The 72,089-nt window shown below is 39.8% G+C and overlaps 2 protein-coding genes and 2 long non-coding RNA genes across 4 annotated transcripts; 1 reads left to right on the forward strand and 3 right to left on the reverse strand.

Annotated features, from left to right (window-relative positions):
• Positions 1-2,309: 2,309 nt before the first annotated feature.
• Positions 2,310-2,741, reverse strand: LOC148788399 (uncharacterized). Its single transcript, XM_088880051.1, has one exon. It carries the CDS (start codon positions 2,739-2,741, stop codon positions 2,310-2,312), a length of 432 nt encoding a protein of 143 aa, XP_088736177.1.
• Positions 2,742-28,002: 25,261 nt separating this feature from the next.
• LOC105159822 (uncharacterized) lies at positions 28,003-32,680 on the reverse strand. Its single transcript, XR_016065117.1, has 3 exons — positions 31,515-32,680; positions 28,348-29,064; positions 28,003-28,252 (listed from the first exon to the last, which is right to left on the reverse strand). It is a non-coding gene; the product is annotated as an uncharacterized LOC105159822 (long non-coding RNA).
• Positions 32,681-59,081: 26,401 nt separating this feature from the next.
• Positions 59,082-62,891, forward strand: LOC148788400 (uncharacterized). The gene is made up of 5 exons (XR_016065293.1): positions 59,082-59,584; positions 59,686-59,759; positions 59,890-59,988; positions 60,999-61,224; positions 62,574-62,891. It is a non-coding gene; the product is annotated as an uncharacterized LOC148788400 (long non-coding RNA).
• A 3,749-nt stretch (positions 62,892-66,640) lies between these two features.
• On the reverse strand, positions 66,641-70,545 carry LOC148788401 (STOREKEEPER protein-like). Its single transcript, XM_088879471.1, has 2 exons — positions 69,385-70,545; positions 66,641-66,932 (listed from the first exon to the last, which is right to left on the reverse strand). Exon 1 carries the CDS (start codon positions 70,379-70,381, stop codon positions 69,467-69,469), a length of 915 nt encoding a protein of 304 aa, XP_088735597.1. The 5' UTR covers positions 70,382-70,545; the 3' UTR covers positions 66,641-66,932; positions 69,385-69,466.
• Positions 70,546-72,089: the final 1,544 nt, after the last annotated feature.

Below are 72,089 nucleotides of genomic sequence, written 5' to 3' on the forward strand. Positions count from 1 at the left end.
GATGGTATGTATAAGCTGTATACTTACACTCTAAAATTGTGAAGAATAACAAACTAGAAAGTTTGAAGCTGTGATTGGCCTTTTAACAGATCCAAGTGAAAAAAAAAGCTTGCCCATAATGCAAATCCATCTAATAGCAGGGATCTAGACAAGTTGAGGAAGGATGGTGATGAGCGTAATTACCAAACGACCAAAATGACCTTATTTTTTAAAGAGATTTACTGTTAATGGCAGGATCCGCACGTGAAGACGCGGGTTGGGTCGGGTGGCCCAGATCCATGGAGTCAATTCGCTTGTCTAGCTGTTGGATTACATAACGTCAGATCATCCAGATGACGACACGTGGCGCTCAACCATGCTGTACCGCGCTACTATAAATACTAGCATTTATGAATATTTCAGCAGGTGCATTTAATACTTTTTCTTGATCTCATTCGTCCTCATTTGATCGCTTTTGACCCCACATTTCTAACTTAGGCATCGGAGGGCCTTAGCTGGGGGCTTCCCAACAAACCTTACGTTTGTTCTGTTATCAGGATCTACTTGTAGGAAGCTTGAAAAGGGGATTCAGCGACCCAATCCGGGGTACTAGGTCCAGCCACCCGACCCGAATATTGTTCGACCTGCATCATTTTGGCGCCGTCCGTGGGAAATTGAGAATAGGTAAACTAGAAATGGAAGGGTCATCAAGGAGAGATCAGCATGTTGAGGAAACTTTAGGAAGGGAAGAGGAGCAAATGGTACAGTTGTCGAGAGCGGACTTACAATGAATGATAGAGGAAACAAGTAGAAAGGCCATAGTTGAGTATGAAAGGAGAACAGTGACGCCAGCTTGAGAGGGAGCAAGGAGACAGTTGTTCAAAGATGTCGAGGGAGAGCGAGGGCGTGAGGCCTCAAGGGTACCTGCAAAAGGTCCCGAGAGAACCATGTCAAATGAGATAACGAGTAAGAGAACAGTTACACGGCAACCGGGTATTTCTAGGGCAGATGTGGATAATGTCAGTCGCCAGATAGAGAAATTAGGAAAGCAGCTCGAGGAACTGAAGAAGAGAGGGGAGATCGTTTCGCAGAATAGGAGTTCCCAATTCACTAATAGGATTCTTCTAGAGGTAATGGATAGCAGCTTCCGATTCCCCGATCTTCCCAAGTATGATGGGACCAAGGATCCAAGGGAGCATGTGGCTGCTTTTGACTTGGCAATGAATTTATATGGCCAAACAGATCCGATTATGGCCAAGTTGTTGGTAACCACATTGTAAGGTAAAACATAGGAATGGTTTACCAACTTAGGAAGTGGAACCATTGATTCGTATGAGCAGTTGGTCCATAAATTTTCTTTTCATTTTGCGAGCAAGAGAAAAGCAAAGAGGTCGGCTACATACCTGTTTACTATTCGGCAGAGGAATGATGAAACGCTGAAAAGCTTTATGGGAAGATTTAATAACGAGATATTGGAGGTCCAAGATTTGAGAATCGACATGATGGTGAGCATATTAATTCATGGGTTGAAGAAAGGACCGTTCGCATCAGCCTTGGCTCGCGATCCGCCAATGGGGATAGAACTGTTGATGGAGATGGCTTAGAAGTACATAGACGAAGAGGAAATGAATGTCAAGAAGGATAATGAGTGGACTCGAGATCCAGGTCGCACGAAGGGAGAAAGCTCCAAGAAGGAAACACTCGATCTGAAAAAGATCGGGAGAGAAGGGGGCCTTATCAACCTCGATATCACAGGTATACTCCTCTGAACATGACCAGGTCTCACGAAGCGCCTTCCGTAATGTGGGGAAAGGGGCACCGTGTGGCTAGCAGTCCGCCGACTACTTCCGCCAATAGCAACACACCACCGAAAACCCGACGGGCACTAGCACAGCACACCGACAGGAATAGCAACAGCAGCAAGCAACAGTAAGCAAGGTGCAGTACGAAAGCAGTAGATTCAGCACGCGGTTCAGAAAGTAGATTTCATTGCATTGAAGATTGCATATACATTATACAATGATGCTAGCGAAGGGGATCGCCTTGAGGGGGACACTAGCACGCACACTACACCAAGCTTTGAGAACTCATTCCCCCCTATAATAGGCTTAAAAAAGTGTTTCCTATTTACAGCAGTGGACATTGAAAAAGCTGAACATCGCACCTCAGGAGGCCTAACGTCCCCCTGAGCAAACAAAAGTATTTACAACGGTACATCAAGTACAAGACAAAAGACTAACGCCTAAAAACTCTAAGACTGCGGAAACCTAGCGTCTGTCGGCGAAGGTTGTTGGTCGGCCGAGTAGAGCGGTTGAGTGGCTGAATGTGCGTCAAGGGTGCCGAGTGCGCGGGCGGCCCTTGACATTCTCCCCCACCTGAGATGGCGACGTCCTCGGCGCATGGGAAGCATGATACGCTTCGACAAGAGGTAGAAACGCCTTAAGGTTCGTCACCCGCTCCCAAGTGTTCTCCTCGCTGCTGCATCCCCTCCATTTCACCAAGTACTCCGTGTGGTCTCGCTTTGCAGTACTCATAACTCGGTGACTTAAGATAGCTTCAGCCACCTTCTCCTTAGTCTTCGTCAATTCAAGTTGTGGGCGGCTAGGCTGATTGCGGGAATCGTCCTCCTTGTCTGCTGAATACTTCTTTAACTGGCTCACGTGGAAGACGTTGTGGATTTTCCACCAAGAAGGCAACTCTATCTTGTAGGCCACCGTTCCAATACACTTTATGATAGATAGAGGGCCAACATATTTTTGCATCAACCGAGGATCTCTCCCCCTTGATGACTTTCACAATCTCGGGTCTGGGACCTTCACCATCACAAGGTCTCCCGCATTGAACTCGATGAAGCGGCGGTTTTGATCAGCATACTTCTTCATCCGCTTCTGAGCTTTCTCCAGGCAACTTCTGGCGATGTCAACGTTCTGCTTCCATTCCTGGGAGAAGCTTCGGGCGAGAGGGGATCTCACACTTTGTAGGGAGTCGAGAGTGTGAGGGAGGAACGGTTGCTGCCCAGTGACAATTTCAAAAGTGCTCTTGTTGGTCGAAGAGCTCTTTTGAGCATTGAAGCACAACTGAGCGACATCCAAGAGCTTCACCCAATCCTTCTGCATACCTCGCACAAAGTGCCGAAGGTATTCCTCCAACAACGAATTAAAGCGTTCCATCTGGCCGTCAGATTGTGGGTGATAGCTCGAGCTCATAGAAAGTTTGGACCCGAGGATTTTAAATAGCTCGGTCCAGAAGACGCCAGTGAAACGGGTGTCCCGATCACTAACGATGTCCTTTGGCAGTCCCCAGTATTTGAGAATATGCTTGAAAAAGAGATGAGCCGTCCCTTCTGCCGTAACGTGTTTTGGGGCTGAAATGAAAGTAGCATACTTGGATAATCAGTCCACCACGACGATAATAGAGCCTAAGTCTCCCACCTTAGGCAATCTAGAAATATAGTCCATGGATACACTTTCCTAGGGTCTCTTTGGGATGGGCAATGGTTGCAGCAGACCAGCCTTCTTCTGATGGTCTGCCTTATACTGCTGGCATATCAAGCAGGTGCGAACGTAAGTCTCCACGTCGTCCCGCATCTGAGGCCAATAGTAGGCCCTCTGCACCAAGGCATAAGTGCGCTCCTCTCCCTGGTGTCCCGCCCAAATAGTGTCGTGGCATTCCGAGATAAGTGATTTCCGTAGGTCCCCACCTTTCGGCACATATAGGCAGTTTCCCTTGGTCATCAGCAATCCATCCTCCAACCAAAATTGCGAGCTTTGCCCTGCTCGACAAGCTGGATCAGGCCCTGCGCTGCTGGATCTTTCGATAGTAACTCCAGCGCCCGATCCCTGATAGAGGTGGCAACTGCGCTAGAGGAGAGCGCTGCTACCGACCCCGAACCCGCCATGTCCGCCCTACGGCTCAGGGCGTCTGCCGCATGATTGCTGGAGCCGGGCCCGATACTCCAGCACGAAGTGAAATTCCGACAGCAACTCCTGCCAGCGTGCCTGTCTACTGGTCAGCTTCGGCTGCGACATGAAGTGACTTACCGCAGTATTGTCCGTCCTGACCACGAAGTGAGAGCCTAACAAATAATGCCGGCATAGTCTTAGGCAATGAACAACGGCTAGTAGTTCCTTCTCATGCACCGAGTAGCGCCGCTCAACATCTTTAAGCTTCCTGCTCTCAAAGGCAACTGGATGGCCATCTTGCATTAGGACCCCTCCTAACGCAAAGTCTGAAGCGTCTGTATCCACCACGAACGGCTTCGACATGTCCGGTAAGGCCAGCACAGGATCTGTCACAATTGCTTCCTTCAAGTTGTCGAAGGCGACTTGGCATTGGGGTGTCCAATTCCAAGTCTCCATCTTCTTCAATAAATCCGTCAGTGGCCGAGCTATCTCGGAGTAGCCCTTCACAAAACGCCGATAATAATTTGTCAACCCAAGGATGAGCGCAAGTCATGAACGTCTCTCGGCGGTTGCCACTCCTCAATAGCCTAAACTTTCTTAGGGTCCATACGAATCCGCCCTCTCTCCACAATGTGGCCCAAGAAACTAATTATCTCCTGAGCAAACGAGCATTTCGACACCTTCGCATATAGCTCGTGCTCACGGAGTCTCGTCAGAACCTACCGTAGATGTTCTACGTGCTCGGCCAAGGTTCTGCTGTAAATCACGATGTCGTCCAGGTACACCACCACAAATTCATCCAGAAACCCATGAAGTACCTGGTTCATCAATGTGCTGAAGGTTGCGGGAGCGTCGTCAGGCCGAAAGGCATGACAAGGAATTCAAAAGCTCCATACCGTGTGACCACTTTCGTCTTTGCCTCGTCGCCCTCCTTGATTCGGACCTACCAGTAGCCCGACCTCAAGTCTATCTTTGTGAAATACTTCGCGCCGCTTAGGCGGTCAAAGCAATCCGCCACCAACGGTATCGGGTACTTTTTCTTCACCGTAATCTTGTTCAACGCCCGATAGTCACAACACATTCGAAGGGAGCCGTCGGTCTTCTTCTGAAATAGGACCGGCGCCCCATACAGCGACTTAGCGGGTTTGATTATTCCGCTCTCCAACATGTCCTTCAGCTGTTTCCTATGCTCCACCAGCTCAGGCTGCGACATCCTGTAAGGTGTCCTGGCGGGTGGTTTCGTGCCAGGCACCAGCTTGATTTCGTGATCCACTATCCTCTTCGGCGAAAGCTTCCGAGGCAACTCGTCCGGCATCACGTCCTCGAACTCTTTCAGCAGTTTCTGTATTTCGCCAGGGATGGGCCCTGACGTCTCCTCAATTTCGTCAAAATGAAGGGTGCACAAGTAGGATGGTTCGTTCCGCTTGCATTCCTTCTCAAACTGCATGGCCGATAGATTTTTCTCTCCAGTACGCCCGGCCAATGTGGGGATGATACAAGGTTTGGGCCCCAGCATCATCAATGAATCGACATGCGGCAAAACCGCTGTACGTGTGTCCCGTAAAAATTCAAGCCCCAGGATGAGCTTGAAGTCGTCCATCACCACGACGGAAAGGTTTGTCTTGCCCTCAAAAGGACCAACCTTAATCAGCATCGATTTGGCCACACCTGCAATGGGTTGTGCGGCCGAGTTTATCGCCTTTACTCGCCCAACTCCCTTCTCCAGCACGAGCCCAAGTCTCTCTACTTCGGCACTTGCAAGGTAGTTGTGCATAGCTCCAGTATCGATCATGGCACGGATGGGCTTGCTATGAATCTTCACATCCACAAACATCAGCCCTTTCTTCCTAAGATTCCGGGGCTGTGCTTCCTCTTCAGGCTGGCTCGCAATAAGAGCCGGGGCAGTCTTCCTCGCATGCGGTGGCACTAACTTCTTTGCCGCCACCTGGGACAGCGTATTGCACCATTGGGAGATGGTGCCCTAGTTGTCCTCATCTTCCTCCGAATCTTGCCCACCACTCGCAGATGCTTGTGGCTCCACAATCTTCGCGGGCGACGCCTTGTCGGTAATGGTCGCCAGCGCATTCAATAGTTGTTTCTTCGGGCAATCCCGGAACATGTGCGGGCCATCGCAGAAGAAACACCCGCCCCTCTTCTGCTGTGCCCCCTGTCTGTTCTCTTGGGGCTTCCTGCCTGAACTGCCCATCGAACTACTTTGAGCGTGGGGCTTCCGGTCTCCTCCACCTCTATTGGAGTTACTCCTGAATGATCTCGCCCCGCCCGACTTATTCTGTATAGGGCCAGGCGTCGTTTGCCTGTCCCTCCGGCCCTCTGGGTTGAAATCTGTCAAGCGTTCGGCCGCTGCCATAGTCGAACCCAAATTAGTCACTCGTTGGCGCTGCAGCTCAAGACGCGCCCACTGTTTCAAGCCCTCCATGAATGTTAATAGCTTGTCCTTCTCCGACATATCCCGGATATCCAGCATCAGCGCCGAGAAAGATTTCACATAATCTCGCACGGAGCCTGTGTGCTCCAACTTCCGCAATGCCCGCCTGGCATTGTACTCAACGTTCTCCGAGAAGAACTGCTCTCGAATCGCTTTTCGAAGAAGAGCCCAGGTATCAGGCCGCACTTGATTGGCCTGGATCTCCGCATATTTGGTGCGCCACCACAGCTTGGCATCACCCGTCAGGTACATGGTCGCCGTCGACACCTTCCTTGCCTCATCTTCCACATTTGCCGCAAGGAAGTATTGTTCCATGTCAAAAAGGAAGTTCTCGACCTCCTTCCCATCCCGAGCGCCACCATGATTGTGAGCAACAACAGGGGCGTTACTCACTGCACGTTGGAGCAGACCAATCTGAATCGACATCTGCTCCATGTCACGCCGCATATCGGCGATGCCACCACCTCCAAGAGCACTGCCCATCTCTTGGACCACCTGCCGACATTCGTCAAGTTCGGCATTCAGCACTGAGACTTCAGTTTTGAGGGAAGAGACCTTCTCTTCCAAATTCATCACTATTTCAGTCAACTGGGAGTTTTCATCCTCCAGGTTCGTAGCTCGCTCGCTAGGCGACGCTGCTCGTCGCAGGCTCTCCGCATCTTGCCCCGACATTCTCGCAGCAGAATTAGCTTGGGTCACAGCAACCCGCCTCGACCCCATGAAGGCACCGAGGCTCTAATACCACTTCTCACGAGGTGCTTTCCGCAATTTGGGGAAAGGGGCACCGTGTGGGTAGCAATCCGCCGACTACTTCCGCCAATAGCAACACACCACCGAAAACCCGACGGGCACTAGCACACCACACCGACAGGAATAGCAATAGCAGCAAGCAACAGTAAGCAAGGTGCAGTACAAAAGCAGTAAATTGAGCACGCGGTTCAGAAAGTAGATTTCATTGCATTGAAGATTGCATATACGTTGTACAACGATGCTAGTGCAAGGGGATCGCCTTGAGGGGGACACTAGCACGCACACTACACCAAGCTTCGAGAACTCATTCCCCCCTATAATTGGCTTAAAAAAGTTTTTCCTATTTACAGCAGTAGACATTGAAAAAGCTGAACATCGCACCTCAGGAGGCCTAACGCCCCCCTGATCAAACAAAAGTATTTACAACAATACAAGACAAAAGACCAACGCCTAAAAACTCTAAGACTGCGGAAGCCTAGCGTTTGTCGGCGAAGGTTGTTGGTCCGCCGAGTAGAGCGGTTGAGTGGCCGAATGTGCGTCAAGGGTGCCGAGTGCGCGGGCGGCCCTTGACACCAGGGAAAGAGTCATGATGATGGTGGAAAAGGAAGGACTTTTGCAGTGGCCAGGTAAGATGCGTAATACTCCTGCCAAGAAAAATTCTAACAAGTATTGCAGGTTTTATAAAGATAAGGGCCACGATACAGAGGAATGCTATCAACTTAAAGATGAGATCGAGAGGTTGATAAGACAGGATTACTTCAAGCATTTGATCGAAAAGAGAAATGAAACGTGCAACCGAAGTAGGTCGCGAAGTCGAGAACGAAGTCGTAAGGATGATGTTGGGAAGAGTGGAGTTCGTGACAACGCACCGACCAAAGGGGTCATCCACACCATTTCAGGAGGCCCCATTGGTGGGGATTTTTCAAGGGAAAGAAAGAGATATGCAAGGGAGAGTAGATACCGTTATGGTGAATGGGTTCTACAAGTACTGGCCTAAGGAGGATATTATTTTTGGGGACAAGGATTTGAGTTCGAACGCGATGGACCAGAACGACCCAATGGTCATTCGGATGGAGGTAGCCAATTACCAGGTGCATAAGGTATTAATTGATAATGGTAGTTCTATGGATATCATTTTTACCAACGTGCTTAGGAAGATGGAGCTTGGTGAGTTAAAATTGAAGCCCGTGCAAACGCCTCTGGTTGGATTTTGAGGGAGCGAGGTTGTGCCTAAGGGAGTGATTGATTTGCCGGTACAATCGGAGAAGAACCTCGAAGGAAAACTTATATGGTGCAGTTTTTAGTGGTAGATGGCCTATTTGCATATAATGTGGTCTTAAGGTGACCCGGGCTCAATAAGTTTAGAGCAATGGTATCTACTTACCATTTGGAGATGAAGTTCCCCACCAAATATGGGGTCGGGGAGGTGAGATGTGACCAACGTACTGCACGACAATGCTATAATTTGGCCATAAAACAAGTTGAGGTAGGAAAGAAAGAGAAGAGAAAGGAGGAACATGATCAAAATGAGGAAGTTAAAAGAGGCAAGATGGAGAGACTGGAACCTGCAGAGGAGTATAAGGAAGTAGAACTAATTTCAGGAGATCTCCACAAAACTACGTGTATCGAATCTCAAATGACGAAGGAGATGCAGATGTTGACCATAGATTTTTTGAGGAAAAACAATGACATGTTCGCGTGGAGTCCATCCGACTTCAAGGGGATTGATCCAGAAGTTATAGTGCATCGAGTCAACATAGATCCACAAATTAAACCGGTAAAACAGAAGAAAATAATGTTTGGAGTTGAACGAAATAGGATCATTGAAGAGGCGGTGAACAAGTTGTTACAAGCAGGGTTTGTAAGGGAGATCTAATACACGACCTGGCTCTCAAACATGGTGATCATCCCTAAGGCAGCAGAAAAATGGCGAATGTGCACAGATTTTACCGATCTTTATAAGGCATGTCCCTGAGATCCTTATCCCCTGCCTAGGATATATTTATTGGTTGATTCTAGTGCAGGTTGTGCCTTATTAAGTATGATGGATGCCTATCAAGGCTACCATCAAATATTCATGGCAAAGGAGGATAGCGAGAAAACTGCTTTCGTGACAGAAAAGGGAGTGTATTGCTATAACGCAATGCCCTTGGGTTTTAAGAATGTTGGAGTGACCTATCAAAGGTTAGTTAATAAAATATTTAAGGACCAGATAGGGAGCACAATGAAACTTTATGTTGATGACATGTTAGTGAAGAGTGAGAAGGGACGACCAATTGGCACACCTAGGGGCAACTTTTGAAATAATGCGATCCTACGGAATGATGTTAAATCCAACTAAGTGCACTTTTGGAGTTAGGGGTGACAAGTTTCTTGGTTATATGGTTAGTGAGAGGGGGATCGAGGCAAACCTTGAAAAAATACAAGCAATCATGTAGCTAGGGTCACCAAGGTCAGTAAAAGACGTCCAGAAGCTGACAGGCAAGGTCGCGTCATTGAACCGGTTCATAGCTAGTTCAGCAGATTGTAATCTACCTTTGTTTAAGGTTTTGAGTAAATTTAAAGATTTTGAATGGACTGAAGAATGTTGAAAAGCTCTTCAGGAGCTTAAAACATACTTAGCGACCCCTCCCCTTCTTGTTAACCCCTTGGTTGGGAAAAGATTGTATGTTTATTTAGCAGTATCAAATGAAGTTGTAAGCTAAGTCCTGGTTCGAGAGGAAGAAGGAAAGCAAAGCCCCGTATACTATATGAGCAAAATGCTGCAGGGGGCTGAGAAGAAATACATCCAGATCGAGAAGTTGGCTTTAGCTTTAGTGACAGCGGCTAGAAAATTGCGACTTTATTTCTAATCTCATCCGATTGTGGTATTAACTAACCACCCATTAAAGCAGGTCATGTCAAAGCCAGATACCTCAGGCAGGATGGTTAAATGGGCAGTAGAGCTAGGGGTGTTTGATATAGAATTCCAAACCAGAAGTGCTATAAAAGCTCAAGTATTTGCTGACTTCCTGGTAGAGCTCGCAGGGGAACAACAGGCGGAGGATGAGAGATGGTTGTTGCACGTTGATGGTTCGTCAGATTCAAAGAATGGAAGAGCCAAAATATATTTACAAGGACAGGGGGAATTAAAATTGAGATCGCCGTAAGGTTGACCTTTCCTGCGAACAACAATGAAGCGGAGTATGAGGCACTTATTCCATGTCTCTCAATGCAGTCTTGATATTTTTGTTTTTTAACTTGAGAAAGATTGCAGAATGGTTTTCTAACCTGAAAAAGTTTACAGATAGTGCGATCTGAAAAAGATTGCAGATTGGTATTCTAACATGGAAAAGGTTCTCGCGCGATCTGAAAAAGATTGCAAATGGTTTTCTAACCTAAAAAAGGTTCAAGCACATGCGATTTGAAAAAGATCGCAGATTGATTTTCTAACCGAAAAAAGGTTCCAGATAGTGCGATCTGAAAAACATTGCAGAATGGTTTTCTAACCTGAAAAAGGTTCCAGATAATGCAATCTGAAAAAGATTGTAAATTAGTCTTCTAACCTGGAAAAGGTTCTCGCGCAATTTGAAAAAGATTGCAAATGATTTTCTAACCTGAAAAAGGTTCAAGCACATACTATTTGAAAAAGATCACAGATTGATTTTCTACCGGAAAAAGGTTCCAGGTAGTGCGATCTGAAAAAGATTGCAAAATGATTTTCTAACCTTAAAAAGGTTCCAAATAATGCGATCTGAAAAAGATTGCAGATTAGTCCTCTAACCTGGAAAAGGTTCTCGCACGATCTGAAAAAGATTGCAAATGGTTTTCTAACCTAAAAAAGGTTCAAGCACATGCGATCTGAAAAAGATTGTTGATTGATTTTATAACCTTAAAAAGGTTCCAGATAGTGCGATCTGAAAAAAGATTGAAGAATGGTTTTCTAACCTGAAAAAGGTTCCAGATAATGCAATCTGAAAAAGATTGCAGATTGGTCTTCTAAACCTGGAAAAAGGTTCTCGCGCGATCTGAAAAAGATTGCAAATGATTTTCTAACCTGAAAAAGATTCAAGCACATATGATCTGAAAAAGATCGCAGATTTTTTTTCTAATCTGAAAAAGACTCAAGCTCAAGTGATTTGAAAAAGATTGCAAGTTGTTTATCACATGGAGAAATTCAAGATAAGGTGATATGGAGAATATTGTGAAAGGTTATTTAACCAACGTCAATATTCTAGTCTGATAACACAGCGATCTGTATAGAGCTGGTTAACCTTCCAGTATAGTCAGATATGACTTGGAGATAAATGTGGAAGCGAATTAAGGAGCATTTACACAAAGGATTTTTCCATTACTCGATCGAATAAGTTGATGCATATACAAAAAGGAATCAACTGTTCCGATTAGCTTCCAACTTACATTCCTCAAAAGCTTAGAATGACATGTTCAAAATGTCACAAAAAATATTACAAAAAATAATCACTAGCTAAAAGTCAAGGATCAGAGGTAGGGCCAAGTTCTTCCATCAGGTTTGCGAACTCCGGGTCATCATTGTAAACTGGTGGCCCGGGAGGATAAGGCTCCAGATTCTTGTCAAGAGACGCATCCAGTAAGTTCAGGTCGAAACCTTCGACGAACGCTCCAAGATTTTGAATCTGGCCTTGACATTTGTCAAAGCCCTCGATCATATAATCTGCAGCTTGGTTTTCAATGGCCTCGCGGAAGGTTCGGGTCTTCATGAAGTCGCGAGCCCCATACAAGTGAGCCTGGGAAATGGCGTCTTGATATTCAGCGCTTTGAAGGAAAAAAAACGATCCTCTTCTAGCCGTTGTTCCTTGCCTGATTCGAAGGCCGTTGTGGGCGAAGGCCGTTGCCTACCAAAAAAGTGGAAGTTAGTATTAATAGAACATAATGTTACAAGGAATGAATAATACAACAGATAGGATCGCAGCTTACTTAAGTTATGTTATGCGCAAAGTGCTCCTGAAGTATTGTGTGGGAAGTCTGAGCCAGTATGATTTGGTCGCGCTTAAGACAGCAAGTCTTATAAATCTCTAAAGAATCTTGGCCAGCTCGTGTTCGCAAAACGCTGCTGTTCTTGGAGATGGCCCAATCAGGGATCAGTTTTTCGCCAGACATCTTAGCAACCTACTCTGAGGGGATCGCTCCCCCCTTGTCCGTTGCCACACCTCCTTTTGGGCTTCCAACTTCTTACGGTTCTCTGGTTCATTAGCCTTATCAGCTGCAAGTCTAGCTTCGAGCTTCTTTTGACGATCAAACTTGGAGGATTGGGGGCTATCATTTCTGCTCTTGCTCCTGCTCCTGCTCTTCCTTGGTTCAGGTGCCTTTTCCTTACCCTTTCCCCTCTTTCTCTTAGTATTGGTCCCAGCAGGAACTTCGACGATCTCCACTGGGGTCTCTGGTGATTCATCGTCAATCTGAATGTGGGAAGAGGGTGGAGGACAAGCAGGAGCAGCCTGGCTCTCAAAAGTCGAAACAGCTAACCCGGAATCATCTTTGGACTTTTCTTGTGCAGCAGCAACGCGAGCTAACTCACGATTCACAGAAGGTGGCAGGGTACCCTTTTGGGCCCTAACCTATTTGGCGATCCTTGCTAGCATAATTTCAGAAGCTGCAAATGTTAAGAAAAAATATAAGATCGCATAAAAGAACAATTAATTAAAAAAAAGAAAAAATAGGGAATCACCTACGGTTCCTCTAACAGGTAGAGGAGCATGGGAGAGACTAGCGAGCTTCAACAACTTTTCTTGCAACAAAGGATTTTGGAATATACCAAAATAGAGTGATGTAATTTGTAAGATCACTCTCAAACCGCTCCCCATAAGTCTCCGATTCGGGCTTTGAATTACGCCAATGGAGGCGGAAGTCCCAGGATTGGCCAGGAGGAGGTCGAATGAAGAAATACCTCTTGCGCCAAGGACCGACATTGGACTTCAGGTCGTCCAAATAACGACAGTCTTTGCGAGTGGCTAAATAGAACCAACCATTCTCGTCTGACCTCTTGGAGGTCGTGAAAGAGTAAAGGGACTAGAAGTTATCGAAGGTGGGGGGAAGATTAAGATGTTTCATAACTATGATCAACAAAAGAATATGGCTTATGGAATTGGGAGAAAGTTGCATTGGACAGAGATCTAACCTAGTGAGAATGTTATTTACTTCGCGAGGCAAAGGAAAACGTAAACCTACCTCTAGGTGCACTACAGAAAGCGAACAAAAACCTTCTGGATGTTGATGCATCCTATCGAAAGAACGAGGAAGAATGATTTCATAATTATCAGGGATATAATATTTTCGCGTTAATTGCACTATGGGAGTCTTAATAGTGCTTATGATTCCTAGCCAAGGTTTTTGTGGCATCATATCTAAGTATTATTGCTGAATGGGTACATCACTGGAATCAGCCGAAGCATCAGGGACGCAATGATCAGATGAGGAAGAAGGTGTGGGAGAAATGAGGTTGTTGGATGTACCTACTTACCTTGGTGTAACAAGCGTGCTAGTCTTCAATACAGCGGAATGTATTTCTCATATATTTTTCACCTGTGCGGCCCTAAAGGTGCTACCCCACCTTCGTCCGGCCTTCGCACACATCAGAATATCGCGACAGTCCGTGTGCTCGCTGAGGCTCTCGGCATCCGTGCCTTTGCGTCTCGCACACAATCTCGGAACCTGCCGACACATTGTCTAATGGCAAGGAGCATCCTCACTCTGCTTCGGCATTACAGCGCTACGCTTGCGCCCGCAACGTCCATCTCATGTCCAAACTCACTCGGTACATCCTAGGCGCTCGCCCTCGTCATGGCCGCCTTCCATGTCTCGCCCGAGTAGGACAGCATCATAAGTCCGAGGCCCAATCGATATGCCGACACTTTACTGTTCTTCCGCACGGCTATACCCGACATGCTTTCTTGCCTTCCGGCTTTGGCTTCACAATATGTCCACAGTACGGTGTCGTACTACGACCGCCTATCCTTAGCCAACGGACCCCCATAGACGGCTAGAACTCGATAGCACATTACATGAGTTGCATCACGAGGTCTTGTAATGCTTGCCTCAATCACCCCATTCGGACCAGAGACGTTGTCCAAGATATCCCGCAGCCCGCGGAGCAACCTAGCACGTCACACGGAGCCTCTCGGCACAATCGGCGCCCAACGTAGGCCATCCTGGCCCTACGCTGCCCGTCAGGTTTCCAAGCCCTTCGGGGACTCTAGCGCTCCTCTCCTGAGCTGCCTAGAGCCGGCTCTTGAAGGCCCCATCATGCCCCCAAGAGATGCTCACTTAGTGCAAACGTCGTCTCATGCTACTGCAGTCGTGCACGGGGGCTCACCGTATCATGTCCTCCTTATAATAGGCTTAAGAAAATAATCTCTTGTCCCAAGAGTAGAACACTTAAAGGGCCGAGGAGTGCACTTTTTCAGCATCTCCAAGGATAAAGCACTCTGCTCCCAAATCAAAGCACTTTGTTCCGCACATTAGTTTCTACTCGCGCCCAAGGTTGCGCTCCATCGTCGCTCCGTGCTGGCCTACATCAACCCAGTTGCCCGCACGTCGTCCACAGGTAACAGTCAACCTGTGAGATCCTCACCCACTCGATCTGTTGACGTCCTCGTCAACACATACATGAAGGATTTAAGTGTATGCGGTGCCCAATACTCCCCTAGTATCTCGCAACACCAGACTGACCTCCTGTTCTTTCGAGCGCTCCAGTCGTGAAGTGCCTCTCCTGCACAACACGAGTCATCATCTACTGCGTGTTGGCCCACATTCCCTAGTCGCCTGCACGTCGTCCACAAGAAACTCACCTACTCGATCTGTTGACATCCTCGTCAACACATACACAAAGGATGAGGTGTATGCAGTGCCCAATACTCTCCAAGTATCTCGTGACACCAGACCGACCTCCTGCTCTTTCGAGCGCTCCAATCGTGAAGTGTCTCTCCAGCACAATACGAGATCTCCTCAAGGCGACGCTAAGCTACTCCTCCACAAAACATAGTGTCACTGATGCACTCAATCAACACTAAAAGAGCAACGAATGTGTCTATCCTCAATTATAAAAGAGCAACAAATGTAAAAATCATTCGTTGACGCTGAGGCTAACCAATGACAATTATCAACCTAATATTCTTTGGAGATCATTAAATTTTTGTAAAATGAACCTCACTACCAGGGCAACCTCGAAATCTTCGACCTGGATTAAGACTAATCCATGAAGTTTGTAGAACGACATCCTTACCACAGCTGCAAAACCACACTACAACGTCGGATAATCCAGAGGAACGCTACCTACTAGTCGATCTACCCCCAGAATTGGTACTACTGAAATTGCGTGTGAATTGATTGTTCTCCACGTAGTATTCCCTATAGATTAAGTGCAAGGATGCAATATTACGAGCATCAAATGTCCGATATTAGATGGCCCTCGGTTATTTCTACTATATATTACTGTCAACCATATGAATGTAAAGGGAATCAGGGGAAAAAGAAAATGTATTCAGAGTAGGAATCTGCCATTGGACAGTGTACAATCCGCCACTGGAGAGTGTTAAATACCCATTATACCTAGTTTACGGTGTAGTACAACACAATCGAAAGCAAGAAAGCTTGTGAAACAGATACAGTTACAAATAACATGGGTGCCAAGTTATTGTATATGCTGACAGTGCATAACGATGTATTACGATGTCAAAGCAGAATGTAAGGTAGAACATCGCGCATAATATAGAATACGATAAAATAATTTGCGGCACAAATGAGAATGTACATGTCAACCAATTGTAGCAATTACGAGTGAGAAACAGTGATAAGCTGACTTATACTGGTTCGAAAATTGTTGGAATGCCACATAATTGGCTAGCTGCGGAAGAACTACGGTCGATTAACCCTAGAACTTGGAAAAGGGGTTTTGAAAAAAATTAGAACCGGTAAACCATGTTAATAAATGGTTGCAGAGAACGAGAAGGTGTTGCGGAAACTTACCCAGAAGATTGTTGTTGACGTCGTGCCGTTCATCCAAACCTGCAAATGCTCTGGCTTCGCCTCTCTGTGTCGAACAACAAAAAACAGAAATTGGGGACACTAGGGGAATGACGAACTAGGGCGGATGTTAGGCAAGGTGGAATTTCAAATTCAAGGGTATAAGAAAGTAATTTCACAGTTAAATGATCGCACTTAATCTAGGATTGTTAACATATTTTGGCGGATAAAATATGAATTCTGTATGCCCTAGTAAACTTATGTGTAGCCTGTCCCACTTGGGACAATCCATTTGGTTGTTCCAACTCAATTCAAGTAGGGATATCCTGTCCCATCCAGTAAACACGGTCTTAGTGTATAGGGAGACCAATAGAGTTGATCTCACGCTAGGTAGGACTGCAAATAGAGGTCCGGCGGGCTTCGAGCCTCCTCAAAGGATTGGGTGTCAAGGGTAATTATTCATATTAAGATGATGAACAATATATAGATTGGGTGTAACAGATGATTTTTTATGCAACCGGGCCGAGTTATTTTTCTTCTTCTAATGGTACTGTGCCTGGTGATGGTATAAGGTCTTGCCCTGTTGATGTTGGTCCCTCTTCATATTTTTTTATTTGAATTTTTAAAAGTATGTTGTGTCCAAGTTCAAAATATATGATTAATATATGAAAGTGTAGGTACATTCTGAGTTGAACTACACGGACAACGAGCTCCTCAAGTGTCATTGTTGGCCGAGGACACTTAAAGGGCCGAGGAGTGCACTTTTTCAGCATCTCCAAGGATAAAGCACTCTGCTCCCGAATCAAAGCACTTTGTTCCGCACATTAGTTTCTACTCGCGCCCAAGGTTGCGCTCCATCGTCGCTCCGTGCTGGCCTACATCAACCCAGTTGCCCGCACGTCGTCCACAGGTAACAGTCGACCTGTGAGATCCTCACCCACTCGATCTGTTGACGTCCTCGTCAACACATATACGAAGGATTTAAGTGTATGCGGTGCCCAATACTCCCCTAGTATCTAGCAATACCAGACCGACCTCCTGTTTTTTCGAGCGCTCCAGTCGCGAAGTGCCTCTCCTGCACAACACGAGTCATCATCTACTGCGTGCTGGCCGACATCCCCTAGTCGCCCGCATGTCGTCCACAAGAAACTCACCTACTCGATCTGTTGACATCCTCGTCAACACATACACAAACGATTGAGGTGTATGCAGTGCCCAATACACTCCAAGTATCTCGCGACACCAGACCGACCTCCTGCTCTTTCGAGCGCTCCAATCGTGAAGTGTCTCTCCAGCACAATACGAGATCTTCTCAAGGCGACGATAAGCTGCTCCTCCACAAAACATAGTGTCACTGATGCACTCAATCAACACTAAAAGAGCAACGAATGTATCTATCCTCAATTATAAAAGAGCAACAAATGTAAAAATCATTCGTTGACGCTGAGGCTAACCAATGACAATTATCAACCTAATATTCTTTGGAGATCATTAAAACTTTGTAAAATGAACCTCACTACCAGGGCAACCTCGAAATCTTCGACCTGGATTAAGACTAATCCATGAAGTTTGTAGAACGACATCCTTACCACAGCTGCAAAACCACACTACAACGTCGGATAATCCAGAGGAACGCTACCTACTAGTCGATCTACCCCCAGAATTGGTACTACTGAAATTGCGTGTGAATTGATTGTTCTCCACATAGTATTCCCTATAGATTAAGTGCAAGGATGCAATATTACGAGCATCAAATGTCCGATATTAGATGGCCCTCGGTTATTTCTACTATATATTACTGTCAACCATATGAATGTAAAGGGAATCAGGGGAAAAAGAAAATGTATTCAGAGTAGGAATCTGCCATTAGACAGTGTACAATCTGCCATTGGATAGTGTAAAATACCCATTATACCTAGTTTACGGTGTAGTACAACACAATCGAAAGCAAGAAAGCTTGTGAAACAGATACAGTTACAAATAACATGGGTGCCAAGTTATTGTATATTCTGACAGTGCACAACAATGTATTACGATGTCAAAGAAGAATGTAAGGTAGAACATCGCGCATAAAATAGAGTACGATAAAATAATTTGCGGCACAAATGAGAATGTACATGTCAACCAATTGCAGCAATTACGAGTGAGAAACAGTGATAAGCTGACTTATACTGGTTCGAAAATTGTTGGAATGCCACATAATTGGTTAGCTGCGGAAGGACTCCGGTCGATTAACCCTAGAACTTGGAAAAGGGGTTTTGAAAAAAATTAGAACCAGTAAACCATGTTAATAAATGGTTGCAGAGAACGAGAAGGTGTTACGGAAACTTACCCAGAAGATTGTTGTTGACGTCGTGCCGTTCATCCAAACCTGCAAATGCTCTAGCTTCGCCTCTCTGTATCAAACCACAAAAAACAGAAATTGGGGACACCAGGGGAAAGACGAACTAGGGCGGATGTTAGGCAAGGTGGAATTTCAAATTCAAGGGTATAAGAAAGTAATTTCACAGTTAAATGATCGCACTTAATCTAGGATTGTTAACATATTTTGGCGGATAAAATATGAATTCTGTATGCCCTAGTAAACTTATGTGTAGCGTGTCCCACTTGGGACAATCCATTTGGTTGTTCCAACTCAATCCAAGTAGGGATATCCTGTCCCATCCAGTAAACACGATCTTAGTGTATAGGGAGACCAATAGAGTTGATCTCACGTTAGATAGGACTGCAAAAAGAGGTCCGGTGGGCTTCGAGCCTCCTCAAAGGATTGGGTGTCAAGGGTAATTATTCATATTAAGATGATGAACAATATATAGATTGGGTGTAACAGATGATTTTTTATGCAACCGGGCCGAGTTATTTTTCTTCTTCTAATGGTACTGTGCCTGGTGATGGTATAAGGTCTTGCCCTGTTGATGTTGGTCCCTCTTCATATTTTTTTATTTGAATTTTTAAAAGTATGTTGTGTCCAAGTTCAAAATATATGATTAATATATGAAAGTGTAGGTACATTCCGAGTTGAACTACACGGACAACGAGCTCCTCAAGTGTCATTGTTGGGGTCTACATGCAAAAGTGATGTCGATGTCTTGCTACTTTGTGAACAGGTACAACTTCCAGATAGAACGTCACAACACCGGCAAGTCAACAATGAATTATGGGGTATCTGTCAAAGTTCATCATATACAAACGAGGGCAATGACTTTTATGGAATTATCGAAGAGATCATTCAATTGATATATCAACTATTTATGAGCTTGCACATCATTCTGTTCAAGTGTTATTTTGTCGATCCAGTAAGAGGCGTGAAGGTACACCCACGCTATCACCTCATTGATGTAAACTTCAAAAAAGTGCACCAAAAGGATGAGCCACTCATACTTGCACAAAAAGCTATACAATGTACTACACTGAGTATCCAAGTATGACGAAGGAGAAAGTAGATTTGATCAAAGAGTTCTTGATGAGTCCCAATGGATTGAGATCGCATAGCAGTCGGAGGAAGTCGTACCAGTCCCTGAAGTTGCTACGGACAATCACTCATACAATCTACGTGATCCCAATGATTTATAAATTATGGTTAATCTTACAACTGCACACCAGCAGGGTGCAGTACTTCATGGACTCAAATTGGTCAAACTGATAATAAAGATGAAGAGGATGATGAATACGGCTTCGAGGACAATGATACTGATGATGATGAATACGAGGCTACATAATGTATACGAGTCATTAACAAACATCTTCAAAGTCAAAGGAACAAGATCAAGAACAACACTATTAGGTACGTCGAACTCAGGCTGGAAATCCAAACCAGTCAGACCATAAAAACCCCTGGTTTAATGAAATATTCTTATTTTGAAATGTTGTAAAATTAAAAAAAAAAGATCATATTTTTTTTTAAAAAATTTATTATTTAGAATAGCCAAATTAGGTAAAACCCGTTACAAAAGTTGTTACAAAGTAAGTCGGTCAACTTTAGGCACCAGACAAAAATGAAATTTTGTAACGGTCAAATTCAAAAAGCCGTTACAAATAAAAATAATTTAAATCTAAATAAAAAACAAGTGAAAATTTTTAATTTCAATTGGCCGTTATAAAGACTGTTCAAATTGTAAATTATACTTGTTACAAAAAATAATTCATCTCATAAATTCAGGTTGGAAATTACGATATCTTCACATCCATACACGCAATTGATACCAAATTTAAATATATACAATTATGTGTCCATTAAATCATTTCAGACGGTATAGTTTTAAATCAGATGGCCTGATTTAGAAATACACCATCTTGAATGATTACTATTATGCTCGATAATGATATATCAGAATCGCGTATACCCAATAAGGCTACAAATTCGTCGAATTAATTCTTTTTTAAGTGTGATCATATCTGACAGTTTGATCATAATTTTTATGGCTTGATTTACCCATGCAGTTCAGCACTGTAAGATGATAGTCATCAATGTAATACTAACGTTTATGAATATACAAATTTATTGCATTCTGCATACATGTATCATGTCAAATAAATTTTTTGTTTTTTTAATGTATTTCAATTATATTGTTCCACTACAACAATACATTTCCACAGTATTAAATCATCGAAAACGACATCTTATTTTTAAACATTTTCAATTAAATTAATTAGTTCGTTTCATTATTGTGTAACGGCTTCTGTAACAATTACCTTAGACTGCATATTTTGTAACGACTTTTTAAATATTGTAACTCTCTTTGGCAAAGTCGTTCCAAAAATTTTATATATACAACATTTGGTTGATTTCTCTTCTTCTTCTTCTTCTTCTTCTTCTTCTTCTTCTTCTTCTCTCTCTCTCTCTCTCTCTCTCTCTCTCTCTCCACTCACGCAGCCCCGACCACCGTCACCGCCAGCCACCCCCTGCCCCACCCCCCCTCTCTCTCTCTCTCTCTCTCTCTCTCTCTCTCTCTCTCTCTCTCTCTTTCTCTCTCTCTCTCATTCTCTCTTTCTCCCTTCCACCCACCTCCACCCCCACCCCCAGCACCGTCCCTACCTCCCCTTCCCCCTACCCCCACCACCAGCCACCACCAGGTAAGTTTTTTTTATTTAGATTTTATGTAATTTTTTTTTAATTTTTTATAATTTTTTTATTTTCGCTAATTTTTTTTTAAAAAAAAAAATTTTCCAAAAATTCATGAATTTTTTTTTTTTGTAATTTTAGAAAAGATTTGGACTTGAATTCAGTTTGTAGGTAAAAAATATAACGTAATGTAAAGTTAGGATATATTTGGACCTTACTGTAATTTTTTAGGAAAATATTCGACCTTAATGTAGTTTTAGGTAAAATTTGAACCTTAATGTATTTAAGGTAATATTTTGACCTACATGAAAATTTAAGTAGAATTATGTATTAGACTGAAAAAAACTGGACCTTAACATAACTTAATAAAAAATTTGGACCTAAATGCAATTTCTAGGAGAATTACGAAATTTAGGCTAAAATTGGTCATTAATGTCATATTAGGCAAAAAATTGACCTAAATGCAATTTCTAGGATAATCACGAATTTTAGGCTAAAATTGATCATTAATGTAATATTAGAAAAAATTTGGACCTAAAAACAATGTTTATATAATTAATTAATGTCAATTTTATAAAAATCGTTCCAAATATCTGGCAAAATCATAGCTAAATTTGTTACAAAGACTTTTACAATAGTAATCATATCGAATCCAATCTAGCCGTAACAAATACGGTTCCAAATTGGGTTTTTTTTTTTTTGCATGTCTCTAGGTTTGTAACGGATATAAATAGCTTTCACAAAAACTGTTACGAATTGTAAAGACTTTTTGCCAAACCGTTACAAATACTTTGTAATGCCTCGTATAGCCGTGGTAGGCAGTCCCATTACAAAAGCCATTACAAATTGATAAAAAATTCGTTCCAATAAATTGATATTTTTTGTAGTGCCTGTGCTTTTTAAAATAATTCAATTTATCTCCCTGTCTAAGGAGGTAAATTGCTTCGTTTTAAAAAATATAGGGAGGTAAATTATTATATTTAAAAAATATGGGGAGGTAAATTGCTATTTTTTTTCATAGCTTATAATTTGCTCGTTTTGCAATATCACAATGGGGTTGCTTGCATTTTTTTCTATATATATATCATCATAGGTATTTTAATTTCAGCCCTTCACTGAAACTAAAATTACTATTAGTCTTTACACATTAAAGGCCCACATCCTATCAGATGCAGTAAAAACTTAAATTACTGAAATCTTATTGATCACTTTATTGGTCCTAAACTTCGATAATTTATAATACATAATTATTTTACATATAAGCCCAATATGAATTAAAAGTGCAACATTATTGAATTAATAAATCCAACAAATGCTCCTATTGTTCCAATCTACATGGATGTCTCGATTTTGTTGCATAGCTTGGGTGTTAGGTCTTTTTCTTTTAGGCCGTATTTACTACATGAGATTAAGCAGGGTATCCGGCTCAATCCCACACATTAAGTTGTTTACCTGAGAAATGTGAGGCCCGGTAAATAAAGGGCAAGCTCAGTATAATGCAAAATGGAACTTGGTATATGAATCTGGTGCTATGGTAGCAATCCCGACCAGCTATCCCATCATTTACGCTCAGGTGCTTCGCCCTTAATACCCTCAAATAGCAATGCGAAATGACGGATTTCTCCTTTTACACTGACCAAATTAAATTTGCTATCACCACTTCACTTAAAACAGTGTCGTCTCCACTGGTGCAAATAGAGGCAGAAATGGAAGGGCTTCGACAGAACAAGCCTCCTTGTGGTCCTAGGTGAGTTCATCGTGGCCGTTGACTTAGGTTTAGGTGACATTATTCCTGTATAACTTTGTATTTTACCCTCTATTATTTGTTGTACAAATTTATTTTTAAGGTAATTTTTTTAATTTTTTTTGCCAAGAATCCTTGCCGGAGATGCCATTAACATTGTTGCCGCTGGTCTGCTTCGCATTCAGTTGTGATGTTTGTGGTTAGCTCAGGAATCCCTCGAAATATGCAAGTGAGTTATGCTAAAACCCTCTATTCCTTTCTTGGCTCGTTTGGTGCCATTTCAGTGATCTTGTGCTATATACAGTATAATGTTGTGAAATCTTGGCTAGTTGGGTCAACCCACTATTGTTTTTTAAACAGCGGTTGTGTAATATTGACCGAAGCATATGGTTCTACTGTATACCCCATTCACACAGTACATTGTGTGAAAATGTTACATGAAATTTTGCTAATTATTTTTCCCATCATTGTACTTTTTGTTGACAATAGAACAATGTTTTGTTGCTTGCAAATTGTGTCACATAGAAAATTTGTGGGAACTATGGATTATCTTTGTATTGCAATCGTGATAATTTTTTTTAGTGTGGAGAAATATTTTTTTGCTATTTAGGATGAGGTCAATTCAAAAAGTTACATTGGCTTTAATTGTTTTACAACAAGTCATGGACGAGATTGCAGTCGCTCTAACTATATTTACTTATCTTATAAAACACCTCACCTCCAAAAATCCTACTAATGATCGGTCTCGGTGTCGGAGATACTTAATCAATACTAGGATACTGGACCAGGTTCGCCACCTACATAAGCTGGTTTTTGTTTCCGATGAGTTTTGCCTACGTAACCTACGTAACGTAATGCCTTCGAACATCTGTGCTATCTACTTGAATATTCTACAGGCATTTCGCAAACCAAACATCTTACCGTACTGGAGCAAGTTGCGTTTTTTCTCAATGTGGTAGCCCATCATAAAAAGATTTGTGTGGTGAAGCATGATTTTCTATGTTCTGGCCGCACGATTAGCAAATATTTTCACCGTGTGCTAAAGTCAATAATTAAATTGTATAATGTCCTGCTAGCTTGGCCGACTCCGATTATAGAGGTATGCGTGGACCCCTACTGGAGATGGTTTAAGGTTATATTTTTTGTTTCTGGATTACGAATACATTGTAATATGCTTATTGGTACTTACATGTTCTGATTGTATTTAACTGTAATTTTTTATTGTAATCCATACTATAGAGATGTCTCAAGGCTTTAGATGTCACATTCATTGATGTACGAGTACCCGAAAATGAAAAAGAACGGTACTGAACAAGCAAAGGTCAAGTAGCTGTGAACGTACTTGGGGTGTGCAATCCTAATATGCAATTCATATACGTCCTTAGCGGCTGGGAGGGGAGTGCAGCGGATAGTCGTGTTTTACGTGATGCTGTCCACAGACCAGAAAGTCTAAGAGTTCCTACAGGTATGACTCTGCTCCAAACATGCTTGCTAAACTGTGTATACTGCTTAATATGTGAGTTGGTTATTGCAAATAATAAATTTATTACATAACGTTCGCTTATACCTTGCGTAGTTAATTACTATTTATGTGACAACGGCTATGCGAATGCCAAAGGCTTCTTGACTCCGTACAGAGGTGTTCGCTACTATTTAAGAGAATGGGACATTGGTACAGGTGGACCGCAAAACCATTAAGAGTTCTTCAACCTCAAGCACTCTTCTGCGCGTAACGTGATTGAGCGAACGTTTGGTCTACTTAAAATTCGGTGGGATATTTTACCGAGTCAATCATTCTATCCCATCAAGATGCAAAATCGGATAATCTTGACTTGTTGCCTGTTGCATAATTTTTTAAGGACTGAAATGCCTGATGATCCACTAGAAAATAAGTTACCGAGTCATGGAGATATTAGGACCGATGATGAGGTTGGCTGTGTGTGGAATATTGACAACAACCCCTCATGGTCCACTTGGATGGATACAATGGCCACATCCATGTACAATGAGTAGATGAGTTGCCTTTGATGTCACATGCGACTCATCAACCTATATCCTGACCTCGTTGCTTATAGTCATAAGTCTAATGATGCGTGTGAGATGTATTATTTCGGGGGGTTAATTGTAATCATTGTTATGTCAGCCTCTTATGCGTACCGAAAGTTGTGTGAACACTTTGTGTGATTCCTAAAGGCCGCATGTTTTACAATCAATCATTTCAATTGTTGCTATGTTCAAGTCCTATTGTTGCAGACGACATTACTATGATCCCCTTTCTACAATTGCATTTTATTTTTTGTTTGACATCATTCTATGCACAATATTTACATCGTTTGTACAGGTTGTGTCCTGGTCAATTATACACTTGCATTTACATATTTAACCAACACATACACAATGTTTGGTTTTGTGTTTTGGCCCATTTTAGAGATGGGCCAAAACACAAAACCTTGTTTGTTTTTGTGTTTTGCACACCTCCACTAGGTGTGCAATTGTAATTTAATTTTTTTTATTACTTTTTTTTATTATTTTTTATTCTTCTCTTAACATAAATATATATATTATATTTCACTAACAAACAAAATACTATATATACATACACATATATATTACTAAACATATATATTAAAAGACATGATTTGACAATGAACAGTAAGTCCTGTCTCCCAAATCCCAACATCAAACCTACACCACTTATTTTACATTATTTTATATTATATCAAAACACAAATCCAAACATACCATCTATCTCAAAATGCATACTTACTTATCTCTATTTTTCTCTCTGTATCTCCAAAACACCAAAACAAAAACATCCAAAACATTAATCCAAACAAAAACATAGTTTTTTGTGCTGGTTTCACCCAGGTAAGCCGATCGATCGTCCATTGAAAGATGGAGCTCAGACCTGATGACGATAGCAGCAGGCCGCGTCGGCGGGGAGGGAACAAAGATAGGGCTTATAGTTGCTGAACGTGGACGATTATGGAAGAGGAATGTCTTATAGCAGGGCTTAAGAATTTGGTTGTAACTGGTTGGAAAGCCGAACCACATTTTACTTTTAAATTGCATGTCTGGAAGAAGCACTACTCGACGCTGACCACTATGCTGACGAAGTCGGGATTAGGTTGGGATGAGAGCCGAAATATGATAACGGTGGAAGACAATAATGTCTGGGATGATTACGTGAAGGTATGAAATAAAAACTGCTATGTGTTTACTACCTTGAACCAAAATGGCTCTTTTTCTTTATATTGTTATTAGCTTACTATCTGTGCGGTTTCAGATGGATCTAACGCAAAGGGGATGCATTATAGGTGGGATGAATTAATCCCTATTTGTGGCAGTTGGTTGGGATTGGACATTTGTAAGTGGTAAATGCGTAGGCTGAAAATGGATAGAGTGGGATGCTGCCGCCATTTTGTCCACCTTCAGACCATTTATTACCGCTGACGGTTTCAGATGGATCTAACGCAAAGGGGATGCATTATAGGTGGGATGAATTAATCCTTATTTGTGGCAGTTGGTTGGGATTGGACATTTGTAAGTGGTAAATGCGTAGGCTGAAAATGGACAGAGTGGGATGCTGCCGCCATTTTGTCCACCTTCAGACCATTTATTACCGCTGACAGCTTTAGAATTAATGTTGAGTGTTTTGTCAATATTAATGAAGTAGTTGCAGATTGTGTAGTTGAAATAATAAATGAGTCATAGCAGTTTTTTTGGGGGATGAGGGTAAACACAGACGGAATGAATATACTACAGCATTAATTATATTCTTATATATGAGTTGGTGTATGAGGCAAACACCAAACATTCGGGAAAATCATCCATACAGACATTACAACGGAACACCAATGAAAAAAATGAAAGGTGCACTGTAAACTGTAGCATAGAATTATATGTGACAAACTTATATTCGATCCAAAAAATAACTTCATAGAAACTGTTAAGAATAGTATTGGTTAATGTAGTAATGTACCGAGTGCAAAGAAGATGTAATGCATTGGTTGTTGCCCTAAGGGTTGATAATTAAATGACAAGAATATTAAACTTGTCTGAAACGTTCAATGTACTCACAACACAATATAACATTGGTCACAAATAGGTGAAAGAAGTGGATATATATTTAAGCATAAATGAGGCAATTGGATTCATACACAATTAAAATTCTACACGACTAAACTATCAATTGTACCGCACGTGAAAAAAAAGTGCATAAACTACAACAGGGAGCAAATATCTGAGCAATAAACAAAATATACTAACAGCGACGACATCAACAAAGTTAACCTTTGAGAGCAATCCAAACGGTCAATAGCCAAACAACTAGTAAGACGATACAATACTTTTGTAAAGTTCGCCAATGCGTCTCCTCAGCTTCGAGACGTTCATTGAAACGTTTCATGCGAATTTCATATTCAGAGATTCTATTAAGCAATCCAAGAATAATCTCTTTGGACCTACGGTACATGGGGGGGGGGGGGGGGTCAACCCGTTCGAATGTGCCACAGTCAAAACAATGATATGTGATGTATGTATCTATCCTCAATTATACAAGCGCAATGAATGTAAAAATCATTCGTTGACGCTGAGGCTAACCAATGACAATTATCAACCTAATATTCTTTGGAGATCATTAAATTTTTGTAAAATGAACCTCACTACCAGGGCAACCTAGAAATCTTCAACCTAGATTAAGACTAGTCCATGAAGTTCGTAGAACGACATCCTTACCACAACTGCAAAACCGCACTACAACATCGGATGACCCAGAGGAATGCTGCCTACTAGTCGATCTACCCCCAGAATTGGTACTACTGAAATTGTGTGTGAATTGATTGTTCTCCACGTAGTATTCCCTATAGATTAAGTGCAAGGATGCAACATTACGAGCATCAAATGTCCAATATTATTGGCCCTCAGTTATTTCTACTATATATTACTGTCAACCATATGAATGTAAAGGGAATCAGGGGAAAACAAAAATGTATTCAGAGTAGGAATCTGCCATTAGATAGTGTACAATCTGCCATTGGACAGTGTAAAATACCCATTACACCTAATTTACGGTGTAGAGCAACACAATCGAAAAGCAAGAAAGCTTGTGAAACAAATACAATTACAAATAACATGGGTGCCAAGTTATTGTATATGCTGACGGTGCATAACGATGTATTACGATGTCAAAGCAGAATGTAAGGTAGAACATCGCGCATAAAACAGAGTACGGTAAAATAATTTGGGGCACAAATTAGAATGTACATGTCAACCAATTGTAGCAATTACGAGTGAGAAACAGTGATAAGCTGACTTATACTGGTTCAAAAATTGTTGGAATGCCACATAATCGGCTTGGTGCGCCGCGGAAGGACTACGATCGAATAACCCTAGAACTCGAAAAAGGGATTTTGAAAAAAATTAGAACCGGTAAACCATGTTAATAAATGGTTGTAGAGAACGAGAAGGTGTTGCGGAAACTTACTCAGAAGATTGTTGTTGACGTCGTGCCGTTCATTCAAACCTGCAAATGCTCTAGCTTCGCCTCTTTGTGTCGAACAACAAAAAACAGAATTGGGGACACTAGGGGAAAGACGAACTAGGGCGGATGTTAGGCAAAGTGGAATTTCAAATTCAAGGGTACAAGAAATTAGGTCTAATTATATAAATCATTTATAAAATTACAACATTCTTTAGTATTTAAATTTTGATTTACATTGACACTCCAGAAAGGAAAATATCCTTTCACAAGACATTGACATCCCGTTAATGTACTTATAATTGTACAAATGACAGAATATGACATATATCTACATAAGAAATCCTTTCTAAAACAACACCTTAGTTTATAATATTAATGATGCATGAAGCAGGTGAGTTTATGGTATGTTCTCCAGTCGCCCAATATGAAACAAAAATCAGTTGTATAAATATCATTCACTCTCTGCAGGAATTAAGTTCTCAAAAGATATATTTGTTTGTGAGATATGACAAGTTTGATTACATCATCTCAAGTATACCTCACCTTCTTGCTTCTGCTTCTGCCAACTCCGTTCATAACTTCTGCTTCATCTTCTCTCTAGTTACAAAATTACTATTTCCAGAAAGAAACTTTACACCATACACAAAAGTCAAGGCAATTCTGAATCCTTGGATGCCTGAAAGATGATGCAATCTCTTGAAAAGTCCTCATCCACATCAACTGCAGTTGGGCAACAAACAAATGATAATATTTATGACTTGAAGAACCGTTGCAAGGCAAATTGTAGAAAACCACATTTTCAGCAAGATAAAAACTGCTCCATGGTTATGAAACAATGAAATGATTATTCTTTAGTCTTTAGTGATTGAAGAAGATGGTATGTATAGGCTGCATATTACACTCTAAAATTGTAAGAATAACAAAGTAGAAAAGTTTTAAACTGTGATTGGCATTTTAACAGATCCAAGAGAAAAAAGCTTGCTCATAATGCAATCCATGTAATAGCAGGGATCCAAACAAGTTCCAGGAAGGATGGGAAGAGCTGTACAAACATAACCATAACCACAAGAAGCAAATATCATTTATTGGGAGCTGTATCAAAATGAGGACAACATGCAAGAACGGTAACTGAAAGGAGAAACTTAATACATTGAGTTTTCTAGGACGAAGTATCAGATTCTGAGAGAAAATTAGCTATACAAGTGAAAGCTAATCAAAACACATTACAAAAGCCAGCAACCACGTTAAAGTGCTGGACAACTGTAAAAATCGAAACACCAGTTGGGTATGGTTTAGGCAAATACCAATAAATTGTTTTACAATGAGGAAATATCAGATAATGTTGAAGCCTTTGCATTTCAAATTTTGGATAAGAAAGATGCAAAAGCTTGCTGCTTGCATAGATTGGCTATGCAGGACATGTTATTGGGACAACATCATGTGCAAGTCCAGCATTAAAGATCTATCTACAGTTCATTAATTGAAACAACAAACTGATGTAAAATGTTGTCATCTGAAAGCTAGGAAATACTAAGACTACAAAGGAAATCTTCAGCTATGGTTAAAGTAAGTCATATCTTAATTCTCAACTCATCAGCTTGTCTCTTCACTTTCTCAATCACATACATTAATTAAGTATTCCTTTTTCAATACAAAATAGTAATATATGCTAGTACTGTACTCAGAGCTGTTATAAGAAATCTCCATTGGGTCACAAGATGAAGAGTGCATTGTCTGGATAACATAGGTCATTAATTAAAAGATTTAATTGAGCTTTGGGCACCACCAAATTTTCATTTATCCAAGCTGAATCCTGCATGCTTGTAAAGTAGTCATGCCCAAGTTCAGTTCTGGACTGGCTAATTAAGAACATGCAAAAGGAATCAAAACATGAGTTAATAAGAGACAACAGTAATAAATCAAATAGAAAGATCCAAATATAGGGGGCGACTTAATGATGTCAAATCTGCTATTAAATAACGTAATGAGAGCAAAAGATGTCTCAAAATTTCTATTTGTCTACGTATCAGAAAACATAAAAAACTCGCCTTGTGTTCTTTTGTTCATCTAATACCGCCTTTTTTCCCCAGCCACATAGGCTTCTTCGAAGGAAATATTCTTTCTGATTTGTACTCTCTCTTTCCTGTTCTGTCATTATTTTCCACTTTTCATTAGAACAGTTAGTTGGCTAATGCATTTGATTCTCTAAAAACATGGTTCTGGGATGTAACTATTTCATTTCTTACCTTTTTTTCACCCTGCTCTTCTCTTTATTTTTCATTATTCACTTATAATATTTATCTTCATTTTCTCTTTGGGCCAGCAGCAGCAAGAAGGGATAGCAAGGATTTTTGCGCCATGCAATTACCGCAAGATTAATCATTGAAGACTACCGACTTCCAATACCATATTCATGATTAGAATGGGAATAATGCATTTTATAAAAACATTATTAATGCAAGGAATATGAATGTATACACCATAATAGACTTCTCCTGAGTTCTGCTCGTTATCAGTTTGTTTCAACTAGCTCTAGATAGATCTTATATATTAAGGCTTTTAGCCATGGGGAAAATGAGAAGCGGCCATACGTGTGTGGCTTATGCTGCAATAAACCAAAATTTTTTGAAACTGTTTAATATTTATGAAATATTAGACTGGAATCTTATCTGAACTAATACGTCAAAGGTAGTTTCATAAGGCTCGGGTAATAATCTAGTATGACCGAAGCATTAGCCCTGTCCCGAGGGAACTCGCTAAGAGTACATTATGACATTATTTCCTAGTATTTGTGCATTCAAACTGCAGCTGCTGCTTGCCTCAAGCAGTTATATCCTAATTCCATGCATGATGAGGCAAATATTTTATTTGCTTCCTAACTTGTGACTTGATTCTCTTTCATTAGCTATGACCAGAAAACACAACTTTGAAAACAGGCAAGTACACCTAATATTTCAGAAACGTTTAAGTTTCGAAGGCAAGACCTCTGTCGAGACATAAAAAGGATCATAAGATCTAAATGTAACAGAAAATGGAAACGTACAGTATGAAACAGAAATCTGATTTTCCAAAAACCACATCAACTCAATAAAACAGCATATATAACTGAAATCAACATTTAGAAACACCTACAAAATAACACTTCCATGGACAACAACCTTATGTTATACCTGTTCAAAAGCCAAAAATCTCTTAAATCCTTCATTTGCTTCAGAGTAGATTGTGTAAGTCCCTCCTAATCAAATCAATTCTTTTAAGCTCCAGTCTAAGCTCTGCAGCTTTCACAGCCCTCCACTTCTCTTCCAGCTCTTGTGCCTTCTCTCTGCCAATCAATAGAAATTTCTCCTTGATGATGTTGGAATATCCATTTTCATCCAAAGACGATGACAAGAGTGGGTACGCAGAAGCAAACTCCTCTTTGCCAATCTTCCCCACTTGTTTTTGGTTCTTCACTATCTCTTTTTCTGCATCATGCTCTTTCCCAGCCCTTTTTCTCTTCTTTTGGGATCTTTCCCAGCCCTTTTTCTCTTCTTTTGGGATCTGCTTCTGTCTCGTGTCTCCTTTTCTTTTTCAGCATGTTTATCCCCAGCTTCGTTTTCATCTTCTCCCCACAGTGTCTTCGACACCTCAAACACAGCGGACTCATGGGCATCCGAGAAATCAAGCCAGCCCCCATTGGCGCGAGCTCTTTTAAAATTGTTTTCAAACTTCCCCTTGAGCCTACGAATCTTCTCAGACACCTGAGTTCTCGTAAACTGATGCGGAAGACTGTCCTTGATGAAGTTGTAAAACTCGGTCCACTTGTTGTTCCTCCCGTCAGCCCAGAAAATGGCGAGGCCTTTAAGCAGAGAAATTTCATCCTCTTCGGAGAATATTTTAGAGAAAGGGGTGTTCTTCTCGCTGGGTTTTGCGGCAGGCGCGATAATGAAATTGGACGCAGATGAGGAAGAGCATTCCGACTCGTCTTTTGGTACTTCTTCTTCACGCGGCAGATTCAACTTGGGCTTCTTCGGGGGCAACGCTGCTGTGCATTCCGACTCGTCTTTTCGAGGTACGGGTTTGTTGCTTATCGATGCACAGCAGCGGTGCCCCCGAAGAAGCCCAAGTTTGAATCTGAGTCAGAATCGGTCATTGTTAAGAGTTTGTTTCTTATCTTCTTCGTCTTCTCCATCTGCACTGAAACTCAGACGCTGGGGCCTCATTTTCAGGCGAGAAGTGGGAGGAGTGGATTGGTGGAGAGAGCTTTGTACTTCGATTCGTGTGATTGAGCGACAGAAAAAGGGGGGATGAAGTTGGGCAGGGGGAGGGCAAGAGACTGCTCAGTTCTGTCGAATAACTTTTTCCCTCCCAAAGAAGTAATAAAAGTCAGCGGTGTTCAAGATCGTTAACTGGTTCGGGTTTTTTCAGCTTTTTTAATATTTTTTAAATATATATTATAAATAATGTTAGTATTTTTTTTAAATTTTATTCAAAAATACATGTACCTAAATACTAAAATTGGAAAAATAAAATATATACTGAAAAAAATATTTACAAATACAATTAAAAATTTAAAATGAAAAGAAAAGAAATAATAATAAATAATATATTTTAATATAACATAATTAATAGAATAAAATATATATAAATTGATTTTCGATTCAGTTCGGTTCACTCACTCAAAGGTGACGGAAAAAATTGAACCGAAAATCAATTTAAAAAAATAATCGAAAATCAAATCGAATTTTTCGGTTCGATTTTCGATTCGAACTGAATTCTCAATTTGGTTCTGTTTAGTCGATTTCACCGAACTGTGAACACCCATACTAAAAGTTGTTATATTGTATTTTCTTCTAAATATATGAGTTATTGTTAAAATTTGTAGAAACAAATAAATTGTATCAAATTATAGAATAAAATCAATTAAAAATTATAAAAATTGCAAAAAATAAATAAATAAATAAATTGTGAAGAAGACAAATTAGCTCCTTAATTTTGATGACGCTTTTTTCGAGCTGACCCATATCAACTTTCTTTTTTCCTTTTCTTTTCTTCTTTTAGGTATTTATTTGTTTATTAATACAAAGTACAAATTGCATGTGATTCATATTATCTCAATAGAATTGTTACACAGTAGTAATGAAATAAATGTATAAATAAAAGTCTTTTTAACTAAAATTTAATATGTAATTCATAAATAAAAAAAATATGGCAATATCTAATTTTTTTTTTGGTTAAGTATAAGTGACCATTAAATCGTATAAGTAACTTTGGGCGGAGGCAATCGTATACAGACATACAAATGTAAAAACTTTATATATTAGTCTATCTATAATCTCGATACTATCTATTATATATTATATATTATATCGGGAGAAGATTTTTTACCAAAATGTATAGTTTTGACACAAAATTTTTAATAGTTTGAAAAATTTTATTATTGTAAAAATGACGAAAGCGAAAGAACAAGAAACTACAAATTTTATTGCTACAGCAAGAACTGAAATTTGAGGTTGAAAGCTGTAACTGATACAGTTTAATTCTGGTAAAACTTGACTTTTTTGAAGAAGAAGACTATGGCCAATATATCTACAAGTTTGAATATCTAACTGCTATAAACTAACTAAAAACGTGTAAAACTAATAAAAACGTAATGAAGTAAGTAAAGCGTAAAAGCGCTTATTACTAGCGGTTTACAAGTTCAAATGAAAGAAGTCGTACTCTTACTAATAGAAACACTAGAATTTAAAAGGCTGGTAAAAGTGTTTCTTCAATAAAATGATTTCTTCTTCTTCTTCATCTTGGACTGGGAGGAATGATTGCAGCTGTTGTAGCATCTGCTGTAAATAGCTGAAAAAGCTCCATGGGAATACCTTTCTTTACATCTCCTCCTCAAGTTGGGCTTGTCAAAATGTTGATGAGACCCAACTTGGACAACAAATAGAAGAAACGAGGACCAGGTAACGCCTTAGTGAACATGTCTACAGTTTGCTCAGAAGAGGAAATGTGCTTTGGTGCAAAGAAACCGTCCTTGTACTTATCTCGAACCAAATGGCAATAAATTTCAAGATTTTTTGTTCTTTCGTGAAAGACGGGGTTGGTAGTGATATATAATGCAGCTTGATTGTAGCAATAAAAATCAATGGGAGTTGGTACCTGAATTTGAAGATCCTTCAGTAAATTGTGTATCCAAATGAGATGCAAGTAGTGGTGCCCATACTTCTGTATTCAGCGTCAGGTGAAGACCGGGATACTGTAGTTTGTTTCTTTATTTTCCAAGAAATCAAGCTGGTGCCCAAGAAGATACAATATCCTGTTAAGGATCGTCTGGTATCCTTGCAACTTGGCCAATCAGCTTCACTGTAAGCAGTGATGTTAAAGTTGTCGTTGGCAGCAAAATGAAGACCTCGATCAATGGTTCCCTTGAGATATTGTACCAGGTGTAAAGCAGCATCCCAATGTGTCTTACAGGGAGATTGCATGAATTGGCTCAACTGCTGTGTAGCATGGCACAAGTCTGGTCTAGTAAATCCAAGGTAAAGGAGCTTTCCAAGAAGTCGTCTGTAAAATTTAGGGTTGGCCATTTGTTCTTGTGCTTGGGATGTAAATTTCATGCCTGTAGGAAGTGGGGTAGTTGCAGCCTTGGCATGTGTTAAGCCTGCATCTGCAACTATTTCTCGAACATACTTGCATTGACTGATGGTTATACTTGTAGAATTTCTGGCAATTTATAGGCCCAGAAAAAACCTTGTTGTACCAAGGTCTTTAGTGGTAAATAATTGATGCAAATAAGCTTTGATTTCTACAATGTGAGTCTCATTAGGACCTGCAATAATCACATTATTGACATATACAAGCAAACAAAAGAAACCACTAGAAGTGGATTTAGTGAATAGACAGTGATCAAACATAGATTGAATGAACCCAAAAAGTTCTAATTTGGTTGTAAACTCATGGTTCCACTGTCGAGAAGCTTATTTAAGGCCATAAAGAGATCTTTTAAGCTTATAAAAATGGCCTTATGGGACATTGTATCCTAAAGGAGGTTCCATGTAAATTTTCTTCATCTATGGATCCATGTAGAAATGCATTGTTTATGTCCAATTGATGCAAAAATCAGTTTTGTTTAGCAGCTACAACAAGTAAGACTCTCACAGATACAACTTTTGCTACTGGGAGAAACTATCCACTTAATCTATGCCTTCAATTTGGTTATAGCCTTTTGCAACAAGTCTGGCTTTGTGTCTATTTAAAGAACCATAAGATTTCAGTTTGTGTTTAAAAATCCACTTACAGCCTATAGGTGTCTTGCCTTGGGGAAGTGGTGAAATCTCCCAAATTTGGTTGTCTTCTAAGGCTTTAATTTCTGCTGCCATGGCATCTTGCTATTCTTTACTTTTGATTGCTTGTTTGTAAGTTGTAGGTTCAGGGGGAAGTGAAGCTGCAGTAAGCATGCATGTATGTATACTGGATGAATATGTAATTGAGGGACGAGCAGTATGGCAAGAACTAGTGGAACACATATAATCATTAAACCTTGCTGGTTTAGTAGTAAGTCTAGATGATCTCCTGAGGTTAGTGCTTTCTATGAACTGGTTTAAAGGAGGGGTATTTTGGTATAAATCATCTGTATCAATGCTATTGTTGTGTATATTGGTTACAGAAATGTTGTTGTCAGTGTCTTCAAGGTCAGTTTCAGTATAAACTGTAGGAATGGAGCATGTGATAGGGTCAGATTGCAGTCCTATGTAAGGAAAAATGTGTTCCTGAAAACTAACATCTCTAGAAATTATGATGGTTCTTTTAGTCAAATCATATAATTTGTAGCCTTTTTGGTTAAGGGCATATCCCAAGAAAACACGTTTAGTAGCTCTTAGCTCAAATTTGGATTTGTTAGGGTGATTGTTTGTACCAAAACACAAGCATCCAAAGGTTTTAAAATGGGAATAATCTACAGGTTTGTTATGTAATACTTCATAAGGGGTTTTCCAATTAAGAATGGGTGTAGGTGTTCTGTTTATAATATATGTAGAGGTTAAAATAGCATCTGTCCAAAACACTTTGGCAAATTAGATTGAAACATGACGGCTGTTGCTACTTGCAAAAAATGTCTATGTTTCCTTTCAACTACACCATTTTGTTGAGGTGTGTAAGTTCATGTAGTTTGATGTATAATGTCTTCATTTTTAAAGAAGTTTTGACATTGTTCTCCTAAAAATTCTGAACCATTATCACTTCTTATTACTTTGATTCTTTTATTGAATTGTGTTAATACTATTTTATGAAATGTAGTTAACATATTGGCAGTTTGGGATTTTTGTTGCATTAAGAAAGTCCATGTGCATCTGCTACAGTCATCAACTATAGTAAGCATGTATGTGCATCTAGAAATTGAGTATTCATCTGTATGGACCCCAAAGATCCACATGTAACAAATTAAAACAATGTTTAGAAAAAGTAGTGCTTATAGGAAAGGACATTCTCTGTTGTTTTGCCTGAGGACATATATCACATGATGAAATTTGTTTATTCTTCTCTTTAATTAAGCCTGTAAGCATCAAAACATATGATGATAAGTGTCCTAATCTCCTATGCCATGTTTCTGCAGATACATTAGAGGTACTAAGGCTAAGTTCCTTGCAGCTTTGTAAAACTTCTTCTATATTTCTTCTGAAATGATTATTGTTTGATAACATAGAGTTCTCCTACAAGGCAGCCTATTGCAATCACATCCCTAGTCCTGTGGTCCTACAGAATACAATATGATTTTATAAATTTGAATCTAATATGAGAAGTGCAGCAGATTTTACTAACAGACAATAGGTTAAATTTGAGATTAGGCACATGCATTGCGTTTTCCAGCACAAGTTTAGCAGATAAAGTTATATTTCCTATAGTTTTTACTAGATATTTAGAACCATCTGCAAGATGTACGTAGGTGTTTAGTGTATCAAGTGTGGATTTATCAAAGAGATTTAAATCGCTACACATATGGGAGGTGGCTCCACTATCTATAATCCAAGAATTGCAGTCCTAAGAATTTAAACATGAATCTTGGAGCAATTTACCTGAGAATTCAGGCATCCATAGATCTGTGGGATAAGGTGTTCGTTGGTTGATTCCTTCAAGAACCTTTTGCATCTATGCTCTTATAAGATCTGACATGCTTTTCTTCTCCACAGCATTGTTCACAGTCTCATCTCCTATAATGGCTGCATTGACTCTGTTGACATTTGGATTGTTTTTCTTTCTCTGTTCCACAAGGGATTTGTACCAATCAGGAAAACCATATATCTCGAAACACACATCTTTTGTTTGGCCTGTTTTTCCACACTCCTTACACGCTTGTTTTCTTATATCAACAAATTTTCCCTTCCCTTGATTGTTTCTGAAATTATCAGTTCTCTTGTGGGTCTCCAATGCCATATTTTGGTTTGTATAGGGTTGAACTACACTCACCTCTTTCTGTTTTTCTACCCTCAGAATCATGGAATAAGCTTTTTGAAACATTAGGTAGAGGGTCCATCATGAGAATTTGACTTCTAACACTGTCAAATTGCTCACTTAATCCTACCAAAAATTTTATCATACGATCTTCCATCTTGATTTCTGCAGATTCTTTCACAGCATCACATGTATATTTTGGCACACGCAAAATGCAGGCCAATTCATCCCACAGTCTTTTTATTTTTGAAAAATATGCAGCTACTGACATTGTTCCTTGAGACAGAGAAGTGATTTCTTTTCTTAATTGATAAAGCATGGGACCATTACTTTGCCCATACCTGTTTTCTAACTCGATCACAGCTCTCTGGCATTGTTGGTGTAGAGGAAGCTTTCCACGATATCTTTGGTGATGGAATTAAGTATCCATGAGGTCACTATGTTATCGTTTCTAAGCCACTACTCCAGTTCTTTCCCCTTTTCTTCAGGCTTCTCTTCTCACCAGTTATGTAACCAATTTCATTCTAGCCCTAAGGGCTATTTTTATGGATCTACTCCAGGATAGGTAATTTGATCCATCTAGTGGTACTGTCACTAGACTCAATGTTGGGTTGTCATTAGGATGATATCTCACGATCTCTTGATCTTCAGCCATTTCTTGAGGTCAATTGGTATTTTGCAACTTTGAAGTTTCATAAAGAAAGAATAAAATGTAAAAGAAGAAGGAATCAGAGACCATCAAAGATGGCTCTGATACCATGTAAAAATGGCAGAAGCAAAAGAACAAGAAACTAGAAATTCCATTGCTGCAGCAAGAATTAAAATTGGAGGTTGAAAGCTGTAACTGATACAGTTTAATTCTGGTGAAACTTGACTTTTTTGAAGAAGAAGACTATGGCCAGTATATATACAAGTTTGAATATCTAACTGCTATAAACTAACAAAAAATGTGTAAAACTAATAAAAACATAATGAAGTAAGTAAAGCGTAAAAACGCTTATTACTAGCGGTTTACAAGTTCAAATGAAAGAAGTCGTACTCTTACTAATAGAAAGCTAGAATTTAAAAGGCTAGTAAAAGTGCTTCTTCAATAAAACGATTTCTTCTTCTTCTTCATCTTGGATTGGGAAGAATGTTTGCAGCTGCTGTAGCATCTGCTGTAAATAGCTGAAAAAGCTCCATGGGGTACCTTTCTTTACAATTATGTCAAATTATGGTAATTGATTGATTCATATTTATGGTAAATGTTATAGATTAATAAAGAACCTTGCACTTTTCTTTACTTTCAAACTCCATCCTTTCTTATTTTTCAAACTTGCAATTTTTTAGTTTTCAAAATTTATGCATTGTTAAAGTATTTATGGTAAATCACAATGCTTAATAAAGAAAAATATGCAGTTGCTTTAAAATTCTTATATTATTAATTAGTTTAACCTTATTGTATAATTTTGATCCCATAATCATTTCCCAATCATAATCTTTCATTATATAAAAAACTTTAACATATATTTGACGACATGCATATTGCTATATTATGCATAAATCACCTTTGATATAAAAAATACATTACATTTATTATTAACAAAAATTCATACTTGTAGGATTGCTTACACATATAAATTCATGTCTCACGTGAAATGAATAATTATATTTTAAATACTTAATAAAGAGTTATTCATTAAAAATTTAAAATAAAAAATAGAGGAAATAACTAAAAAAGTAGGAAATTATATATATATATATATAACTATTAATAAATTTACTTGGCACTTGCACATTTATTTCATTTTATTTTTGAAAATTATGCTTTATAATTATTTTTTCTCTTATAAAAAGTGGCAAATAATAAAAGGCATTTTGCTGAAATAAGATGACTTTCCTAAAAATTTTAAAACTTAAAGCTGCAACTTTAAAAGTTGTTTTCCAAAAGCATCTAAACAAAAAAGGTAATTTTCTGAAAGGTTGTAACTTTTGGATATTCGTTGTTCACAGATCCTTCATACTCTCCCATATATCCATGGGGGCATTAGCCGTATTTCTTGGCGATCACAGATTGGGCCATTGACATTGGCTACGCTATTTCAGATTTTCAGAACTGTGGGTACCAAGGTTGACTGGTGTGTACTACTCTTGGGCCCTTTCAAGATTCCTGGCCATACGTTTATCCTCTGGCTTGCCATCCTTGGAAATCTTTCTATAATTGACAAGCATTGGCTATCTTACTTGGGTACCACTTATATCTTGAAGGGGGCTACTGGAACACACAATCACCTCTTCTTTCATTGTCCCTACCCAAGACACTGCTTGAGGGTGATCCGGCGCACCCTGCATTTTGACTGGCCCCACCGTGACTGGACTACTGACGTTCTATGGGCAACAAAAAGGTGGCGAGGAAAGCATTGTATCTCAACTTCTTATCGTGCACTATTGGGCTATCTTGTATACCACATATGGCGCGAGCGCAATCTTCGACGATTTGATGGAGGATACGCAGGGCACATTCCTTAGGAAAACTTATTATTGAAGATGTCCGACAATGGATACTTGGTGTTGATTTACCTCCTTCTATTAGTACTTGTGCACTTTTTCAATTTATGACGGATCCCTTGGCCTGTCGAGGTGACTGCATAGCCTTTCATGCTGTATTGTACTGACATGCTACCATTTATTTAATGAAATTAACATTTATCGAAAACAATTTTGAATTGAAAAGATGCAAATTGAATGGATAGGTATTTTCTGAAAAAACATTTAAATATATGTATATAGATATAATCAAGTGCTAGATAAAATACTTCATAGTTATAAATTCTTTCACTTGATATTTAAGTCTTTGGCTGTTTGACTAGCCTTGGTTGGTTTTGTCGTATTCTAAAAAAATGAGTTTGCTTAACCTGAGAACAATCATATAGTGGGGGCCAATTAAATTTTAAGAACAGAGAAATAACGCTTCAAAACCTCCAAATTATAGAAAACAACAATTTTAGCAAGATAAAACTGCTCTATAGTTATGAAACAATGAAATGATGATTCTTTAGTCTTTAGTGATTTAAGAGGGTGGTATGTATAAGCTGTATACTTACACTCTAAAATTGTGAAGAATAACAAACTAGAAAGTTTGAAGCTGTGATTGGCCTTTTAACAGATCCAAGTGAAAAAAAAAGCTTGCCCATAATGCAAATCCATCTAATAGCAGGGATCTAGACAAGTTGAGGAAGGATGGTGATGAGCGTAATTACCAAACGACCAAAATGCCCTTATATTTTAAAGAGATTTACTTTTAATGGCAGGATCCGCACGTGAAGACGCGGGTCGGGTCGGGTGGCCCGGATCCATGGAGTCAATTCGCTTGTCTAGCTGTTGGATTACATGACGTCAGATCATCCAGATGATGACACATGGCGCTCAACCATGCTGTACCGCGCTACTATAAATACTAGCATTTATGAATATTTCAGCAGGTGCATTTAATACTTTTTCTTGATCTCATTCGTCCTCACTTGATCGCTTTTGACCCCACATTTCTAACTTAGGCATCGGAGGGCCTTAGCTGGGGGCTTCCCAACAAGCCTTACGTTTGTTCTGTTATCAGGATCTACTTGTAGGAAGCTTGAAAAGGGGATTCAGCGACCTAATCCGGGGTACTAGGTCATAGTTGAGTATGAAAGGCCATAGTTGAGTATGAAAGGAGAACAGTGACGCCAGCTTGAGAGGGAGCAAGGAGACAGTTGTTCAAAGATGACGAGGGAGAGCGAGGGCGTGAGGCCTCAAGGGTACCTGCAAAAGGTCCCGAGAGAACAATGTTAAATGAGATAACGAGTAAGAGAACAGTTACACGGCAACCGGGTATTTCTAGGGCAGATGTGGATAATGTCAGTCGCTAGATAGAGAAATTAGGAAAGCAGCTCGAGGAACTGAAGAAGAGAGGGGAGATCGTTTCGCAGAATAGGAGTTCCCAATTCACTAATAGGATTCTTCTAGAGGTAATGGATAGCAGCTTCCGATTCCCCGATCTTCCCAAGTATGATGGGACCAAGGATCCAAGGGAGTATGTGGCTGCTTTTGACTTGGCAATGAATTTATATGGCCAAACAGATCCGATTATGGCCAAGTTGTTGGTAACCACATTGTAAGGTAAAACATAGGAATGGTTTACCAACTTAGGAAGTGGAACCATTGATTCGTATGAGCAGTTGGTCCATAAATTTTCTTTTCATTTTGCGAGCAAGAGAAAAGCAAAGAGGTCGGCTACATACCTGTTTACTATTCGGCAGAGGAATGATGAAACGCTGAAAAGCTTTATGGGAAGATTTAATAACGAGATATTGGAGGTCCAAGATTTGAGAATCGACATGATGGTGAGCATATTAATTCATGGGTTGAAGAAAGGACCGTTCGCATCAGCCTTGGCTCGCGATCCGCCAATAGGGATAGAACTATTGATGGAGATGGCTTAGAAGTACATAGACGAAGAGGAAATGAATGTCATGAAGGATAATGAGTGGACTCGAGATCCAGGTCGCACGAAGGGAGAAAGCTCCAAGAAGGAAACACTCGATCTGAAAAAGATCGGGAGAGAAGGGGGCCTTATCAACCTCGATATCACAGGTATACTCCTCTGAACATGACCAGGTCTCACGAAGCGCCTTCCGTAATGCGGGGAAAGGGGCACCGTGTGGCTAGCAGTCCGCCGACTACTTCCGCCAATAGCAACACACCACCGAAAACCCGACGGGCACTAGCACAGCACACCGACAGGAATAACAACAGCAACAAGCAACAGTAAGCAAGGTGCAGTACGAAAGCAGTAGATTTAGCACGCGGTTCAGAAAGTAGATTTCATTGCATTGAAGATTGCATATACATTGTACAACGATGCTAGCGCAAGGGGATCGCCTTGAGGGGGACACTAGCACGCACACTACACCAAGCTTCGAGAACTCATTCCCCCCTATAATAGGCTTAAAAAAGTGTTTCCTATTTACAGCAGTGGACATTGAAAAAGCTGAACATCGCACCTCAGGAGGCCTAACGTCCCCCTGAGCAAACAAAAGTATTTACAACGGTACATCAAGTACAAGACAAAAGACTAACGCCTAAAAACTCTAAGACTGCGGAAACCTAGCGTCTGTCGGCGAAGGTTGTTGGTCGGCCGAGTAGAGCGGTTGAGTAGCTGAATGTGCGTCAAGGGTGCCGAGTGCGCGGGCGGCCCTTGACATTCTCCCCCACCTGAGATGGCGATGTCCTCGGGACATGGGAAGCATGATACGCTTCGATAAGAGGTAGAAACGCCTTGAGGTTCGTCACCCGCTCCCAAGTGTTCTCCTCGCTGCTGCATCCCCTCCATTTCACCAAGTACTCCGTGTGGTCTCGCTTTGCAGTACTCGTAACTCGGTGACTTAAGATAGCTTCAGCCACCTTCTCCTTAGTCTTCGTCAATTCAAGTTGTGGGCGGCTAGGCTGATTGCGAGAATCGTCCTCCTTGTCTGCTGAATACTTCTTTAACTGGCTCACGTGGAAGACGTTGTGGATTTTCCACCAGGAAGGCAACTCTATCTTGTAGGCCACCGTTCCAATACGCTTTATGATAGATAGAGGGCCAACATATTTTTGCATCAACTGAGGATCTCTCCCCCTTGATGACTTTGACAATCTCGGGTCTGGGACCTTCACCATCACAAGGTCTCCAGCATTGAACTCGATGAAGCGGCGGTTTTGATCAGCATACTTCTTCATCCGCTTCTGAGCTTTCTCCAGGCAACTTCTGGCGATGTCAACGTTCTGCTTCCATTTCTGGGAGAAGCATCGGGCGAGAGGGGATCTCACACTTTGTGGGGAGTCGAGAGTGTGAGGAAGGAGCGGTTGCTGCCCAGTGACAATTTCAAAAGTGCTCTTGTTGGTCGAAGAGCTCTTTTGAGCATTGAAGCACAACTGAGCGACATCCAAGAGTTTCACCCAATCTTTTTGCGTACGTCGCACAAAGTGCCGAAGGTATTCCTCCAACAACAAATTAAAGTGTTCCGTTTGGCCGTCAGATTGTGGGTGATAGCTCGAGCTCATAGAAAGTTTGGCCCCAAGGATTTTAAATCGCTCGGTCCAGAAGACGCCAGTGAAACGGGTGTCCCGATCACTGACGATGTCCTTTGGCAGTCCCCAGTATTTGACAATATGCTTGAAAAAGAGATGAGCCGTCCCTTCTGCCGTAACGTGTTTTGGGGCTGAAATGAAAGTAGCGTACTTGGATAATCGGTCCACCACGACGATAATAGAGCCTAAGTCTCCCACCTTAGGCAATCTAGAAATATAGTCCATGGATGCACTTTCCCAGGGTCTCTTTGGGATGGGCAATGGTTGCAGCAGACCAGCCTTCTTCTGATGGTCTGCCTTATACTGCTGGCATATCAAGCAGGTGCGAACGTAAGTCTCCACGTCGTCCCGCATCTGAGGCCTAAAAACTCTAAGACTGCGGAAGCCTAGCGTTTGTCGGCGAAGGTTGTTGGTCGGCCGAGTAGAGCGGTTGAGTGGCCGAATGTGCGTCAAGGGTGCCGAGTGCGCGGGCGGCCCTTGACACCAGGGAAAGAGTCATGATGATGGTGGAAAAGGAAGGACTTTTGCAGTGGCCAGGTAAGATGCGTAATACTCCTGCCAAGAAAAATTCTAACAAGTATTGCAGGTTTTATAAAGATAAGGGCCACGATACAGAGGAATGCTATCAACTTAAAGATGAGATCGAGAGGTTGATAAGACAGGATTACTTCAAGCATTTGATCGAAAAGAGAAATGAAACGGGCAACCGAAGTAGGTCGCGAAGTCGAGAACGAAGTCGTAAGGATGATGTTGGGAAGAGTGGAGTTCGTGACAACGCACCGACCAAAGGGGTCATCCACACCATTTCAGGAGGCCCCATTGGTGGGGATTTTTCAAGGGAAAGAAAGAGATATGCAAGGGAGAGTAGATACCATTATGGTGAATAGGTTCTACAAGTACTGGCCTAAGGAGGATATTATTTTTGGGGACAAGGATTTGAGTTCGAACGCGATGGACCAGAACGACCCAATGGTCATTCGGATGGAGGTAGCCAATTACCAGGTGCATAAGGTATTAATTGATAATGGTAGTTCTATGGATATCATTTTTACCAACGTGCTTAGGAAGATGGAGCTTGGTGAGTTAAAATTGAAGCCCGTGCAAATGCCTCTGGTTGGATTTTGAGGGAGCGAGGTTGTGCCTAAGGGAGTGATTGATTTGCCGGTGCAATTGGAGAAGAACCTCGAAGGAAAACTTATATGGTGCAGTTTTTAGTGGTAGATGGCCTATTTGCATATAATGTGGTCTTGAGGTGACCCGGGCTCAATAAGTTTAGAGCAATGGTATCTACTTACCATTTGAAGATGAAGTTCCCCACCAAATATGGGGTCGGGGAGGTGAGATGTGACCAACGTACTGCACGACAATGCTATAATTTGGCCATAAAACAAGTTGAGGTAGGAAAGAAAGAGAAGAGAAAGGAGGAACATGATCAAAATGAGGAAGTTAAAAGAGGCAAGATGGAGAGACTGGAACCTGCGGAGGAGTATAAGGAAGTAGAACTAATTTCAGGAGATCTCCACAAAACTATGTGTATCGAATCTCAAATGACGAAGGAGATGCAGATGTTGACCATAGATTTTTTGAGGAAAAATAATAACTTGTTCGCGTGGAGTCCATCCGACTTCAAGGGGATTGATCCAGAAGTTATAGTGCATCGAGTCAACATAGATCCACAAATTAAACCGGTAAAACAGAAGAAAATAATGTTTGGAGTTGAACGAAATAGGATCATTGAAGAGGCGGTGAACAAGTTGTTACAAGCAGGGTTTGTAAGGGAGATCTAATACATGACCTGGCTCTCAAACATGGTGATCATCCCTAAGGCAGCAGAAAAATGGCGAATGTGCACAGATTTTACCGATCTTTATAAGGCATGTCCCTGAGATCCTTATCCCCTGCCTAGGATATATTTATTGGTTGATTCTAGTGCAGGTTGTGCCTTATTAAGTATGATGGATGCCTATCAAGGCTACCATCAAATATTCATGGCGAAGGAGGATAGCGAGAAAACTGCTTTCGTGATAGAAAAGGGAGTGTATTGCTATAACGTAATGCCCTTGGGTTTTAAGAATGTTGGAGTGACCTATCAAAGGTTAGTTAATAAAATATTTAAGGACCAGATAGGGAGCACAATGAAACTTTATGTTGATGACATGTTAGTGAAGAGTGAGAAGGGACGACCAATTGGCACACCTAGGGGCAACTTTTGATATAATGCGATCCTACGGAATGATGTTAAATCCAGCTAAGTGCACTTTTGGAGTTAGGGGTGACAAGTTTCTTGGTTATATGGTTAGTGAGAGGGGGATCGAGGCAAACCTTGAAAAAATACAAGCAATCATGTAGCTAGGGTCGCCAAGGTCAGTAAAAGACGTCCAGAAGCTGACAGGGAAGGTCGCGTCATTGAACCGGTTCATAGCTAGGTCAGCAGATTGTAATCTACCTTTGTTTAAGGTTTTGAGTAAATTTGAAGATTTTGAATGGACTGAAGAATGTTGAAAAGCTCTTCAGGAGCTTAAAACATACTTAGCGACCCCTCCCCTTCTTGTTAACCCCTTGGTTGGGAAAAGATTGTATGTTTATTTAGTAGTATCAAATGAAGTTGTAAGCTAAGTCCTGGTTCGAGAGGAAGAAGGAAAGCAAAGCCCCGTATACTATATGAGCAAAATGCTACAGGGGGCTGAGAAGAAATACATCCAGATCGAGAAGTTGGCTTTAGCTTTAGTGACAGCGGCTAGAAAGTTGCGACTTTATTTCCAATCTCATCCGATTGTGGTATTAACTAACCACCCATTAAAGCAGGTCATGTCAAAGCCAAATACCTCAGGCAGGATGGTTAAATGGGCAGTAGAGCTAGGGGTGTTTGATATAGAATTCCAAACCAGAAGTGCTATAAAAGCTCAAGTATTTGCTGACTTCCTGGTGGAGCTCGCAGGGGAACAACAGGCGGAGGATGAGAGATGGTTGTTGCACGTTGATGGTTCGTCAGATTCAAAGAATGGAAGAGCCAAAATATATTTACAAGGACAGGGGGGAACTAAAATTGAGATCGCCGTAAGGTTAACCTTTCCTGCGAACAACAATGAAGCAGAGTATGAGGCACTTATTCAAGGTCTCTCAATGCAGTCTTGATATTTTTGTTTTTTAACTTGAGAAAGATTGCAGAATGGTTTTCTAACCTGAAAAAGTTTACAGATAGTGCGATCTGAAAAAGATTGCAGATTGGTATTCTAACATGGAAAAGGTTCTCGCGCGATCTAAAAAAGATTGCAAATGGTTTTCTAACCTAAAAAAGGTTCAAGCACATGCGATTTGAAAAAGATCGCAGATTGATTTTCTAACCGAAAAAAGGTTCCAGATAGTGCGGTCTGAAAAACATTGCAGAATGGTTTTCTAACCTAAAAAAGGTTCTAGATAATGCAATCTGAAAAAGATTGTAAATTAGTCTTCTAACCTGGAAAAGGTTCTCGCGCAATTTGAAAAAGATTGCAAATGGTTTTCTGACCTGAAAAAGGTTCAAGCACATACTATTTGAAAAAGATCACAGATTGATTTTCTACCGGAAAAAGGTTCCAGGTAGTGCGATCTGAAAAAGATTGCAAAATGATTTTCTAACCTTAAAAAGGTTCCAAATAATGCGATCTGAAAAAGATTGCAGATTAGTCTTCTAACCTGGAAAAGGTTCTCGCACGATCTGAAAAAGATTGCAAATGGTTTTCTAACCTAAAAAAGGTTCAAGCACATGCAATCTGAAAAAGATTGCTGATTGATTTTATAACCTTAAAAAGGTTCCAGATAGTGCGATCTGAAAAAAGATTGAAGAATGGTTTTCTAACCTGAAAAAGGTTCCAGATAATGCAATCTGAAAAAGATTGCAGATTGGTCTTCTAAACCTGGAAAAGGTTCTCGCGCGATCTGAAAAAGATTGCAAATGATTTTCTAACCTGAAAAAGATTCAAGCACATGTGATCTGAAAAAGATCGCAGATTTGTTTTCTAATCTGAAAAAGACTCAAGCTCAAGTGATTTGAAAAAGATTGCAAGTTGTTTATCACATGGAGAAATTCAAGATAAGGTGATATGGAGAATATTGCGAAAGGTTATTTAACCAACGTCAATATTCTAGTCTGATAACACAGCGATCTGTATAGAGCTGGTTAACCTTCCAGTATAGTCAGATATGACTTGGAGATAAATGTGGAAGCGAATTAAGGAGCATTTACACAAAGGATTTTTCCATTACTCGATTGAATAGGTTGATGCATATACAAAAAGGAATCAACTGTTCCGATTAGCTTCCAACTTACATTCCTCAAAAGGTTAGAATGACAAGTTCAAAATGTCACAAAAAATATTACAAAAAATAATCACTAGCTAAAAGTCAAGGATCAGAGGTAGGGCCAAGTTCTTCCATCAGGTTTGCGAACTCCGGGTCATCATTGTAAACTGGTGGCCCGAGAGGATAAGGCTCCAGATTCTTGTCAAGAGACGCATCCAGTAAGTTCAGGTCGAAACCTTCGACGAACGCTCCAAGATTTTGAATCTGGCCTTGACATTTGTCAAAGCCCTCGATCATATAGTCTGCAGCTTGGTTTTCAATGGCCTCGTGGAAGGTTCGGGTCTTCATGAAGTCGCGAGCCCCATACAAGTGAGCCTGGGAAATGGCGTCTTGATATTCAGCGCTTTGAAGGAAAAAAAAACGATCCTCTTCTAGCCGTTGTTCCTTGCCTGATTCGAAAGCAGCCCTGCGATCTCTTTGAGCCGATGAAATGACTTCAGCAAGATTTTTCTCGGGCTCCTCGAGTCGAAGAGTGACTTCTATCATTCTCTTTTGAGAGTTGGATCGCAAAGTGTCGTTCATCTCTTTTAGCTCAATAACCTTCTTCTCTAGCTCGGACACCTTAGCTTCAGCTTTGATCTTATCATGTCTCCACATAGACACTAAAGAGATAGGTTGTGGGCGAAGGCCGTTGCCTACCAAAAAAGTGGAAGTTAGTATTAATAGAATATAATGTTACAAGGAATGAATAATACAACAGATAGGATCGCAGCTTACTTAAGTTATGTTATGCGCAAAGTGCTCCTGAACTATTGTGTGGGAAGTCTGAGCCAGTAGGATTTGGTCGCGCTTAAGACATGAAGTCTTATAAATCTCTAAAGAATCTTGGCCAGCTCGTGTTCGCAAAACGCTGCTGTTCTTGGAGATGGCCCAATCAGGGATCAGTTTTTCGCCAGACATCTTAGCAACCTACTCTAAGGGGATCGCTCCTCCCTTGTCCGTTGCCACACCTCCTTTTGGGCTTCCAACTTCTTACGGTTCTCTGGTTCATTAGCCTTATCAGCTGCAAGTCTAGCTTCGAGCTTCTTTTGACGATCAAACTTGGAGGATTGGGGGCTATCATTTCTGCTCTTGCTCCTGCTCTTGCTCCTGCTCCTGCTCTTCCTTGGTTCAGGTGCCTTTTCCTTACCCTTTCCCCTCTTTCTCTTAGTATTGGTCCCAGTAGGAACTTCGACGATCTCCACTGGGGTCTCTGGTGATTCATCGTCAATCTGAATGGGGGAAGAGGGTGGAGGACAAGCAGGAGCAGCCTGGCTCTCAAAAGTCGAAACAGCTAACCCGGAATCATCTTTGGACTTTTCTTGTGCAGCAGCAGCGCGAGCTAACTCACGATTCACAGAAGGTGGCAGGGTACCCTTTTGGGCCCTAACCTATTTGGCGATCCTTGCTAGCATAATTTCAGAAGCTGCAAATGTTAAGAAAAAAATATAAGATCGTATAAAAGAACAATTAATTTAAAAAAAGAAAAAATAGGGAATCACCTACGGTTCCTCTAACAGGTAGAGGAGCATGGGAGAGACCAGCGAGCTTCAACAACTTTTCTTGCAACAAAGGATTTTGGAATATACCAAAATAGAGTGATGTAATTTGTAAGATCACTCTCAAACCGCTCCCCATAACTCTCCGATTCGGGCTTTGAATCACGCCAATGGAGGCGGAAGTCCCAGGATTGGCCAGGAGGAGGTCGAATGAAGAAATACCTCTCGCGCCAAGGACCGACATTGGACTTCAGGTCGTCCAAATAACGACAGTCTTTGCGAGTGGCTAAATAGAACCAACCATTCTCGCCTGACCTCTTGGAGGTCGTGAAAGAGTAAAGGGACCAGAAGTTATCGAAGGTGGGGGGAAGATTAAGATGTTTTATAACTATGATCAACAAAAGAATATGGCTTATGGAATTGGGAGAAAGTTGCATTGGACAGAGATCTAACCTAGTGAGAATGTTATTTACTTCGCGAGGCAAAGGAAAACGTAAACCTACCTCTAGGTGCACTACAGAAAGCGAACAAAAACCTTCTGGATGTTGATGCATCCTATAGAAAGAACGAGGAAGAATGATTTCATAATTATCAGGGATATAATATTTTCGCCTTAATTGCACTATGGGAGTCTTAATAGTGCTTATGATTCCTAGCCAAGGTTTTTGTGGCATCATATCTAAGTATTTTTGCTGAATGGGTACATCACTGGAATCAGCCGAAGCATCAGGGACGCAATGATCAGATGAGGAAGAAGGTGTGGGAGAAATGAGGTTGTTGGATGTACCTACTTACCTTGGTGTAACAAGCGTGCTAGTCTTCAATACAGCGGAATGTATTTCTCATATATTTTTCACCTGTGCGGCCCCAAAGGTGCTACCCCACCTTCGTCCGGCCTTCGCACACATCAGAGTATCGCGACAGTCCGTGTGCTCGCTGAGGCTCTCGGTATCCGTGCCTTTGCGTCTCACACACAATCTCGGAACCTGCCGACACATTGCCTAATGGCAAGGAGCATCCTCACTCTGCTTCGGCATTACAGCGCTACGCTTGCGCCCGCAACGTCCATCTCATGTCCAAACTCACTCGGTACATCCTAGGCGCTCGCCCTCGTCATGGCCGCCTTCCATGTCTCGCCCGAGTAGGACAGCATCATAAGTCCGAGGCCCAATCGATATGCCGACACTTTGCCGTTCTTCCGCACGGCTATACCCGACATGCTTTCTTGCCTTCCGGCTTTGGCTTCACAATATGTCCACAGTACGGTGTCGTACTACGACCGCCTATCCTTAGCCAACGGACCCCATAGACGGCTAGAACTGGATAGCACATTACATGAGTTGCATCACGAGGTCTTGTAATGCTTGCCTCGATCACCCATTCGCACCAGAGGCGTTGTCCAAGATATTCCGCAGCCCGCGGGGCAACCTAGCACGTCACATGGAGCCTCTCAGCACAATCGGCGCCCAACGTAGGCTATCCTGGCCCTACGTTGCCCGTCAGGTTTCCAAGCCCTTCGGGGACTCTAGCGCTCCTCTCCCGAGCTGCCTAGAGCCGGCTCTTAAAGGCCCCATCATGCCCCCAAGAGATGCTCACTTAGTGCAAACGTCGTCTCATGCTACTGCAGTCGTGCATGGGGGCTCACCGTATCATGTCCCCCTTATAATAGGCTTAAGAAAATAATCTCTTGTCCCAAGAGTAGAACACTTAAAGGGCCGAGGAGTGCACTTTTTCAGCATCTCCAAGGATAAAGCACTCTGCTCCCAAATCAAAGCACTCTGTTCTGCACATTAGTTTCTACTCGCGCCCAAGGTTGCGCTCCATCGTCGCTCCGTGCTGGCCTAGATCAACCCAGTTGCCCGCACGTCGTCCACAGGTAACAGTCAACCTGTGAGATCCTCACCCACTCGATCTGTTGACGTCCTCGTCAACACATACACGAAGGATTTAAGTGTATGCGGTGCCCAATACTCCCCTAGTATCTCGCAACACCAGACCGACCTCCTGTTCTTTCGAGCGCTCTAGTCGTGAAGTGCCTCTCCTGCACAACACGAGTCATCATCTACTGCGTGCTGGCCCACATTCCCTAGTCGCCCGCACGTCGTCCACAAGAAACTCACCTACTCGATCTGTTGACATCCTCGTCAACACATACACAAAGGATTGAGGTGTATGCAGCGCCCAATACTCTGCAAGTATCTCGCGACACCAGACCGACCTCCTGCTCTTTCGAGCGCTCCAATCGTGAAGTGTCTCTCTAGCACAATACGAGATCTCCTCAAGGCGACACTAAGCTGCTCCTCCACAAAACATAGTGTCACTGATGCACTCAATCAACACTAAAAGAGCAACGAATGTATCTATCCTCAATTATAAAAGAGCAACAAATGTAAAAATCATTTGTTGACGCTGAGGCCAACCAATGACAATTATCAACCTAATATTCTTTGGAGATCATTAAATTTTTGTAAAATGAACCTCACTACCAGGGCAACCTCGAAATCTTCGACCTGGATTAAGACTAGTCCATGAAGTTTGTAGAACGACATCCTTACCACAGCTGCAAAACTACACTACAGCGTCGGATAACCCAGAGGAACGCTACCTACTAGTCGATCTACCCCCAGAATTGGTACTACTGAAATTGCGTGTGAACTGATTGTTCTCCACGTAGTATTCCCTATAGATTAAGTGCAAGGATGCAATATTACGATCATCAAATGTCCGATATTAGATGGCCCTCGGTTATTTCTACTATATATTACTGTTAACCATATGAATGTAAAGGGAATCAGGGGAAAAAGAAAATGTATTCAGAGTAGGAATCTGCCATTAGACAGTGTACAATCTGCCATTGGACAGTGTAAAATACCCATTATACCTAGTTTACGGTGTAGTACAACACAATCGAAGGCAAGAAAGCTTGTGAAACAGATACGGTTACAAATAACATGGGTGCCAAGTTATTGTATATGCTGACAGTGCACAACGATGTATTACGATGTCAAAGCAGAATGTAAGGTAGAACATCGCGCATAAATAGAGTACGATAAAATAATTTGCGGCACAAATGAGAATGTACATGTCAACCAATTGCAGCAATTACGAGTGAGAAACAGTGATAAGCAGACTTATACTGGTTCGAAAATTGTTGGAATGCCACATAATTGGCTAGCTGCGGAAGGACTACGGTCGATTAACCCTAGAACTTGGAAAAGGGATTTTGAAAAAAATTAGAACCGGTAAACCATGTTAATAAATGGTTGCAGAGAACGAGAAGGTGTTGCGGAAACTTACCCAGAAGATTGTTGTTGACGTCGTGCCGTTCATCCAAACCTGCAAATGCTCTGGCTTCGCCTCTCTGTGTCGAACAACAGAAAATAGAAATTGGGGACACCAGGGGAAAGACGAACTAGGGCGGATGTTAGGCAAGGTGGAATTTCAAATTCAAGGGTATAAGAAAGTAATTTCACAGTTAAATGATCGCACTTAATCTAGGATTGTTAACATATTTTGGCGGATAAAATATGAATTCTGTATGCCCTAGTAAACTTATGTGTAGCCTGTCCCACTTGGGACAATCCATTTGTTTGTTCCAACTCAATCCAAGTAGGGATATCCTGTCCCATCTAGTAAACACGGTCTTAGTGTATAGGGAGACCAATAGAGTTGATCTCACGTTAGATAGGACTGCAAATAGATGTCCGGGGGGCTTCGAGCCTCCTCAAAGGATTGGGTGTCAAGGGTAATTATTCATATTAAGATGATGAACAATATATAGATTGGGTGTAACAGATGATTTTTTATGCAACCGGGCCGAGTTATTTTTCTTCTTCTAATGGTACTGTGCCTGGTGATGGTATAAGGTCTTGCCCTGTTGATGTTGGTCCGTCTTCATATTTTTTTATTTGAATTTTTAAAAGTATGTTGTGTCCAAGTTCAAAATATATGATTAATATATGAAAGTGTAGGTACATTCTGAGTTGAACTACACGGACAACGAGCTGCTCAAGTGTCATTGTTGGCCGAGGACACTTAAAGGGCTGAGGAGTGCACTTTTTCAGCATCTCCAAGGATAAAGCACTCTGCTCCTGAATCAAAGCACTTTGTTCCGCACATTAGTTTCTACTCGCGCCCAAGGTTGCGCTCCATCGTCGCTCCATGCTGGCCTACATCAACCCAGTTGCCCGCACGTCGTCCACAGGTAACAGTCGACCTGTGAGATCCTCACCCACTCGATCTGTTGACGTCCTCGTCAACACATACACGAAGGATTTAAGTGTATGCGGTGCCCAATACTCCCCTAGTATCTCGCAACACCAGACCGACCTCCTGTTCTTTCGAGCGCTCCAGTCGTGAAGTGTCTCTCCTGCACAACACGAGTCATCATCTACTGCGTGCTGGCCGACATCCCCTAGTCGCCCGCACATCGTCCACAAGAAACTCACCTACTCGATCTGTTGACATCCTCGTCAACACATGCACAAAGGATTGAGGTGTATGCAGTGCCCAATACTCTCCAAGTATCTCGCGACACCAGACCGACCTCCTGCTCTTTCGAGCGCTCCAATCGTGAAGTGTCTCTCCAGCACAATACGAGATCTTCTCAAGGCGACGCTAAGCTGCTCCTCCACAAAACATAGTGTCACTGATGCACTCAATCAACACTAAAAGAGCAACGAATGTATCTATCCTCAATTATAAAAGAGCAACAAATGTAAAAATCATTCGTTGATGCTGAGGCCAACCAATGACAATTATCAACCTAATATTCTTTGGAGATAATTAATTTTTTGTAAAATGAACCTCACTACCAGGGCAACCTCGAAATCTTTGACCTGGATTAAGACTAGTCCATCAAGTTTATAGAACGACATCCTTACCACAGCTGCAAAACCACAGTACAGCGTCGGATAACCCAGAGGAACGCTACCTACTAGTCGATCTACCCCCAGAATTGGTACTACTGCAATTGCGTGTGAATTGATTGTTCTCCACATAGTATTCCCTATAGATTAAGTGCAAGGATGCAATACTACGAGCATCAAATGTCCGATATTAGATGGCCCTCGGTTATTTCTACTATATATTACTGTTAACCATATGAATGTAAAGGGAATCAAGGGAAAAAGAAAATGTACTCAGAGTAGGAATCTGCCATTAGACAGTGTACAATCTGCCATTGGACAGTGTAAAATACCCATTATACCTAGTTTACGGTGTAGTACAACACAATCGAAAGCAAGAAAGCTTGTGAAACAGATACGGTTACAAATAACATGGGTGCCAAGTTATTGTATATGCTGACAGTGCACAACGATGTATTACGATGTCAAAGCAGAATGTAAGGTAGAACATCGCGCATAAATAGAGTACGATAAAATAATTTGCGGCACAAATGAGAATGTACATGTCAACCAATTGCAGCAATTACGAGTGAGAAACAGTGATAAGCAGACTTATACTGGTTCGAAAATTGTTGGAATGCCACATAATTGGCTAGCTGCGGAAGGACTACGGTCGATTAACCCTAGAACTTGGAAAAGGGATTTTGAAAAAAATTAGAACCGGTAAACCATGTTAATAAATGGTTGCAGAGAACGAGAAGGTGTTGCGGAAACTTACCCAGAAGATTGTTGTTGACGTCGTGCCGTTCATCCAAACCTGCAAATGCTCTGGCTTCGCCTCTCTGTGTCGAACAACAGAAAACAGAAATTGGGGACACCAGGGGAAAGACGAACTAGGGCGGATGTTAGGCAAGGTGGAATTTCAAATTCAAGGGTATAAGAAAGTAATTTCACAGTTAAATGATCGCACTTAATCTAGGATTGTTAACATATTTTGGCGGATAAAATATGAATTCTGTATGCCCTAGTAAACTTATGTGTAGCCTGTCCCACTTGGGACAATCCATTTGGTTGTTCCAACTCAATCCAAGTAGGGATATCCTGTCCCATCCAGTAAACACGGTCTTAGTGTATAGGGAGACCAATAGAGTTGATCTCACGTTAGATAGGACTGCAAATAGAGGTCCGGCGGGCTTCGAGCCTCCTCAAAGGATTGGGTGTCAAGGGTAATTATTCATATTAAGATGATGAACAATATATAGATTGGGTGTAACAGATGATTTTTTATGCAACCGGGCCGAGTTATTTTTCTTCTTCTAATGGTACTGTGCCTGGTGATGGTATAAGGTCTTGCCCTGTTGATGTTGGTCCCTCTTCATATTTTTTTATTTGAATTTTTAAAAGTATGTTGTGTCCAAGTTCAAAATATATGATTAATATATGAAAGTGTAGGTACATTCCGAGTTCAACTACACGGACAACGAGCTCCTCAAGTGTCATTGTTGGGGTCTACGTGCAAAAGTGATGTCGATGTCTTGCTACTTTGTGAACAGGTACAACTTCTAGATAGAACGTCACAACACCGGCAAGTCAACAATGAATTATGGGGTGTCTGTCAAAGTTCATCGTATACAGACGAGGGCAATGACTTTTATGGAATTATCGAAGAGATCATTTAATTGATATATCAACTATTTATGAGCTTGCACATCATTCTGTTCAAGTGTTATTTTGTCGATCCAGTAAGAGGCGTGAAGGTACACCCACGCTATAACCTCATTGATGTAAACTTCAAAAAAGTGCACCAAAAGGATGAGCCACTCATACTTGCACAAAAAGCTATACAATGTACTACACTGAGTATCCAAGTATGACGAAGGAGAAAGTAGATTTGATCAAAGAGTTGTTGATGAGTCCCAATGGATTGAGATCGCATAGCAGTCGGAGGAAGTCGTACCAGTCCCTGAAGTTGCTACGGACAATCACTCATACAATCTATGTGATCCCAATGATTTATAAATTATGGTTAATCTTACAACTGCACACCAGTAGGGTGCAGGTACTTCATGGACTCAAATTGGTCAAACTGATAATAAAGATGAAGAGGATGATGAATATGGCTTCGAGGACAATGATACTGATGATGATGAATACGAGGCTACATAATGTATACGAGTCATTAACAAACATCTTCAAAGTCAAAGGAACAAGATCAAGAACAACACTATTAGGTACGTCGAACTCAGGCTGGAAATCCAAACCAGTCAGACCATAAAAACCCCTGGTTTAATGAAATATTCTTATTTTGAAATGTTGTAAAATTCAAAAAAAGATCATATTTTTTTTAAAAAATTTATTATTTAGAATAGCCAAATTAGGTAAAACCCGTTACAAAAGTTGTTACAAAGTAAGTCGGTCAACTTTAGGCACCAGACAAAAATAAAATTTTGTAACGGTCAAATTCAAAAAGCCGTTACAAATAAAAATAATTTAAATCTAAATAAAAAACAAGTGAAAATTTTTAATTTCAATTGGCCGTTATAAAGACTGTTCCAATTGTAAATTATACTTGTTACAAAAAATAATTCATCTCATAAATTCAGGTTGGAAATTATGATATCTTCACATCCAGACACGCAATTGATACCAAATTTAAATATATACAATTATGTGTCCATTAAATCATTTCAGACGGTATAGTTTTAAATCAGATGGCCTGATTTAGAAATACACCATCTTGAATGATTACTATTATGCTCCATAATGATATATCAGAATCGCGTATACCCAATAAGGCTACAAATTCGTCGAATTAATTCTTTTTTAAGTGTGATCATATTTGACAGTTTGATCATAATTTTTATGGCTTGATTTACCCATGCAGTTCAGCATTGTAAGATGATAGTCATCAATGTAATACTAACGTTTATAAATATACAAATTTATTGGATTCTGCATACATGTATCATGTCAAATAAATTTTTTGTTTTTTTTAATGTATTTCAATTATATTGTTCCACTACAACAATACATTTCCACAGTATTAAATCATCGAAAACGACATCTTATTTTTAAACATTTTCAATTAAATTAATTAGTTCGTTTCCTTATTGTGTAACGGCTTTTGTAACGATTACCTTAGACTGCATATTTTGTAACGACTTTTTAAATATTGTAACTCTCTTTGGCAAAGTCGTTCCAAAAATTTTATATATACAACATTAGGTTGATTTCTCTTCTTCTTCTTCTTCTTCTTCTCTCTCTCTCTCTCTGTCTCTCTCTCTCTCTCTCTCTCTCTCTCTCTCCACTCACGCAGCCCCGACCACCGCCTGCCCCAACACCGTCACCGCCAGCCACCCCCTGCCCCACCCCCCTCTCTCTCTCTCTCTCTCTCCCTCTCTCTCTCATTCTCTCTTTCTCCCTTCCACCCACCTCCACCCCCACCCCCAGCACCGTCCCTACCTCCCCTTCCCCCTACCCCCACCACCAGCCACCACCAGGTAAGTTTTTTTTATTTAGATTTTATGTAACTTTTTTTTGAATTTTTTATAATTTTTTTATTTTCGCTAATTTTTTTTTAAAAAAATTTTTTTTCCAAAAATTCATGAAATTTTTTTTTTGTAATTTTAGAAAAGATTTGGACTTGAATTCAATTTGTAGGTAAAAAATATAACGTAATGTAAAGTTAGGATATATTTGGACCTTACTGTAATTTTTTAGGAAAATATTCAACCTTAATATAGTTTTAGGTAAAATTTGAACCTTAATGTATTTAAGGTAATATTTGGACCTACATGAAAATTTAAGTAGAATTATGTATTAGACGGAAAAAAATTGGACCTTAACATAACTTAATAAAAAATTTGGATCTAAATGCAATTTCTAGGAGAATTACGAAATTTAGGCTAAAATTGGTCATTAATGTCATATTAGGCAAAAATTTGACCTAAATGCAATTTCGAGGATAATCATGAATTTTAGGCTAAAATTGATCATTAATGTAATATTAGAAAAAATTTGGACCTAAAAACAATTTTTATATAATTAATTAATGTCACTTTTATAAAAATCGTTCCAAATATCTGGCAAAATCATAGCTAAATTTGTTACAAAGACTTTTACAATAGTAATCATATCGTATCCAATCTAGCCGTAACAAATACGGTTCCAAATTGGGTTTTTTTTTTTTTTGCATGTCACTAGGTTTGTAACGGATATAACTAGCTTTCACAAAAACTGTTACGAATTGTAAAGACTTTTTGCCAAACCGTTACAAATACTTTGTAACGCCTCGTATAGCCGTGGTAGGCAGTCCCATTACAAAAGCCATTACAAATTGATAAAAAATTTGTTCCAATAAATTGATATTTTTTGTAGTGCCTGTGCTTTTTAAAATAATTCAATTTATCTCCCTGTCTAAGGAGGTAAATTGCTTCGTTTTAAAAAATATAGGGAGGTAAATTATTATATTTAAAAAATATGGAGAGGTAAATTGCTATTTTTTTTCATAGGGTATAATTTGCTCGTTTTGCAATATCACAATGGGGTTGCTTGCATTTTTTTCTATATATATATCATCATAGGTATTTTAATTTCAGCCCTTCACTGAAACTAAAATTACTATTAGTCTTTACACATTAAAGGCCCACATCCTATCAGATGCAGTAAAAACTTAAATTACTGAAATCTTATTGATCACTTTATTGGTCCTAAACTTCGACAATTTATAATACATAATTATTTTACATATAAGCCCAATATGAATTAAAAGTGCAACATTATTGAATTAATAAATCCAACAAATGCTCCTATTGTTCCAATCTATATGGATGTCTCGATTTTGTTGCATAGCTTGGGTGTTAGGTCTTTTTTCTTTTAGGCCATATTTACTACGTGAGATTAAGCAGGGTATCCCGCTCAATCCCACACATTAAGTTGTTTACCTGAGAAATGTGAGGCCCGGTAAATAAAGGGCAAGCTCAATATAATGCGAAATGGAACCTGGTATATGAATCTGGTGCTATGGTAGCAATCCTGACCAGCTATCCCATCATTTACGCTCAGGTGCTTCGCCCTTAATACCCTCAAATAGCAATGCGAAATGACGGATTTCTCCTTTTACACTGACCAAATTAAATTTGCTATCATCACTTCACTTAAAACAGTGTCTTCTCCACTGGTGCAAATAGAGGCAGAAATGGAAGGGCTTCGACAGAACAAGCCTCCTTGTGGTCCTAAGGTGAGTTCATCGTGGCCGCTGACTTAGGTTTAGGTGACATTATTCCTGTATAACTTCGTATTTTACCCTCTATTATTATGTTGTACAAATTTATTTTTTTAAGGTAATTTTTTTAATTTTTTTTGCCAAGAATCCTTGCCGGAGATGCCATTAACATTGTTGCCGCCGGTCTGCTTCGCATTCAGTTGTGCTGTTTGTGGTTAGCTCAGGAATCCCTCGAAATATGCAAGTGAGTTATGCTAAAACCCTCTATTCCTTTCTTGGCTCGTTTGGTGCCATTTCAGTAATCTTGTGCTATATACAGTATAATGTTGTGAAATCTTGGCTAGTTGGGTCAACCCACTATTGTTTTTTAAACAGCGGTTGTGTAATTTTGACCGAAGCATATGGTTCTACTGTATACCCCATTCACACAGTACATTGTGTGAAAATGTTACATGAAATTTTGCTAATTATTTTTCCCATCATTGTACTTTTTGTTGACAATAGAACAATGTTTTGTTGCTTGCAAATTGTGTCACATAGAAAATGTGTGGGAATTATGGATTATCTTTGTATTGCAATCGTGATAATTTTTTTTAGTGTGGATAAATATTTTTTTGCTATTTAGGATGAGGTCAATTCAAAAAGTTACATTGGCTTTAATTGTTTTATAACAAGTCATGGACGAGATTGCAGTCGCTCTAACTATATTTACTTATCTTATAAAACACCTCACCTCCAAAAATCCTACTAATGATCGGTCTCGGCGTCGGAGATACTTAATCAATACTAGGATACTGGACCAGGTTCGCCACCTACATAAGCTGGTTTTTGTTTTCGATGAGTTTTGCCTACGTAACCTACGTAACGTAATGCCTTCGAACATCCGTGCTATCTACTTGAATATTCTACAGGCATTTCGCAAACCAAACATCTTACCGTACTGGAGCAAGTTGCGCTTTTCCTCAATGTGGTAGCCCATCATAAAAAGATTTGTGTGGTGAAGCATGATTTTCTATGCTCTGGCCGCATGATTAGCAAACATTTTCACCGTGTGCTAAAGTAAATAATTAAATTGTATAATGTCCTACTAGCCTGGCCGACTCCGATTATAGAGGTATGCGTGGACCCCTACTGGAGATGGTTTAAGGTTATATTTTTTGTTTCTGGATTACGAATACATTGTAATATGCTTATTGGTACTTAGATGTTCTGATTGTATTTAACTGTAATTTTTTATTGTAATCCATACTATAGGGATGTCTCGAGGCTTTAGATGTCACATTCATTGATGTACGAGTACCCGAAAATGAAAAAGAACGGTACCGAACAAGCAAAGGTCAAGTAGCTGTGAACGTACTTGGGGTGTGCAATCCTAATATGCAATTCATATACGTCCTTAGCGGCTGGGAGGGGAGTGCAGCGGATAGTCGTGTTTTACGTGATGCTGTCCACAGACCAGAAAGTCTAAGAGTTCCTACAGGTATGACTCTGCTCCATACATGCTTGCTAAACTGTGTATACTGCTTAATATGTGAGTTGGTTATTGCAAATAATAAATTTATTACATAACGTTCGCTTATACCTTGCATAGTTAATTACTACTTATGTGACAACGGCTATGCGAATGCCAAAGGCTTCTTGACTCCGTAAAGAGGTGTTCGCTACTATTTAAGAGAATGGGACATTGGTACAGGTGGACCGCAAAACCATTAGGAGTTCTTCAACCTCAAGCACTCTTCTGCGCGTAACGTGATTGAGCGAACGTTTGGTCTACTTAAAATTCGGTGGGATATTTTACGGAGTCAATCATTCTATCCCATCAAGATGCAAAATCGGATAATCTTGACTTGTTGCCTGTTGCATAATTTTTTAAGGACTGAAATGCCTGATGATCCTCTAGAAAATAAGTTACCGAGTCATGGAGATATTAGGACCGATGATGAGGTTGGCTGTGTGTGGAATATTGACAACAACCCCTCATGGTCCACTTGGATGGATACAATGGCCACATCCATGTACAATGAGTAGATGAGTTGCCTTTGATGTCACATGCGACTCATCAACCTATATCCTGACCTCGTTGCTTATAGTCATAAGTCTAATGATGCGTGTGAGATGTATTATTTCGGGGGTTAATTGTAATCATTGTTATGTCAGCCTCTTATGCGTACCGAAAGTTGTGTGAACACTTTGTGTGATTCCTAAAGGCCGCATGTTTTACAATCAATCATTTCAATTGTTGCTATGTTCAAGTCCTATTGTTGCAGACGACATTACTATGATCCCCTTTCTACAGTTGCATTTTATTTTTTGTTTGACATCATTCTATGCACAATATTTACATCGTTTGTACAGGTTGTGTCCTGGTCAATTATACACTTGCATTTACCTATTTAACCAACACATACACAATGTTTGGTTTTGTGTTTTGCACACCTCCACTAGGTGTGCAATTGTAATTTAATTTTTTTTATTACTTTTTTTTATTATTTTTTATTCTTCTCTTAACATAAATATATATATTATATTTCACTAACAAACAAAATACTATATATACATACACATATATATTACTAAATATATATATTAAAAGACATGATTTGACAATGAACAGTAAGTCCTGTCTCCCAAATCCCAACACCAAACCTACACCACTTATTTTACATTATTTTATATTATATCAAAACACAAATCCAAACATATCATCTATCTCAAAATACATACTTACTTATCTCTATTTTTCTCTCTGTATCTCCAAAACACCAAAACAAAAACATCCAAAACATTAATCCAAACAAAAACATAGTTTTTTGTGCTGGTTTCACCCAGGTAAGCCGATCGATCGTCCATTGAAAGATGGAGCTCGGACCTGATGACGGTAGCAGCAGGCCGCGTCGGCGGGGAGGGAACAAAGATAGGGCTTATAGTTGCTGAACGTGGACGATTATGGAAGAGGAATGTCTTATAGCAGGGCTTAAGAATTTGGTTGTAACTGGTTGGAAAGCTGAACCACATTTTACTTTTAAATTGCATGTCTGGAAGAAGCACTACTCGACGCTGACCACTATGCTGACGAAGTCGGGATTGGGTTGGGATGAGAGCCGAAATATGATAACGGTGGAAGACAATAATGTCTGGGATGATTACGTGAAGGTATGAAATAAAAACTGCTATGTGTTTACTACCTTGAACCAAAATGGCTCTTTTTCTTTATATTGTTATTAGCTTACTATCTGTGCGGTTTCAGATGGATCTAACGCAAAGGGGATGCATTATAGGTGGGATGAATTAATCCCTATTTATGGCAGTTGGTTGGGATTGGACATTTGTAAGTGGTAAATGCATAGGCTGAAAATGGACAGAGTGGGATGCTGCCGCCATTTTGTCCACCTTCAGACCATTTATTACCGCTGACAGCTTTAGAATTAATGTTGAGTGTTTTGTCAACATTAATGAAGTAGTTGCAGATTGTGTAGTTGAAATAATAAATGAGTCATAGCAGTTTTTTTGGGGGATGAGGGTAAACACAGACGGAATGAATATACTACAGCATTAATTATATTCTTATATATGAGTTGGTGTATGAGGCAAACACCAAACATTCGGGAAAATCATCCATACAGACATTACAACGGAACACCAATGAAAAAAATGAAAGGTGCACTGTAAACTGTAGCATAGAATTATATGAGATAACTTATATTCGATCCAAAAAATCACTTCATAGAAACTGTTAAGAATAGTATTGGTTAATGTAGTAATGTACCCAGTGCAAAGAAGATGTAATGCATTGGTTGTTGCCCTAAGGGTTGATAATTAAATGACAAGAATATTAAACTTGTCTGAAACGTTCAATGTACTCACAACACAATATAACATTGGTCACAAATAGGTGAAAGAAGTGGATATATATTTAAGCATAAATGAGGCAATTGGATTCATACACAATTAAAATTCTATACGACTAAACTATCAATTGTACCGCACGTGAAAAAAAATGCATAAACTACAACAGGGAGCAAATATCTGAGCAATAAACAAAATATACTAACAGCGACGACATCAACAAAGTTAACCTTTGAGAGCAATCCAAAGGGTCAATAGCCAAACAACTAGTAAGACGATACAATACTTTTGTAAAGTTTGCCAATGCGTCTCCTCAGCTTCGAGACGTTCATTGAAACGTTTCATGCGAATTTCATATTCAGAGATTCTATTAAGCAATCCAAGAATAATCTCTTTGGACCTACGGTACATGGGGGGGGGGGGGGGGGTCAACCCGTTCGAATGTGCCACAGTCAAAACAATGATATGTGATGTATGTATCTATCCTCAATTATACAAGCGCAATGAATGTAAAAATCATTCGTTGACGCTGAGGCTAACCAATGACAATTATCAACCTAATATTCTTTGGAGATCATTAAATTTTTGTAAAAGGAACCTCACTACCAGGGCAACCTAGAAATCTTCAACCTAGATTAAGACTAGTCCATGAAGTTCGTAGAACGACATCCTTACCACAACTGCAAAACCGCACTACAACATCGGATGACCCAGAGGAATGCTGCCTACTAGTCGATCTACCCCCAGAATTGGTACTACTGAAATTGTGTGTGAATTGATTGTTCTCCACGTAGTATTCCCTATAGATTAAGTGCAAGGATGCAACATTACGAGCATCAAATGTCCAATATTAGATGGCCCTCAGTTATTTCTACTATATATTACTGTCAACCATATGAATGTAAAGGGAATCAGGAGAAAACAAAAATGTATTCAGAGTAGGAATCTGCCATTAGATAGTGTACAATCTGCCATTGGACAGTGTAAAATACCCATTACACCTAATTTACGGTGTAGTGCAACACAATCGAAAGCAAGAAAGCTTGTGAAACAAATACAATTACAAATAACATGGGTGCCAAGTTATTGTATATGCTGACGGTGCATAACGATGTATTACGATGTCAAAGCAGAATGTAAGGTAGAACATCGCGCATAAAACAGAGTACGGTAAAATAATTTGCGGCACAAATTAGAATGTACATGTCAACCAATTGTAGCAATTACGAGTGAGAAACAGTCATAAGCTGACTTATACTGGTTCGAAAAATTGTTGGAATGCCACATAATCGGCTTGGTGCGCCGCGGAAGGACTACGATCTAATAACCCTAGAACTCGGAAAAGGGATTTTGAAAAAAATTAGAACCGGTAAACCATGTTAATAAATGGTTGTAGAGAACGAGAAGGTGTTGCGGAAACTTACCCAGAAGATTGTTGTTGAGTCGTGCCGTTCATTCAAACCTGCAAATGCTCTAGCTTCGCCTCTTTGTGTCGAACAACAAAAAACAGAATTGGGGACACTAGGGGAAAGACGAACTAGGGCGGATGTTAGGCAAAGTGGAATTTCAAATTCAAGGGTACAAGAAAGTAATTTCTCAGTTAAATGATCGCACTTAATCTAGGATTGTAAACATATTTTGGCGGATAAAATATGGATTCTGTATGCCCTAGTAAACTTATATGTAGCCTGTCCCATTTGGGACAATCCATTTGGTTGTCCCAACTCAATCCTAGGTAGCGATATCCTATCCCATCCAGTAAACACAGTCTTCGTGTATAGGGAGACCAATAGAGTTGATCTCACGTTAGATAGAAGTGCGAATAGAGGTTCGGCGGGCTTCGAGCCTCCTCAATGTATTTTTGTTGTCTTATTCTTTGTTGAGTAACAGAAGTGCAACTTTCTCACCCAAAAAAAGAAAGAAAAATTGAAAAAAGAGGAAAAAAACACCTTACTTGCTGCAATGAAAAATAGGTCCTTAAATAAGACAAATTCAAGAAGAAAAACCATCAATCTAGAAGAAAATTACAAAATTAGACAAAGCAGGCTACAACTCGTTACTAGAACTGCGGTTTGAAGAAGGGTTTGCATCTATACTATTATAAACGGAAGAGGATTTAAAAATTTAAAGTGGTAATTTTGATTCCATTACAACAAATTATTATAATATCAAAAATGTCCTTCAACTTTTCAAAAATGTCCTTCAACTACTTAATCAAGTTCTTTTAGGGTGAATTTGGACTTGAAAGAAGGACTCGGAGAAAGGATTTCAAACGATTCCATTTGAAATGAATTTGAAATTCATCCATATTCGTCAAAGCATAACTCAAAATTAAAATGGAACGATTTGAACCATTACATTTAAAATTCCCCAAACATATTTAATGGACTTGTTAGAATATTAATTCCATACAATTACACGTACTAAAAAATTAATTTCACTCCCATTTTGTTTAAGTTTATTGTTAATTGAAATTAAAATAACATATTAGCATTTGTTTTGCATGTATATATAATCATCGTTATCAATATAACATATATTGTACAAAGTATTAATTTTCAATTTAATTTGAGTAATTGATAATTAATGCATTAAAAAAATTTATCAGATAATTTTTGTACGTGAGATTGTAAGGCAACGACAAATTTTAATATAAAGGAACAAATTATGAGCTTCAATAAATTAACAACATTACTAAAATTATGCGCTCAGGTGTTGCATGACACCATATCTAATCATTATAAAAGTCTTTGTTAAATAAAAAGCTCTCTCTAAAAAAAATTAATTACATTTACGCATGAAATTAGGTCTAATTATATAAATCATTTATAAAATTACAACATTCTTTAGTATTTAAATTTTGATTTACATTGACACTCCAGAAAGGAAAATATCCTTACACAAGACATTGACATCCCGTTAATGTACTTATAATTGTACAAATGACAGAATATGACATATATCTACATAAGAAATCCTTTCTAAAACAACACCTTAGGTTTATAACATGAAGCAGGTGAGTTTATGGTATGTTCTCCAGTCGCCCAATATGAAACAAAAATCAGTTGTATAAATATCATTCACTCTCTGCAGGAATTAAGTTCTCAAAAGATATATTTGTTTGTGAGATATGACAAGTTTGATTACATCATCTCAAGTATACCTCACCTTCTTGCTTCTGCTTCTGCCAACTCCGTTCATAACTTCTGCTTCATCTTCTCTCTATTACAAAATTACTATCCAGAAAGAAACTTTACACCATACACAAAAGTCAAGGCAATTCTGAATCCTTGGATGCCTGAAAGATGATGCAATCTCTTGAAAAGTCCTCATCCACATAAACTGCAGTTGGGCAACAAACAAATGATAATATTTATGACTTGAAGAACCGTTGCAAGGCAAATTGTAGAAAACCACATTTTCAGCAAGATAAAAACTGCTCCATGGTTATGAAACAATGAAATGATTATTCTTTAGTCTTTAGTGATTGAAGAAGATGGTATGTATAGGCTGCATATTACACTCTAAAATTGTAAGAATAACAAAGTAGAAAAGTTTTAAACTGTGATTGGCATTTTAACAGATCCAAGAGAAAAAAGCTTGCTCATAATGCAATCCATGTAATAGCAGGGATCCAAACAAGTTCCAGGAAGGATGGGAAGAGCTGTACAAACATAACCATAACCACAAGAAGCAAATATCATTTATTGGGAGCTGTATCAAAATGACGACAACATGCAAGAACGGTAACTGAAAGGAGAAACTCATGCATTGAGTTTTCTAGGACGAAGTATCAGATTCTGAGAGAAAATTAGCTATACAAGTGAAAGCTAATCAAAACACATTACAAAAACCAGCAACCACGTTAAAGTGCTGGACAACTGTAAAAATCGAAACACCAGTTGGGTATGGTTTAGGCAAATACCAATAAATTGTTTTACAATGAGGAAACATCAGATAATGTTGAAGCCTTTGCATTTCAAAATTTTGGATAAGAAAGATGCAAAAGCTTGCTGCTTGCATAGATTGGCTATGCAGGACATGTTATTGGGACAACATCATGTGCAAGTCCAGCATTAAAGATCTATCTACAGTTCATTAATTGAAACAACAAACTGATGTAAAATGTTGCCATCTGAAAGCTAGGAAATACTAAGACTACAAAGGAAATCTTCAGCTATGGTTAAAGTAAGTCATATCTTAATTCTCAACTCATCAGCTTGTCTCTTCACTTTCTCAATCACATACATTAATTAAGTATTCCTTTTTCAATAAAAAATAGTAATATATGCTAGTACTGTACTCAGAGCTGTTATAAGAAATCTCCATTGGGTCACAAGATGAAGAGTGAATTGTCTGGATAACATAGGTCATTAATTAAAAGATTTAATTGAGCTTTGGGCACCACCAAATTTTCATTTATCCAAGCTCAATCCTGCATGCTTGTAAAGTAGTCATGCCCAAGTTCAGTTCTGGACTGGCTAATTAAGAACATGCAAAAGGAATCAAAACATGACTTAATAAGAGACAACAGTAATAAATCAAATAGAAAGATCCAAATATAGGGGGCGACTTAATGATGTCAAATCTGTTATTAAATAACGTAATGAGAGCAAAACATGTCTCAAAATTTCTATTTGTCTACGTATCAGAAAACATAAAAAACTTGCCTTGTGTTCTTTTGTTCATCTAATACCACCTTTTTTCCCCAGGCACATAGGCTTCTTTGAAGGAAATATTCTTTCTGATTTGTACTCTCTCTTTCCTGTTCTGTCATTATTTTTCACTTTTCATTAGAACAGTTAGTTGGCTAATGCATTTGATTTTCTAATAACATGGTTGTGGGATGTAAATATTTCATTTCTTACCTTTTTTTTCCCCTGCTCTTCTCTTTATTTTTCATTATTCACTTATAATATTTATCTTCATTTTCTCTTTGGACCAGCAGCAGCAAGAAGGGATAGCAAGGATTTTTGCGCCATGCAATTACCACAAGATTAATCATTGAAGACTACCGACTTCCAATACCATATTCATGATTAGAATGGGAATAATGCATTTTATAAAAACATTATTAATGCAAGGTAGATGAATGTATACACCATAATAGACTTCTCCTGAGTTCTGCTCGTTATCAGCTTGTTTCAACTAGCTCTAGATAGATCTTATCTATTAATGCTTTTAGCCATGGGGAAAATGAGAAGCGGCCATACGTGTGTGGCTTATGCTGCAACAAACCAAAATTTTTTGAAACTGTTTAATATTTATGAAATATTAGACTGGAATCTTATCTGAAGTAATACGTCAAAGGTAGTTTCATAAGGCTCGGGTAATAATCTAGTATGACTGAAACATTAGCCCTGTCCCTAGGGAACTCGCTAAGAGTACATTATGACATTATTTGTCCTTGTATTTGTGCATTCAAACTGCAGCTGCTGCTTGCCTCAAGCAGTTATATCCTAATTCCATGCATGATGAGGCAAATATTTTATTTGCTTCCTAACTTGTGACTTGATTCTCTTTCATTAGCTATGACCAGAAAACACAACTTTGAAAACAGGCAAGTACACCTAATATTTCAGAAACGTTTAAGTTTCGAAGGCAAGACCTCTGTCGAGACATAAAAAGGATCATAAGATCTAAATGTAACAGAAAATGGAAACGTACAGTATGAAACAGAAATCTGATTTTCCAAAAACCACATCAACTCAATAAAACAGCATATATAACTGAAATCAACATTTAGAAACACCTACAAAATAACACTTCCATGGACAACAACCTTATGTTATACCTGTTCAAAAGCCAAAAATCTCTTAAATCCTTCATTTGCTTCAGAGTAGATTGTGTAAGTCCCTCCTAATCAAGTCAATCCTTTAACGCTCCAGTCTAAGCTCTGCAGCTTTCACATCCCTCCACTTCTCTTCCAGCTCTTGTGCCTTCTCTCTGCCAATCAATAGAAATTTCTCCTTGATGATGTTGGAATATCCATTTTCATCCAAAGACGATGACAAGAGTGGGTACGCAGAAGCAAACTCCTCTTTGCCAATCTTCCCCACTTGTTTTTGGTTCTTCACTATCTCTTTTTCTGCATCATGCTCTTTCCCAGCCCTTTTTCTCTTCTTTTGGGATCTGCTTCTGTCTCCCCTTTGTGGTGTCTCCTTTTCTTTTTGAGCATGTTTATCCCCAGCTTCGTTTTCATCTTCTCCCCACAGTGTCTTCGACACCTCAAACACAGCGGACTCATGGGCATCCGAGAAATCAAGCCAGCCCCCATTGGCGCGAGCTCTTTTAAAATTGTTTTCAAACTTCCCCTTGAGCCTACGAATCTTCTCAGACACCTGAGTTCTCGTAAACTGATGCGGAAGACTGTCCTTGATGAAGTTGTAAAACTCGGTCCACTTGTTGTTCCTCCCGTCAGCCCAGAAAATGGCGAGGCCTTTAAGCAGAGAAATTTCATCCTCTTCGGAGAATATTTTAGAGAAAGGGGTGTTCTTCTCGCTGGGTTTTGCGGCAGGCGCGATAATGAAATTGGACGCAGATGAGGAAGAGCATTCCGACTCGTCTTTTCGAGGTACGGGTACTTCTTCTTCACGCGGCAGATTCAACTTGGGCTTCTTCGGGGGCAACGCTGCTGTGCATTCCGACTCGTCTTTTCGAGGTACGGGTTTGTTGCTTATCGATGCACAGCAGCGGTGCCCCGAAGAAGCCCAAGTTTGAATCTGAGTCAGAATCGGTCTCTTCGTCTGCATTGTTAAGAGTTTGTTTCTTATCTTCTTCGTCTTCTCCATCTGCACTGAAACTCAGACGCTGGGGCCTCATTTTCAGGCGAGAAGTGGGAGGAGTGGATTAGTGGAGAGAGCTTTGTACTTCGATTCGTGTGATTGAGCGACAGAAAAAGGGGGGATGAAGTTGGGCAGGGGGAGGGCAAGAGACTGCTCAGTTCTGTCGAATAACTTTTTCCCTCCCAAAGAAGTAATAAAAGTCAGCGGTGTTCAAGATCGTTAACCGGTTCGGGTTTTTTCAGCTTTTTTAATATTTTTTAAATATATATTATAAATAATCTTAGTATTTTTTTAAATTTTATTCAAAAATACATGTACCTAAATACTAAAATTGGAAAAATAAAATATATACTGAAAAAAATATTTAAAAATACAATTAAAAATTTAAAATGAAAAGAAAAGAAATAATAATAAATAATATATAATAGTATATTTTAATATAACATAATTAATAGAATAAAATATATATAAATTGATTTTCGATTCAGTTCGGTTCACTCACTCAAAGGTGACGGAAAAAATTGAACCGAAAATCAATTTAAAAAAATAATCGAAAATCAAATCGAATTTTTCGGTTCGATTTTCGATTCGAACTGAATTCTCAATTTGGTTCTGTTTAGTCGATTTAACCGAACTGTGAACACCCATACTAAAAGTTGTTATATTGTATTTTCTTCTAAATATATGAGTTATTGTTAAAATTTGTAGAAACAAATAAATTGTATCAAATTATAGAATAAAATCAATTAAAAATTATAAAAATTGCAAAAAATAAATAAATAAATAAATTGTGAAGAAGACAAATTAGCTCCTTAATATTGATGACGCTTTTTTCGAGCTGACCCATATCAACTTTCTTTTTTCCTTTTCTTTTCTTCTTTTAGGTATTTATTTGTTTATTAATACAAAGTACAAATTGCATGTGATTCATATTATCTCAATAGAATTGTTACACAGTAGTAATGAAATAAATGTATAAATAAAAGTCTTTTTAACTAAAATTTAATATGTAATTCATAAATAAAAAAAATATGGCAATATCTAATTTTTTTTTTGGTTAAGTATAAGTGACCATTAAATCGTATAAGTAACTTTGGGCGGAGGCAATCGTATACAGACATACAAATGTAAAAACTTTATATATTTGTCTATCTATAATCTCGATACTATCTATTATATATTATATATTATATCGGGAGAAGATTTTTTACCAAAATGTATAGTTTTGACACAAAATTTTTAATAGTTTGAAAAATTTTATTATTGTAAAAATGACGAAAGCGAAAGAACAAGAAACTACAAATTTTATTGCTACAGCAAGAACTGAAATTTGAGGTTGAAAGCTGTAACTGATACAGTTTAATTCTGGTAAAACTTGACTTTTTTGAAGAAGAAGACTATGGCCAATATATCTACAAGTTTGAATATCTAACTGCTATAAACTAACTAAAAACGTGTAAAACTAATAAAAACGTAATGAAGTAAGTAAAGCGTAAAAGCGCTTATTACTAGCGGTTTACAAGTTCAAATGAAAGAAGTCGTACTCTTACTAATAGAAACACTAGAATTTAAAAGGCTGGTAAAAGTGTTTCTTCAATAAAACGATTTCTTCTTCTTCTTCATCTTAGACTGGGAGGAATGATTGCAGCTGCTGTAGCATCTGCTGTAAATAGCTGAAAAAGCTCCATGGGAATACCTTTCTTTACATCTCCTC

This window comes from Sesamum indicum, linkage group LG4 (assembly GCF_026168435.1).
Source record: "Sesamum indicum cultivar Baizhima isolate 11 linkage group LG4, ASM2616843v1, whole genome shotgun sequence".
NCBI classification, from domain to species: domain Eukaryota; kingdom Viridiplantae; phylum Streptophyta; class Magnoliopsida; order Lamiales; family Pedaliaceae; genus Sesamum; species Sesamum indicum.

Excerpts from the sequence above, each read along its gene's own strand:
- LOC148788401 (XM_088879471.1), bottom strand. The coding sequence starts at position 70,381 with ATGGAGAAGACGAAGAAGATAAGAAACAAACTCTTAACAATGCAGACG.
- LOC148788399 (XM_088880051.1), bottom strand. The coding sequence starts at position 2,741 with ATGCAAAAATATGTTGGCCCTCTATCTATCATAAAGTGTATTGGAACG.